The following is a 71,380-nucleotide window of genomic DNA, read 5'->3' as shown; positions in this document are numbered from 1 at the left end:
GAAGCCGCTTCAAAATAATTACACGGCTCAATTCTAGACCGTCTCACTGAACCAGGCGAGTGATCGTGGCTGAAACGAACACAATCATGAGAAATGACATGTATCAAGAAGAATTCTATGTGAAAGTGTGTAATCGTTTACACAAAAAGCAGAATAGTTCTAGAACATCGAGTCTACTAATCGGCTAGTAAAGTTATATACTTTAATAAGGAAAAGTTCAAAGGGTTACACGTACCTATCCTATGTAGGATTCTGATGTTAAATCTTTCATTGAGTTAATCTTTCAATTCCATTAACGTGGGGATTGTTGAAATTAAACTAATTTTATTAATTAAATGAAAATGATATTTCGGCAAATGAAATTCACACCAAATTAAAATATGAATTAAGGTGAAAATAATTTAAATGAAATTCACACAAAATTCAATGAATTTGTTGTTACAATTAACATTAATGTCTTGAATGAGGCAATTAATAAATGTTGTTAATTGCAATTGTAACTACAAAATACTTATTGATGGATGTAACTTGCAAGGATAATGAAAAGGCAAGCAAGGATAACCATTGGATGAATGGATGAATGGATGATGGATTAGTGGTCGTTGGATTAATGAATTGATTAATAGTTTTAGAGTTTAATTTTCAACTATAAATATCCCTTAACCTCGTATTCCTCTCCACACATTATTTTACAATTTCTAACTCTAGAATTCTAAAAGTATTTCTGTTATTTGTAAGTGTTGTTTGAGTTTCTTGACTCGACCATTTCTATGCGAAACCCGGTGATTGTTGTAGTGTTTTTTTTTGCTAAATCTTTGTTGGTTCCGTTGTATCGGGAGACGGTGAAACTGTTTTAAGGGAACTATAATTTCATAGGCCTCAAAGCAAACGAGAAGATTTTTCTTCATTTCATTAAATAATTTATTGTATATGTTCTATTATCATTGTATTGTATTCATATAATATTTACGTGTAATTGTTACGAGATAAGATTACCAACAAATTCAACCTAAGTTAAATAAAAGACCGATCAAGAAACATATTAAAGCTTTTTTTGGTCGGTTCTTGTTTTCTTTAATTTTTTGATCAAAAGGTTTTAATTTTATTTAAGATTAATTTATCTTGTTTATACATATTTACACAAAATCATCCAGAAATAACTCAAAAGAGGGATAAGATCACGAAAATTAAAGAAAAACAAGAAAAGAAGCATGCACAAGATTTTAATATTGATTTATGTTGATGTACCTAGCTTGATGTTCTTGCACAAAGAGAAGGGGAACGCCAAAAGGAGAATGGTGAAACTAAATGGGCAGCCTTGGGGCGTCAAGTGTGAGTTTTTTTTTTCTAAGCCTAGCTTTATGATAGGTATTTATAGGAAGAGGTTAAGAATGAGTCTTGATGGGCTTCGTACCAAGTTAAGGGCCCATATTCTCCTAACATCTTGGCCAAGTCTTAAAAGGAAAAGGAAGTTTCTAGAGACTATATAGCTAATCGATCTAAGTTATAGGAGTATGTTATGCTAATCTAGGAAGCTTTAAAGGTCGGCCTTGTTTGATCTTTGGGTTATTGGGGTTTTATCCGGGTTTTATCCCAAATAACCTTGTTTGATGAAATTAGGAAAAAACCAGTTTTTTAATTTTTATTGCCAAAAATACCCTTACCTCTCTCCTCTCCTCTCTCAATACATTTTTAAAATATATTAATTTAATTTATATTTAAATAAAATTTAAAATATAATAAAATAAAAAATAAAAATTATAGATATATTAATATTAATTTTTATTAATACATCATTTAAAATTTAAATGAATACTAATTTTATAATTATAATTTAAATATTATATAAGATAATAATTTTATTTATATTGTGTATTTATTTTTATTTAATATAATAACAAAAAAATTTAAATGAAAAAAATTTTATAATATAATAACCAAAAATCAAACAAATCTATTATAGTATTTATTTAGAAAGATAATTTAAAGTTAGTTTATACCTAAAAAAAACAATAAATTCTTTATAAATATTTAATTTAAATGAGATATATTTATAAATTAATTAATATTTTTTATTTAAATATATTTAACTTTATTTTTTAGTATAAAAATTTATTTTAAATAAATTTAAATTTTAAATGGTATATTAGATAATATAGTTGGTTAGAATTTTATTTATATTTTGAATTTATTTTTATTTAATATAATTGTTTTAAATGAAATAATTTATTAATTTAAATTATATGAAAATAAATTTTATAATGTAATAAAATAAATATAAAAAATATATATATATTAATATTATGTTTTAATAATATAAAATAAAATATTTAATTAAAGGGTAATTTTAGTATTTTAATTTATAAAATGATTGATTTGATTTGGGATGGGATAGTTGGGTTTTGGGATAAAACCTGAGTTTTATCCCAATAACCCAAAAATCAAACGAGGCCCAAGGGAAGTCCTAGTGAGAGTTAACTTTTCTAACACTAGGTGAGAGGTAATTCTAAAATTCAACAAACTATGAATTAGTTATAACCTCATTCTTTCATCCCCACACATGCAATATTGGATTTTCCCACGATTGTACTTATTTGAAATTGGCTGGAGGTCCAATTTGGGCGACCGATCGGAGCATCGGTCGCTCTCGGTCCGGACTTCGGTCGGTTCTAGATTGGAGCAATGAAAGAGATCAATCAATTAATAAATTATTAAAACAACTTATAAACACACCCTAACTAATCACAAAATTAAAATTAAACTCTCTTTTAAAAAACAAAGTTCACAATTCACTTGACAATTTCTCTAAACTTCTAAATTAACAAGTTTAATTCTAAGAAAAGAGCTTTAAAATTTATTAAATTAGTGACAAATATTATCTATTTATACACTAACAAATCATTTTTTACAATAAACTTCATGATCTAATTCTTAAAAATCCATATGTTGCTATACAAAATAATAAAAATTCAATCATTTCTTTTGATATATTTCAACCATTATTGTCTCTTTGTTTCTATAAAACCCTTAAATAAATTTTAGAGTCTAAGGGTTTAAAAGTAAAAGTATAAACTTTAAAATTGTGAGTGAAAATTAAGTATCTACAATAATAAATAAATAAAATCAAAATTATTAATTATATTAAAATAAAATTCAAAATATTATTAAAATATATATTTTTTATATTACAAAATTATTCTAATAAATAAAAAAATAACTTTATATATTTTAAATAAATAGAATTATATTTATAAATTAAAATTATTAATCTTATTAGAAATCTAAATATTTTATTCAAAATTGTTTGATTTGTATTGATTTAGTAGTTATTCTCAATAAAAATGTATTATATCCACAATTAATGATTTAAATATTTTTTAAATTAATATTTTGCTTAAAAATACTTGCTTCTAAATTGTCATTATTGTAATAACTATATATATATATTAATATGATTAAACTTATTAAAAAATTAATTAAAAATCAGAATTTCAAATTTTTTTAATACTTATTATTTTAAATAAAATCATTAAGTGTAATAAAATATACATTTTAAACACAAGTAATTTTTCAACAAAAGACAAATTGGTCTGTTGCCATATGAAAAGTAAACATTCACCAAAGTAAAAGAAGAAATATTGAGGAATTTGTCATATCTTTCAACAACTAAACTAAATAGATTGCATTTTCTTTCTTCTCATTTCCACAATCTTTCTCTATTCTAAACAAAACTTTTCATTTCTTCATAAACCCCACATCATTCTAGTTCCTGGAAAAAAAATCCAAGATCCCATATGATATTCTATGTAATTTCACTTCATTCATATACTAAAGTGATTTAGTCATATATAACAACAAGATCTTCTTGAATGAAAGACAAATTAAAGATGCCAAATAGACTGTGTTTTATGTTCCATCACATGAATATTATTCAGCTCCTGCTGATACTATAAGAAATAAGTTGGTTAATGATCATATATGCTTAAGCTACAAAATATTTCATGAAAATCTAGAGCAAGAAATCATTGATAACACTCCAATGGATTATTAAGTACTTAATAAGGTGCAAATCAAGCATCAGTTAAAGTAAATGCAAATTTTCTCTCAGGTTATTATAAAGTTATATACTTTGTAAGTATTTTTTTAATTCCCGAAACTCTCATGTCATATTTTAGTCATTATATTTTCGAAACAAAAAAGAAAAAGAAGAATCTGACATGTTACAATGTTTTTTATTGGTCCTGTGAGCAGGCAGTCATAGTTACCTGCATTAATGTTTGCTCTAGTTTTCATTGATAATCAACATACATTCCAATTTCAGTTTCAATTCCATTTCAAAAGAACATAACATAATTTGATCCATTTTACCTGTCATAATTCTATCAAAGAAAATGCAATTGAAACAAACAGGAAATGCAGCAAATAGTCTAGTACTGGAAAATGCAGCAAAAAGATGTAGAACAAGATAGAAACTCTTCTTTGCTCCTTATAGCATTTAAACATCAATAACTATATATAATAATAACATCAAATCAAATAAGTACATATAGTCTGGGAAATGTATTCATGATTGAAATTCAATTGTTACTTATAATTATAGGCTTAATTTATATTGAAACAATGTGTAACTATTCGATCTTCATTCATAAATTGTTAATTCATATTCGCAAGGAGAGATGTGAGTCATGTGACGAAGTAAGAGGTGAAATGATACGTATAACTCGAAGGTTACAAGTAGATGAAATGCTCGTAAACAACGAGTCAATTGTGATCTGAATTGAACATGTGAATTTGACTCTTGGACAGGTTTTGTGTCTGTTAGAGGCTTAGGTGACAAGTGGGATCCGTGGAGGTTCAAACAAGAAAATCTTCATAAACATGCTTACAAGTGGAAATGCAATATAAAATTTTGAAATAAAACACAACACACAATTGTTGTTTGTTTGGTGGTCCCTCAAGTATTAAATGTCTACCCAAAAGGGGATAAATGAGTATGGGGGAATTTAGTTGAATCAATGAAACATAATTTCTATGCATATATAGGTTTCATTTGTATATGTAATGGAACATGTTACATGTGTGGAGGATCAGGAATTTAATAATTAGCTTCCTCTCATGTGAACATAATCCAAAGATCATAAGAGCAAAATAACAACTCTCCATTTCTTGATCATATTAAACTCAACACAACAACTCACAAAACAAATGATATTGCTTAATAACAACCGTCAACTAGTAACATCATGCTTATGACAGTTGATATCGAGCAATAATAACAACTTAAAAAATGGTAGGTATTGATTAGTATAAACCGCCCACAAAAAGGTTGATATTGATTAATAATTACAAGTCTTAGAGTAGTTGATATTGAATAATGACAATAATTTTTAAAGAGGTTGATATTGCTTAATAACATCCGTCCACAAAACGATTGTTATCCGTCACAAAACGGTTTTTATTGAGTAATAATAACCGCCCAAAAAACGATAACGGTTTTTATTGAGTAATAACAACCGCCCAAAAAACGATTGATATTTTTTGTTTGAGCAATTCCCACAAAAGTTCTACCTATAAATGTAAACCATCTTTTTGAGTGGGTGTTATAGCTTAATATCAACCATTTTCTGTTCAATATCAACTTTGTGTAAAGATTGAGCTAAATATTACAAACAATGTGAAGAATCAAATTCATAATCATAAGTTAACGTGTTCTACCACGTCAGTAAAATGATAAATTAATATTATTATGGGAGAGTAACATGGAAATGAGTTAGGGTTGTTACCCATGAGGAGGACAAAAACAGGTTGAAGCTAACTTCAAAGATAATGGTTTTCTGGCCATATAATATATATATATATACACCCATCCCTGTTTAGACAGGCATGATGATGATGACAGGTTTATTAATTTGGTTAGACTGTTGAAGAAGGTTGTGAGGCTGAGAGAAATGGCATCACAAGTTTGGATAAGGCGACAACACCTACTATAATATCTATATATTCTATATTCTATACCTTACCCACAAACAAAAGAAAAAGACCTATACAAGAAATCTCTAAATGGTGCCCATGTGAGAAACTCATGATGTTGTCTTTTATATAAAACTTACAACTTTTTCATTTATATGTGGAATGTAAAACAAGGGTTTCAAAAAAACCAAAAATACATATCCAAATTGACCTAAGTTTGTTTTGAGAACATTGATCTTGAGCTTTGAGGTAAGTATTTAGGATTTGTTTGGTGACATTATTTGATTGGTTCATGGGAGCTCTTGTCATGATTTGAATTAAACGTTCGTTTGAATGGTATTAAGGTTTCACCATGATTTACATGATATTCATGTGTTGTGGATAAAAAAAAACTTCTTAAATTAATAAAGAAAAAGGAAGCTAAATTTTTGAGTTTGATCAAATAAATGTCCTTTGATAAATAACATGTGTAGCTTTCATCATCTTCTACCCAATGTTGAGTTGTCTTATTTTTGTTATGATTTCAACATGGTGAGATTTTAGTTGAAAGAAAACTAGATTAGCTATAGTGGATAAACACGATTCAAAGATATTAGCTCGTAGAGACCGTTCATCTATAGATCATTTCTTATCTAATATATATATATATAGTGGAAAACTCGATTCAAAATCAAGATAAAGAAGATTTTGAAGGAAATATTACGTTATTTTGCATAAAACAAGTTATTTGATTGTATGTTTAGAAACTCAATATTTTAATTGCTAGAGAGAAAATGAATGAAACGTTTATAGGTATAATGACAAAAGTATTGTGTATTGTTTTTTTTCTTTCAAAATATGGTATTTTTTTCGTTGTCATTGCTGTAAAATTGTTCATTAGCTATGGTAAGTTCATCGAATATTATTATATTAATAACGAATTGTTAATTCATCGATGAATAAGTTAACTTCGTAAATTTAATAAGAACGACAAATAACCCTCATCATTTATATTCATGTGTTGTGGATAAAAAAATCTTCTTACAATAAGAAAAGAAAAAGAAAATAAATTTGTGAGTTTTTTCAAATATATGTCCCTTTATAAATAACATGTATAACTTTCATCATCAATCTTTTAATTACCAATGTTGAGTTGTCTTATTTTCTTATGATTTCAACATTGTAAGTGAATGAAAAGTAGATTAACATAGTGGAGAAATTATATTCAAAGATATTGGCTCATATAGATCATTTCTTATCTAAATGTATATATGTTGACAAACTTTAATGGAAAAACTCGATTCAAAGTCAGCATAAAGAAGATTTTAAAGAAAATATTACTTTATTTCCAAAAAAAAAAACAAGTTATTTGATCATATGGTCAGAAACTCAATTAATATTTTGACAGCTAGGGAAAAAATGAATTGGACTTATGGGTATAGATTTTTTTTTAAAAAATTATGGTATTTTTCCGTTGTCACCGCTGTCAAATTATTCATTAATTAGTTATATTTTTTTTTAAATTGTTCATAAGTTCATCTAATATTAATGATGATTTTTAATTCATCATGAATAAGTTAACGTCGTAAATTTAATAAGGGCGACAAATAACCCATCATTATTTATGCACAATTACGGTGCAAATAATGTTGTTATTGATAATAATATCAATTAGAAATTGTGGTTGTTTTGTGTGATATCAACGACAATAATAAATACACTTCAAATTAGCTATTAAAAACGTTTTCTTCCATTATTGGCTATTGATCTCAAGGGGTCTCTAGTGAAAATAATGTTTAACAAAGTCATTTCCCATTCTCATTGCTTCAATTTCTAGCTAGATTATTTGAATTGAAGCCAAAGTCCCATGCAAGGGTATATGTAAAAATAGGTTACTCAAATGATGTAACAATATTATAAAGTTTGAAATCCTTTGGCTGATAATTAATACCATTTTCATAGTTCATATAATTGCATTAGTTAAAAATATATTAAAATAGTGAAAATATCAATACAAGAAAACAAAACCAATTTCAATTTATATATTCTATTGTTTATGAAGCATGTTAAGTTAGGTATGCTATTATTCAATATTCATATGCCCAATTTACAAAATATTTATATATATTAATTGGAACTGACTTGATTTTGTTGTGGGCTTATGACTATACATTACATAAAATGTGCATTTGTACATTTTGAATAGAATGATATTTTGTAAGATTATGAATTAGAATTATAATTATAATGAAATTTAAATTAATATAATTTTATAATTATCAGTTAATTATTTTTAGCTTGAATTTTAATTCTAATATTTATTTATTTTTATATTTTTTAAACAAAATATTTTTTTATTTTATCATTTACAACACGATTTAATCGATAATTTTTTTTTTTTGAATTTAGGATATCAAAACGTCGAACCAATGTCTTTTTTTTCTTTTTAATCTAGTAAGTTAACATTTTGAACTGATATACATATATTTTTAATTTAAGAAATTAAATGTCGAACCAATATTTTGTTTTTTTAATTTATGAATTTAATATGTCGAATAAATATTTTTTTAATTTAGAAAGTTAATTTATTGAATTAAATTTTTTTCTTATTTAGAATCGAACCCTAGATAAAACTATTGAAAGTTGAGTTATCATACTTAGTTGTGTCACACCAATCTTTTAATAATATATAATATATATTAAAATTGTTTTTATTATATTCTTTTTAAAATATATAAATTAAAATTGAATTGTAGAATTAGAATTAGAACTAATTCTAATTTCTAATTCTAAAAATATATTATTTTTTAATCAAAAGTGCAAGAGACTAAAGGTCTATTAAACAAATCTAACCTCCTAAATTTCAAAAAAAAAAAAATACACATTAACCTAATTTTGGTGGCAACACAACTTAATATATATTTTTCATTATCATTATAATGGTTTAAGTAAAAGAAGTATTGGTTAATAAATTTTCAAATTTTGATTCTCACCTCAAATCAAAATTTAAAAATTTATTAGTGTGAAATATTGCTAATTTTTTTTTTAATTTTAAAAAAAATAATAATATAATTTCATTCTAATTAATAATGACATAATCAATTATAGTCTATATTTCCAACACACAAAATTAATTAACTGCATTTTACTACCTCTATCCGAACTCCCTGTTAGATTCATAGATGCATTAATCACTTGTAAATTCCTTAAAAAATTGGATTTAATATTAAAAAGTAACTCCCAATTTAATTTATTTATTGTATAATTAGTTCATTACATATATATTTAATCAAACAATCTTGAAATCATCTCATTTTTTTTTCATTTTATAATCTAATTCTAACACCTAATTAATTGGGTCAATTTAAACATTTCCCTAGAATATTTGATAATAGATCAAATATTTTAAATTTGATTTCATTCTAAAAACATATATCTCTCAAGTTGGCTCAATTAAGTATTTCTATTGTATGAATTTCCAATAAGTCCAGAAAAACAACAAAATAATGTCTTTTATCAAAGCCATATTATAGACATTCAATCTTGGCCCCTAATTAGCTAGCTAGGTCAAACTAATGGAAGACAAAAGTTTTTTTCTTATCTAATTAACAGTCATTATCAATTGGTACTAAGTAAGTGGGTGAAGATTTTGAATAATTTTTCTACTTTTATCTTTTTAGACTGACCCCTCAACAATCACATCCTCTTTCAAAATCAAAGACAATTATATAATATAAAGTTCTTCATCCTCATATCTTTGATTTATTTATAATGTTGGTAACTTTGGTGACATAATGAAATCATGCCCCTCTTTACATTGCATAGAATCACACTCATAGTGAGTACAAACATTTCAATAAAGTCCACCGACGATAAGATCTAATATCATTAACGTGATCGTTCTAGATTACGGGTCCATTCTTAATTCACGGTAAAATCTTACGAGAATCTTACGAGATGAGATGATTGATTTTTCTTGGACCATTGTGTTTGAAATAAGTTTAAAATTTATATTTTATAAAAAAGTAAAGTAAAACAGTTATGATGATTCTTTTGTTTTTTTTAGAAAGGAGGGGAGGCCTACTACATAGTTAAAGAAAAATATAGATAATGAAACAATTAATTAGTGATTGATAAAGATAAAGTAGTAAACAGTAATTAATTAGGTAAAGGAATTAAATGAAGGTAAAAAATAAGTGTCCCCATTTATAAAAAAAAAATATGAAAACAAACAAAAGTTTTGGCAGAAACTGGTGATGGATTTGATGCTGTGTTGGGGTCTCAGGCCAAAAAAAAAATTATAATTTTTTTTTTAAAATAATAATTTTTTTCTTAAAAATCCCATTTTTTTTTCTTCTTCATGCATATCGACAAAAACATCCTGCCTTTCCTGAAGTGCCTAAATTTGACAGAAATATTAAATAAAGAGAAATGGCAGATTCGTAATAACAAGATTGATAGATTTCAGAGCTGCAACAATTCTGCCTTGTTCTGATTGGGATATATTATAATCTTTGAAATCACGAAAAATCGAGTTATTAAGGACTTGTTTGATGTGAATTTTTTTAGAATTTTTACTTAAAGCTTATCAATTTAATTGAATATATTTTCAATAATTAACATATTATTATATTACTTTTATAAATATTTTTTTACTTTATTTTTATCGAAACCTTGAATAACCTGTTATCAAAATGATTTTTAATAAAAACTTACTAAAATTCTGAAATGACCAATATCAAACAAGCTTACTACTGTAAAGATACCCTAGTATTTTTGGGTTGTCTAAAAATTCAATCATTTATTTTTTGGATAGGGTTACTTGTCTTTAAATGATTTAACTGTTTTCGGTAACTTTGTAATATAATTTTTTATTTATTTTTATATATATATATATGATTATTTATTTAAAAAATACTTTTAATTTAAAATAATTAAAAAAAAAGGTAAATTTGAACTAATATTTAAACATTCTATTAAATAAAATAAAAAAATTATTTTTTATTATTTTTAAGAAAGTAAAACTAAGTGTGACGAGAATCGCTGTTATGATACCAAAAATTCATTTTCGTTAAAAATTGTTTAAGTTAGAGTGGATATAATTTTAAAATTATGCAAATTTCTTATATTATAATAAGATTAAAACAAAAAGATAAAAACTCATCTCATAATCCATTTAAATACAAATATTTTAATCAGATCAAAACAAAATAAGGGTGTATTTGATTTGGGTTATATGAGTAATCCAAATTCAAAAGATATTTTTCGATTTCTCTATTTTCCATTATATCACTTAATTCATTAATTAAAATATTAAAATATATTTCCCTAAAAATATTTCAGCCTCCTTAAAATTACCAACCATCATTATTTTTTAAATAATCCAATTTCTTTCAAAAACCCTTCTCCTAACAGTTATAAACTATGATATTAAAATGATCACTAGTTATATTCATTAATAACTTTTAATATTATTTAAAAATGATTATGTCTTAAGAATTGGTAAATTTAAAGTTAAAATTGAGAAGATAAAAAAAAATGATAAATAGAAGTGTGTGGATGGAGAAAGTGAAGGATTCTGATTTGTGCATGCATGAAATGAAATGCCACATAAAAAGCAGACAAGCCCTTGTTTTGTTTCATATTCCCATGGCACTGTTCTTTCTCTGTGGTTGTTGGTTGGTTATTTGTTTTCTTTCTCTATCTCATCCCCACCACCCCATTCAGATTTCCTCCCTATCCATATCACCTCCTTTTTTCTTTCATCAAGAAATTTCTATTGTCCATCGATTTTGTATCTCGTTATCTCTTAGAAATCACTTTTATCACTTTAACTAAACGAAAACGTGAAACGAGAAAGTAATTTACAATTCATATTAATCAACCACAAAAAAAAATAAGATCACAATAACAATAGGATGACTGACTGACTGACTGGTGGTGGTGGGTTCCTGTGAGAGTCATGATCATGAATCATGATGAAACCGAATCAATCAACGGTTCCTTTTGATTGATGAGATCATGTGGACCAATCATAAACGTCAATTTCTGTGCTCTCTCAGCTTCAACATCCCAATCAGTATACCCAACCACACACAACATCAAAACAGCACAACAAATCTGGGCTGCTAAAAGCCCAATCCATAGCCCACAAAACCCTACTTTAAGCCCAAACCCAATCCAAATCGCAACCGGCATACCCACCAAATAAAACGCACCCAAATTCACTCTAGCCGCGGTCGTCGGTCGAGCCATCCCTCGAACCACACCGCACCCAACCGTCTGTGGACAATTACCCAACTCACAAACCCCAATAATCGGTAACGCAGCCGACGTCAAACGCAAAATCTCCAAATCATTAGTAAACATCTTAGCCCATATATTCCTCATCCCAACCGCAAACGCCATCGCAAACGCACCCATCGCCAAAGCCAAACATATTGAAATCCTAGCCGACCCCCTAGCTTTCCCCGGCCGGTTCGCACCAAGTTCATTCCCGACCCGTGTCGATACCGCGAACCCGAGTGAAGATGGGAATATGTAAAGAAACGACGTCGTTTGTATCAAAATCCCCATAGATGCCACGCTGGCTTTCGGGTCGACAAAAATACCGCAGAGAATGATCATGATCTCGTACCACCACCACTCGAGACAAACCGAAATACAACTCGGAGCGGCTAAACGAATCAAGGGTTTCCACCCGGTTAAACATTCACGGGTCGGGGGACTCCATGTTGGGAGATGTATACCCGATATCCAAATGTATGAAATTAGAACAATCAACATGGTTACGTTTGATGTTGATGAAGCGACAGCTACTCCGGCGACCCCCCACCGGAAACGGGTGACGAAAACGTAGTTTAATGGGTAATGGATTATTGCTCCGGCGACTGATGCTAGAGTTAATGGATGGGTTATTCCTTGTGCACGAAGGTAAATTCGGATTGGATGGATTAGTGAATTTGTGAATAAATCTGGTAAGGTAAAAACAAGATAGGTTTGTGATAAACTGATTATGGTCATGTCTTGACGAAGGTAAGTTAAAATTTGAGATAGGTTAAGCCATAGAAAGGAAATAGGTACGCCGGAGATAAGTAAAAAGATGATAGACCGATGAAGGGTTAAAGATAAAAGTTTTGGTCGGCGAGCACCGAATGCTTGTGAACAAAGTGGTTCCATACCTAAAGCTAAGCCGGAGAGAACAGAGTAACCGGTTATATTGGCAAAAGCGATCGCCAATGAACCCGCGGCCAACTCGGAATTTCCGAGCTGGCCGAGGAAAATCATTGAGATTATAGAACGAAAGTAGACAATTAGAGCTGTAAGAGCTATTGGGAAAGCAAGGTTGAAGAGATGGGTGGCTTCGCAGGTTATTTCGGCAACGGAGGTGACGGTTTCTTCGCCGGAATGTTTTTCGAGATCGGGTTTTTGGTGGTGGATTTGTGACGGCGGAGGATGTTTTTGGTCGGAGGAAGGAATTACGGCGACGGAATTACACATTTTTTTTGGGTGGTTTTGAGATACTCTCGTGAAGAGCACTCTTGTTTAATTTAAGTTTGGAGTTTGGTGTTTTCATTTCACTGTATTAATACAGAGAAGAGATATGAATGGTTTCTTTTTTTTTAATATTAAATATAAAAACTCAATAATAATATTAATATTTTATTCTTACTCAAGTTACTCAAATTATATATATATATATATATATATATATATATATATATATATATATTATAATGCCCTATTTCAAACTCACAGTTAGGTTGATTTGAAAAAGGGGGAAATTTAGCATAACATTTTTCAAATTAAGCTTTATTCCAATTTAAGTGTTTCAAAATATGGCATTTTTTTTTAGTGATAATATGGTAAAATATTTCAACTAAATCACCTTTTATATAAATATTAGTTGTTTTTGAAAAAGTTCTTTTATTTGTAAAATAAAAAATAAAGTAAGAGGGAACATATGAAACTAAGGTCTTAATTAGATATTAATGCTAGAATTTAATTACAATAATATCCCCTATTAATTTATTATATACACTCCTTCATGTTAGGAATTCTTTACATTTGTGTTGGAACTTGTACCAATTAATTTTATTTTCACTTTTTAATATTTTAATTATTTAATATTTTATGTTTTAAATTTTCAATATTTTTACTTTGAAAATTTCAAAAAAAAAATCTAAATTTATTTCACATCTTTAATGTGAACACTTTTTTCAAATACATAATTATTACCAGTCTTATTAGTTAAATTTTATTATTACAGAAATCCAATTAGTTTATATTCTATTTTTATGTTTATTTTTTTGCATATTAATACTTATTAATATAATTCAAAAAGGTATTTGTCTTCCTTTAATTTGAAATAAAGTTTATTATAGCAAAATAATAATAAATGTAATTTAAAATTTTATTTTTTTTTAGAATTGGAATTAAAATTTATCCAAACATAACATAATTATCTCATTCCTTTCATTTGAATATGGTAATATATATTGGCAAAGGTAAATCTCACATCAAAATGACCTATTTTATATTATCATCTAGTTTATACATCATTTAAATGGAAGTAAATAAAATAATTAGCCTATATTTGGATTCATTTAATTTCAATTCTACAACAATAATTTGAATTACAGTTATTATTTTTTCTGCTAGACTCACATTTATTATTTCAAACTGAAGCAAAATATTATATTAAGGACAATAAAACGAAACATAAAAAAGAAGTATTAACATACTATAAATATAAAAAGGGAACAAACTGGATTTTTGTTTTAATAAAATAAAATCAACCACTTTAATAAATAAATATTAACATGCTATATATATAGTCATGTCCTTTTTTTAAATAATAGAATTATCATTCATAAGAAACATATATTTTAATATATATATATATAAATATATATATATATATATATTGAATTTAATTTTTATTATACAAATTAAGAGTAATAATGAAAAATGTTGGAAAATATTTGGATATTAAGGAGTGACTATTTGATATATATTGGTATTAATTTTGTAAAATTAATATTAACATACCAATAATATTTAGAATTATTATTTTCATGTAATAAAAGTAATACATTAATGATATAAAATAAATAATTTTGTTAATATTTTAATAATTTAGGTAGAATTAATTTTTTAATAAAGAAGAGGTTAAAAAATGTTATTAATAGAGAATATGATTTATTAGTTTATATAGGAGAGGATAAAAGGATAGGGATGAGTATGACAATGAGGAGGTTGGAGGCGTAATGACTTTATCATTTTCGTCCCGTTTTATTTTGAGAATTTTCTTTACCACTATATTTGTACCGTTCTGTTTTAGGTAATTCCTACCATATTTTTTAAAAAGAGAAATGTATATTAAAATTATATAAATTGATTTTTAATATAAATATATCTTAGTATATTAGAAATTTATATTATTATAAAAAAATAAACTTAAAACTCTTTTAAAATATAATGAATAAATAAATATATTAATAATTTTATATATTTAATTATATTTATAGTGTTCGACAAAATTAAGATAAGATTTTGGCGAGGGATACAAATATCATCACCGATCAACTACCTATCAAACTGAAATAAAACCCACAAACGGGACAATTCGGTCCGTTGTACGGTTTCAAATTATCATTCTAAAAACGGTAATTTGATTTAATCTAGGGTTAATTTATTATATCTTTATAATTCTATATCTACTTATAAGATATCATTGATTGTAACTTAATTGTAAATTGTTTTTAACAACTTTGATAGTTGAAATGATAAAAGTTTTATCTAAAATAATTTTATGTTCGATTATTCCTTAAAACCGTTTTTGATTTAAAAGAGATTACGGGTCGGAGTTATGCTAAGAATAAATCAGGGTTTTAAATAATTTTTAATGGATTGTCTATTTATGATGGTTACTTATTCTTAACTTGACAAAGAATGAATCTACCACTATTTTATAATTTATCTTCTGAATCATTGTCTAACTTTTTTTTTTGGTTATATTCTTAAAATCAATTTATAGATATATAATCTTCTCAATTTAAGTAAATGCTAACTAGAAAGGAAAATGTTAAAAATTAGGTTTGATGCAAAAAGAAGATGTAGACCTCATAACATTTTTGTGTGTCCAAATAATTGAATTGAAACAAGAATCTTAGAGCTTCATAACCAAACCATGCACATGCTTAGTTATCTAAAAAATTACTACTTATGTATATGAATAACTAACATGATCAATATAACATTAATTTTTCATATGCTTATAATATGTAAGTTCATGCCTAAGTTTTTTTAGGTCCATGTGGATTGGCAAAAATTAGACTTTTTATTGATAGATATCGACACTTAAACATATGTTAAATTATATCTATCAAATACCAGAAAGCAAAGGCAAACACGTCTTTACATATTTATATTAAAAAAAAAGATAATTAGATTATTATGATTTTGGTTTAGAAATGTTAGGTATTCTTATCTTTAAATTAGAAATTAAATATATATAAATATAATGTTAAAAACAAATATACAAAGAAACGAAATCACCAAATAAGAGGTTAATCTGAGTAATGTGTTTGACACATTTTCTTTAAAAAGTTTTATTGTCTCTTACTTGTACTAGAGTTGATCGCATATGATTATTTCCCAAAATACCTATTACCGAATTCAAAATAACAAAAGCACGACAAGAATGAAGTTTTGAGTGAAACCGAAATAGGCCATGGACTTGAATATACTAAATGATAATGAAGGATTTTATATGGTTAAATTATTAAATATACTTATCAACGATTATATTATTTGTCTCTTCATTTATATTAATATTTTTTTATTAAGAGTAATTGTTTGTTAAAATAATTAAGATATTTGCTGTTTAATACTAAATTTGTATGGCATTTTTAATTTTATTAATTTAAATATATATTTTTTATCATGTAATTTACGTTTGAATTTAATGTAAATTTTATTTAATTTTATAATTAGCATTCTAATTTTATTCATGAAATTTATAAAATTAATTAATTTAAAATTTTAACAAAATATATATTTATTAAAAATGTTGTCACGATATAATCTTTTCAATAAGTAAAATTGATTATTTTTTATTGGACTAAAACTAGCATTGTTTTATACAAAAATAAAATGATTTGCCTACGTGGAAATTCAAGTGACAACTTGCTGGTTTTTATTGGAGCCCCGATCTATACACGTCAGCAAAAGCGTGCGTACCTAAAATTAGGGTTACACGCCACGTCATCTTCTCATCACCAAGAACTTGTTTGATTTTTGTGTTTTTTAGGTTTTTAAAATTTTTTATTATCAAAAATCTAACCATCTAATCATTTTTTTTATTTATTAAAATATAAAAAATATCCTTTATTTAAAAAATTATTTTGGTTTCTAATCAATAAAAAAAAATGAATTTTTTAAATTTTTAATCAAACATGTTTTTGAAGAAAAAACCCAAGATCAAATCAGCTCCGTTTTTTTTTTATTGATTTAAAAAAAATTTGCTTAGTGAAAATATAAATTATTATTATATATTTTAATATTTAAAATTTAAATCTATTAAAAATAAAATAAAAATATTTAAATAATATAATTAATAGATTTAGAAATTGAATAGTTAAATAAAATCATAGGTGATTTGGTTAGGATTTTGTATAAAAAAAATTCAAGAAACCTAACATTCTAAATATCTCCAATTTTGTGATCACATTAGCATCCTGACTAAAATATTAAAATCACAAAACTTAAAAGATGATTCAAAATTTTTATGCACCCATAATTAAGATTTTATTTAATTTATATAAAATTATTTAAATTAAAAATAAAAATAAAAATATGGATAATAAAGAAAGTGTACTCTGGCTGGTATTAATGGATACATATATGTGGGTGTGGAACTAGACAGACAAACATATACCACTAGATTGATAGAGACACATAGTATTTACATGTGAATATTGAGCATATTTAAAAACCCTATCTATAGTTATAATTGAATTTATTTTTTATAAAAAAAACAATATTTAATCTAAAATAGATTTAAGAAAAATAACATAAATCCACAATGATAGTCTCCTACCTTAAATCTAAATTTAAGTCTTTAATTTATAGACAAGATTCAAGTAATAAGTTATATTTCATTTTAGTCCAATTGTCTTAATAATCTTTGTCATTTCAACTTGTTTTTAAATAACTATTGGTATTAAATATCTTTTATAGTATAGAAAATTGAATATAATAATATAATATTAATTTAATGAATAAAAAAAATGGTATTTGTATGTGAAACTGTTGTGTGAATGGATAAGGGATACCAAAGAAAAGAATAAATATGTGGATGAAATAAATCCTAACTCATATAGCATTAATTAATAATAAAATAGTTATTAATAAGATAACTCAATATAGATATTTAATAAAATATCTCAATGTTATAATCATAACTCATTAAGAGCTTGTTTGATCTGGTTCTTTTTAGTTTTTTTTTTTAAATAAACTTCTATTATATATTTTTTAACTATCACTAAAATACCTCTCCTCTTAACTTTTTCTTTATAATTTAGATTATTAAATTCTAAAGATTTTAATAAAATAGTTAAATCATAGATTAAAAACTCTAACTAAATCACAAATTAAGTTATTTATAATTGATCAATTATTTTTTTTTATAATATTTGTTAAGGTTAGAAACTATCACAATTTTGCACATTACCTCCTTTCCAACTTAATGGTTCACACAACTCAACTTTAGCTTAATTTAAGGCATTCAAAAAGAGAATCAAACTCGTGACATTTAGTTTCTTAAGAACAATTTTTACTACAAAAGAGAACTAGTATGACACCCTAGAACCATGACCTCCGTTTAAACTCAAAGCACTTTCAGATTTGATCGAACCCGTATACTTTTAATCTTTTAATCCGAATTTTATCACTTAGCTAACTTGAAAGGTTATGAGAATGATATATTTAAATATTTAAATAAATAAATAAATATATATATAGTAAATTAACAGATAATTTTGGGATATTTCTGAGTAAAAGATAGAGAGGAAGCAGTGGCTGTTAGTACTGCTGCTAAAGAGGGACAGAAACTTATGTCAAGTAGAGGTGGTGGGGTTAGGCGGTGGCCCGGGCAGCCCAATATTAAATCATCACTGCAAACAATGACATTTCTGCCCTGCCCTACCCTGCCCTGCCTTCTATTACTTACTCATATATATCTATCAATTTATCATCATCATAAAAAAACATACCACCCTAAAGACCATCTCAAAAAAAATATAAAAAAAATCATTATAAGTTGTCACAAAAGTTATCCTAAATTTTGAATGGAAACTATAGTACAAGAAACTCAATAATTAAACATCAACAATAAAGATAGATCGAAAAAATAATCATGACCCATTGCTTTAATTTAAGTCATTTTATCTAGACTTTGTCGATTTCGATAACTAAATTTTGTACAAAACTCACCCATTTATGCAAATCACTTAATTAATTAGAATATACCACCGTCCTCTTAGTGTACTCCTATCATGTTTATTATCAACACAACTTTAAGTAAAAGGAAGCCCCAAAAAGCATTGTCACTAGTTAGGAATGATAACATATTTAATTTATACTTTGTACCTCAATTAAAAAAGGGAACATTTAATTAAGATCCATAGTTATTATTTATATCATTGTAGGAGTTAAAACATATATAGCAATCACATATTCACATGTGACATTTTAGATTTACAAATGCTATTCTTTTTAATAAATAAACTTTTCATTAACATCAATTGTTTCCTTTAATTGAATTTTCCAAAGAGTGGTAAAAGAAAATGGCATGCAAGGATTTTTTTTTTTTAACTAATTAAACATTTAATTGTTGAATAAATAATATATGAAGTTATTTATGGAATTCCGAGGCATCTGCGGGGTTACTCCAAAGCCCATCGGAGGATGTTGGAGGTTTAGCTCGGAATTGTCAAGAGGATGAGACTTAAGGGGAGATCCTCTGCTATCATTTTAATTTGCTCTCGGCCTGTTCCCTCTCACAAGGGGAGGTCCATTAGAAGTTTATTCTATCATTTTATAATCGTTTAGTTAAAAAGAATTAGAAGAATCTTCAATGACGTTAGATAAACTTTTTAGACCCTATTTGAAGATCGAAATTGTAGTTACATCACAATTCCTTTCCCCTTCTATATCAAAGTTTTTCTTTGTCATGATTTGAATTTGTGTTCAAAATATCACCTTTTTATCATGTAAAAATAATCAAAACTATCCATAATTCATAAAGTAGTTAAATTAGAGCAAGTCTTGTGATGGTGCATCTCCATGGATTTTAAAAATATCATTATTTTATATTCTAATTGTTTTTAAAATTATATAAATATTTTTTTACTTAATGGGATAACTTTAAGTAAAATTTGTTTTATTTAAAATATTCAAATTTTCGAATTCAATTCTTATTAAGAACGTTATAAAGTTAAAGTGGTTGTGTCAAGATATTGAGATCATGCAATCTTTCTTTCTGAAATTTTAAAAAACAAAAAGGACATTTTACTAGGAATTTTTTTTTATCATTGAATATTTTGTTAGGTTTTAATTTGTTTTATTTTATTTTAGTTAAAATAAAATATAAAAATAATTTATAGCAATTAATTCACAGTTGCCAAACCTTAGTTTATGACCCCACACCATGCAAATAAGACCCACGGACCATGCAACTGAAATATTATAGAAATTAATATTCTTGTATTATTATTTTAAAAAATATTAAACAACTTGCACTTATAAAAAAATCTTAGTCATAATTAATAGCATTCTTGATGCCCCTCAACAACCAATTTAAATGACATAAAATATTATATATTCCATGAATTTCGTAATAAATATAAACTCATATTGAACTGATTGCATTATTAATTGTTTCTGGTCTATTTAATAATAATAATAATGTGTCTCATTTAAGAACGCATTCCCCAACCGTTGTATTTCCAATTATTTGTAATATAATAATATTTTATATGTTTTGAGTCTTTTTGACAAATGTTGTTCTTTGACTTCTGTTTCTAAGGATTGCTTTGAAAATATTATCACAACTAGAACCCTCAAACTTTTTAATAAATTAATAATAAAATTATTAATTTTGTCTATATATCTTAGTGGCAATTCTAGATTATTCCCTTCCCGAATATTCTAAGATGTGTCTAATTAACTTCCTTTGCATGATCTTTAAGATGGAAACGCCTGGAACTGACGCCAGTAAAAATGTCTTTGATCGAAAGTATAATCTCTCGATAAAAGTCATTTCCCGATAATTTATCAGACTGTCGGCATCTGTCGGCATTGCTCTTGTCGGTAAAGGTGTAGAGACATAAGCCGAAAGATTTCATATATTTTGGCATATTTTTTCCCGAAAGATATGATTAGATTTATCGACATTAATTATAAAAATGACATTTCAACGTATATCGTATTTCTTCTAATTAGGCTGACAACAACTTGGATATATAAAAACCCAATAGGCTATTTAATCTTTATTCAGGTAAATAGCAAAATTTTTATTGAAATCTTTCGAAAATGCTTTACTGCCTTTACCGAAAGATGTAGTGAAATCTTTCGGCTTTGCTTTACTGCATTTACCGAAAGATGTAGTGATATCTTTCGGCTTTCCTTTACTGACTTTACCGAAAGATGTAGTGATATCTTTCAGCTTTGCTTTTACTGCCATTACCGAAAGATGTAATGATATATTTCGGCTTTACTTTACTTCCATTACCGAAAGATTTATGAATATCTTTCGGCTTTTCTTTACTGTCTTTACCGAAAGATTTATGCATATATCTTTCGGTATTTTCTCTTTACAGATTTTTAATGTTTTGTTTGTTTTTTACATAACCTTAACCTGTTAATTATCAGTCAAACAAAAGAAATATAATAATAAAAAATTCATTATATTTTCCAAAATTCTAAATCAATACGTATTACAAACACGTGTACTAATCCAAAAACATAATCCAACATGTACTTGTTCCAAACACGATAAACTAATCCAAAAACTATATAATGAATGTACTAACTCGGCGGTGGTGGTTGATTTTGTAACCTTGCTAATATTTATGCAATATGTTGTTGCATTCTCTCGTTATTAACTTGAAATAGCTCTACGAGTTCATTGACCCGCGCCCGGAGTTGTTCGTTCTCCTCTCTTAACGACGACCCTCCACGTTGAGAATTGCCGCTCCTTCGCCGATCACCGTGAAAGCGCGATGGTCGGACGCCTGACCCCATACCCATCATCGTCCCGTGACGTTGGGGCTTGAAGACTTTCTCGGTCACCTCAAAGTCGGAGATATCGGGTGTGTCATTAATTACTTGCTCCATCTCCGCCTGCACATTTTAAAGTTTTATTATATAAACTATAGTTCTATTAAATTTTCAATTAAACTTTAACTTACGATTTTCTCTTGTGATAGTTGGTCCGGCGTTGGGGTCGGGTTGTTTTTGGTGACTCTCGGGGTTTGAGTCTTTTTGAACATCTCTATAATAGTCGGTGGACGTCCGAGTTCAGCCTCCTATTCAAATAAATTATTCATCGGTATTAATTATACAGTTACATTATTTATAGTAAGTTTAATTGTATAGAATAATGTACATACCAGTTCTTGTTCCACTTGTGAAAATGATTTATTACCCGTATGGTGGGGAAACCTCACTTGTATTCGGTTTCCCATATTGATTGAGCTTTTTTTCTACATTTAAAATAAAATTATAGTTAGAGCTGTCGTTGGTACATATATATTTTTATTATGAAATTATACGTACCTGGAAATTCTCCGTGAAATAGTGGTTTTTGTAGAGAAACTCCCAATCTGTGGGATCATAGCATGGTGAGGGACGTGCAAGTACAACTGCCTCATCTCCGTTATGAATTCGCACGTAATCCCGACTCAAATTGGAGCGCCACCTGTCCCAAATTTGTTTGGTGTGTGCTATCCCGGTCTGTCTGTACGTGTCTAGAGGGATATCTGTGCTCTCAAATGGATCATGAAGAATAAAAAACAACAAATATTAACTTCAATTGATAGTTAAATAAATATAAATTCAATTTCTCACTGTCATGGCACACCATAGTAAATTTAGCTAATCGGTACTCAAGACCTTCCATTTTAGCTGGCGATGCGAGATGAGTGTGGGGTCCCATACCATCGAAACCACATGTCTAGACCACATACGCCTAGCATCACCATCCGGCCTCCCATGTATATCTCCGGATCTAAGTGGAATCCTCGATCCCTGGGGCCTTCTCGAAAGCTCGATATTTTTGTTACGACCTCATCTCCGCATGGAGGAAGAACCTGTTGTAGAAAATTAATAATATATGGTCAAAATGAATATAAACAATAAATATAATTAGTGAAAATTTTACCAGTACCAGTAGTGTCCGGAGTGGACTGGTCATACCCATCCTCACGCTGCTCTTGCTTAGTCTCCGGATCCTCTTGCGGTTGCTCAGGCTCCGCATATGTACTCTCAATGAATTCCTCAAGATCATCATTCTGTGTTTGGTGTCTTGGTGGGGCAGAAGCTATTGGGATCGGATTGAACACCCGTTCCCCCGAAGATAACACATGGTTCACTGTCGTCTCCCCTGACTCCCTGAAGACTGGGTGGTAAGGTCACCAACCTGTGAAATGAGCCCCCTAAATTTCTTAACGAGTTTTCTTGGCGGTATGGTACCTGTTCACAAATATATTAGTACAAACATATTAAAGTTTAAGGTAAACATTAATTTAATCTTAACTATATATTTGTAAAACGTGGATTTATTTTTGTCACAATCTTCCAATCGGGTCGTGATGCCATATCAAGGGCGTAGAATACTTGTTTTGCTTTGACCCGCCAAAATATAAGGTTCTTGGCTTTGGGTTTTTAAAATTCGGTTGACGTTTATACTTTCGAACCCATATTTATCCACTTTCACTCCACGTTCCCCAGAATGTGCATCAAACCATTTGCACTAGAAGAGAACAATCCGTCCATGAGAAAAGTATTATACTTGGATTATGTCTGTTAAAACTCCGTAGTATGATAGAGTATCTGATCCGTTGTTGCCTACAACAACAACTCTGATGTTTTGAGTAGTCAAGCCTTCGTCATGTTTTTCAGTACATAATTTATATCCGTTTATTTTACACCAAACAAAACTACATGAGTACATAGTTGGACCAGAGCCTAAGATCTTAAGGTCTCTTGATAAATCGATATCGTCTGTTAATTGGGCGACCTATATACACTTCAAAAGATTATTCATAAATTGTAGAATTAAGTTATAAAAGTTATCAGATATGCATGATTTTGGTGTCTACTCACTCTATGCTTAAAATATGTTGAGAGAATTTCTTCACGGGACTCCATGTTATTGCATTCCTGCACATACTCGATGCACATGTGTTTAATATAAAATCATATCTTTAATGTTAATAATTCGTACTAACATCGCAATACGAAATCATACATGTAATATGGTTCTACTTCCGGACAATTTTTCAAGATGTATGAATGAGCACTATATCGATCGCAATAATCCAAGTTGTATATTGTTCCGTTGGATAGTTTTTCCAACGATGAAAATACTGAGAGACTCGGGATTGAACTTTGTGTGCGTTCAGGAGTAGGAGATTCCTCTAAGTACTTGGCACATAAACTAATACTTTCATTCACAAGATATGTCTCGCTTATTGAGCCTTCCGGGTGATTTTTATTCCGCAAATATCTTTTCATCGTACCCATGTATTGTTATGAACATATCGTGTATAAAATATTACATATACTGTTCTTCATTGACCATATTATTCAAATCCGGGGGAGTACTTCTGACTTCTTGCACAACATCATCCGAGTCATCGTCATGATTACCATCGTCATCATCATCGTCATCATCATAAACCATGTTAATAGTACTCATTTTTTCTCCATGACAATACCAGAATTCATAATTCAGATTTATTCCATAAACAATGAGGTGAGTCTTCACATCGATTATATCCATAAAAGTCGTGTTTAAGCATTTCACACAAGGATATTTCACATTTTTTCGTCATGTACTGCAAAATCTAGGAAGTGGTCAACTCCTTCCTCATATTTTGGATGATCTCTATGTAAACTCATCTAAGTTTTGTCGGGTACTTCCATTAGATGAGTTTTCTTTAACCTAAATTATTATGTATCAATTACAAGTTAGATCTTCTTTATATCAGGCCTAAAATTGTAATTCAAATCAATTATATAAACGCTAAACTATATATATCAATCACAAGTATCTACAATAACTTCAATGATGTCATATACCTTTAATACTAATTTCACCAAATTTCAGCCAATTGAACTAATATCATACTAACTTCACCAAATTTCAGGCAAATTTCACAATAAATTCATACTAATTTTACCAAATTTCAGGCAAATTTCACAATAAATTCATACTAATTTCAACCAAATTTCACAATAACTTCATACTAATCACAATGCATACTAATTTATACTAATTTCAAGTTCAATATCACAATGAAAACTAGTCATCAAGGATTTCAAACTAATTTCACCTAATTTCAGCCAAATATCACAATAATTTCACCAAATTTCAGCCAATTGAACTAATTACAATAACACATAAACATTCATAATTTCAATACCAATCAACAAATAGATAAGCTTAAATCAACAAACAACTAACCCTAAATCAACAAACAACTAACCCCCAAATTTCATCCTAAATCAACAATTAACAAATAGCTAACCTAAATATATATATATAAATCAATCCTAAATATATCAAGAGAAATTCAAAAAGTGAAGAGAAATGGATTTACTTACATGTAGATCGGAGAAGATGAAGAGATTGGAGAAGATGAAGAGAGGCGGCGAATCTGCGGAGTTCTGACGGAGGTGGCGGATCGGCGGAGGGAAGAACGACTTCGGAGGAGTTTCGGTGTCGGCGGAGCAGAGCGGAGAAAAGAGAGAGAGCAGGGGAAAATTTCTGCCCAAATCGCGATATAAAAGGGAATTACCGACATATATATTAAATCTGTCAGTATTGCCTCTTCCATAATGGGCGACAGTTTTACACAAACCTTTCGGGTTTGGTCCTCAATAACCCCCAAAAAAACAAAGTGATGGAAAATGGGCAAACCTGAAAGATTTACACAAATCTTTCGATTTTTGTCTTTTTAAAATTTATTATTTTCACCAAATGAAGCATAATTCTATTTTATCCATAAAACCTAAACACAATCCTATTTATAAATTAAACACAAAACCCTACACATACAAATATAAAAACATAATCATTCATTCTAAGTATATATAATCAAACACAAACCTTATACATCTTTATATAATCAAACACAAACTTATAATTTTAACTTCAATCACAACCCCTATATTTGGAATATTGGCTCACAATCCATCTAATTGGACAATTAAACAAGATGCATGTACTTAGAAGACAAAACAAATTGGAAGAGGGTGAAGAAATTTGTGAAGAGTGACCAAAACTGAAAAATTTACGCTATATCTTTCGGTATTCTATAGCAAAATCGAAAGATATACCTAAATCTTTCGGCTTTGACCTTAGATAACAAAAAACTAACTTTTGGGAATTGGACAAACCCGAAAGATTTCCCCTAAATCTTTCGGTTTTAACCTTCAAAACCGAAAGATTTACTCTAAATTTTTCGGTATTTGACCTTTTAAATGTTATTATTTTAAACAAATTTAACCATTACTATGTTTTATCCTTAAAACCTAAACACAATCCTATACTTATAAATCAAACAAAAATCCCTACACATACAAATATAAAACATGTTCACTCATTCCTAAGTATATAATGATCAAACACAAAGCTTATATACATTTTATATAATCAAACACCAACCATACTATATATACTTGTAACTAGTTCAATCAAAATCCATCTACTTGGACAATTAAACAAGATTCATGTACTTAGAAGACAAAACAAATTGGAAGAGGGGTAAGAAATTTGTGACAAGTGACAAAAACCGAAAGATTTAGGGTAAATCTTTCGGTATTATTTAGCAAAACCGAAAGATATACCTAAATCTTTCGGTTTTACCCTTAAAGAAAATTCAACACTTAGCCATTTTTTTTGTTTTTTTAAAGTAATCAAAGTCGAAAGATATAGTCTATATCTTTCGGTTTTACCTTTAAAGAAAACTCAACACTTAGCCGTTTTTTTATTTTTTTTATAAGGGATCAAAGCCGAAAGATATAGTCAATATCTTTCGATTTTACCCTTAAAGAAAACTCAACACTTAGCCTTTTTTTATTTTTTTTAAAATGGAACAAAGCCGAAAGATATACTCTATATCTTTCGGTATATCCCTAATAAAACACAACACTTAGTCGTTTTTCGATTTTTTAAAGGGATTAAAGCCGAAAGATATAGACTATATCTTTTGGTATTCACCCTTCAAAAAAAGATTGATTTTTGAAAGTATTCAAAGCAGAAAGGTATAAGATATATCTTTCGGTATTGTGTTCTAATAGCGAAAGATATATAGAACCTGTCAGCATCTTTTTCTATTTGCGACATATTTCTTCCTTTCGGCACCTCTACCGACAGAGATATAAATCTGTTGGGGAAATCTTTCGGTAAAACTCCCTTTTTTACTAGTGTGAATTGGAGAGTTGAAATTAGAGATGGAGTGTAATTGAAAAAACAAATGTTATTAAATTTGTTAATATATATATATATATATATATATATATATATATATATATATATATATAATTAAAGTTTATTTCAAAACATTATTTTATCTAAATCAATAAACCAATAAGATATTTAAAACAAAATAATTTTTAAGTAAATTAAAAAAAAATTGATCGTTCAAAGTTTCCAAACAAGTATGATCTTCACTTTAACCTAAAACGTTTTAAATAAAATCATATCATCGGTTATATATAGTATTTTCTTTTTATGTTCTTATTAATATTTTTTAAATATAATTTTGGATCTTCATGTTTCAATGGAAAACAAAATAATACATGCATAATACAAATTATTATTTTTTAAAAATAAACTCGTTTGCAATGCTTGACCACTATATGTATATTGGCTCGATGAAAGATTGACCCGCGAAAATCAGGTTCGGCCCCGAAGTTTGGGTATTCTATGTGGAAACAAAATTATTCTTATTTTTTTTAACTTGTATGTTATATTAAAAACATATAATAATTTTGTATTTAGATGAATAAAATTAATCTAGTATAGTTGGTTAGATGATATAGAAATAATATTAAAGTTGCGGGTTCAAATCTCATAAAAACCTCACCCTAGCCCATATGGTCGGATATAGAAGCTAGAGTTATGGAAAGTTTTAAGGGATAAATAATATGTAAATAAAGAGAATCGGTGTGATATAAAAAAATTATCACATTAATCACTATGCAACCAGTATAATTATTATAATTTTTAAAAAGTTGAAATATATACCTATTTGATAGACAATATATTTTTTTTAATTTTCGCCCAGTATAGTTTCTATATAGATCCATCCTTACATAGAATTGAAAAACGGGCTAAAGTGTTTTCTTGGGATTTGATTTCCTATAGTTTTAATATTTGAATAAAATAATTTATAATTTGTGTCCAATGGAAGATATGTGGTTTAAATTGGTTAAGATGAGCATCTTACATTGGTTTGAATGTAGGTAAGAATCATCTCTATACCCATACTCAAATTAAATAAAAATTGATGTAAGGACATCTAATATTCAGTGCACTAGCTACAAAAACAATTAATCCATCTCTTTTATTATTTTATTCTTTAAGATTTAACTTCATAAAATTAAAAAAAGAAAGAAAGATATTCTCCCTTTAACTTTTCTGCTATTTATAAATAAAAGACATGTTATTATAAGGGCATGTGAAAATATGGAAGGTCTGGGAATTTCCAAATACAGCTGCTAGAGCCATTCTTTTCTTCTTCCTTCTCACACAGACACAGCTCATTTCCTTTACCATAATATATATTAATTTATGCTTATTTACTTCATTTTTATTATTATTATTATTATTATTATTCACACATGCAACACAATCCCCAATACCAATATTGGGAGTCATTATTGAATAATTGTAACACAACTGACAATTTCTTGTTTTTTTGTATCTATGCTGGTAAATTGTAATTCCCATTTGTGATTATTACATTTATACAAAAATAAATAAAACTTATGTTACAGTAGCTGAAGATGACCCAAAGATAATTATAGAGATATTTTAACTCGGTTCTTTCTAAATGAGAAGGAAGTTCGATCTTAACTCTGTCTATATGTTTCAAAACTTTTTTTATTATCGATGTAGAACAAACTACTGAAAAGTCGCAAAAGACTGACAAGTGAGTAGTGATACGAGGTGCTTACTAATCAGATGATTAAGAGAATACTTACTAACCATTGTAACATTCTACACCGAAAACAATTCCTAATTCCAATCATTATTTCTTTTATTTTGGATTAGAAAATTTATGGGTTAGATTGAAGTTAGAATTTTTCATGCCATGGATCAAGGAAAGTGTTATGTAGATGATCATTTTAGAATAAAAATCAAGGAAATCAAACAAAAATATATTAATGATAAAAGCGGAACAGAGAACGTGAACAAAACAAAGACTAATGAGCATCCGAGAAGAGTGTTTCTCTTACTGTGACGATTTCATTTATTATTATTATTATTTTCGAATCCTGTCTTTTTCTTGATTAATTGATTGGTGATATAATCTAAGTATTACTACATTATCTTTATTTTTGTATTCTTTTGTAATTTTTTAAATTAAAGTTTATTCTACGTAGAAAACTAATACTATTATATAATCACAATAACTTATTGTGCTTTTTTTTAGTGTGAATCGAAGTTACAACATTTAATTTACTATAATATTATTGTCTAAGAGACAAAAAAAAAAAATAAAAAATTTCAAAGTTTAGTTTTACTAAAAACATTCAGATTAAAAATAAAAAGGGTATCATTCTTTATGGAAAGTTTAAAGTCTAGTTAGAATAAGAATTTCTTTTAAAGACTAATTTAAATATTTAGTACAAGTTCAAAGGCTATTTTAAGACTTTTGTCCTATTATTATTTATTTATTTATTAAAGATGTAGAAAGGGACACAACCAATTGGAAGAGTCCTTCACACAAGTCGCATACCACGTTGGGCGCATAGCAGCACATGTTCTGTTATGTCACTCCATTTTTTTTTATTTCCCTTTTTACTTATGTTTTTCTCTTGTCTTTTTTTATTTATTATTTTTTAATTTAAACATTTTTTTTTAAATATTCATGATAACAAAGTGCATATTTACTAATTGATTAATCTCCACAAATAAAAGAAAAATGATAGAGAAGGAAATATAGAAGTGAAAATAATAAAGAGAATGATGTAAGCGTACAGAGGAAAAAAATTTATCATCTCTCATTCACACTTTTTTTTCAATTAATGATGTAATGTCACTTCATTCCCCAATCACAAATAAGATAGGGCAAAATAGTTATTTTTTATTTTTTAAATATGACTGTTTTACACCTGACTCGCAATCTAAGAGAAGGGGAACAGATGATCTCGTAACATCTCACTCGTCCAAATAAAATCTTCCACAATTAATTTTATTATGAATCAAATCTACATCTTAAACTATTATTAGTATATTGAAAATTACAAACTCATAAATAAAATTAAATATGAAACAATAATCAATAGAATCTTAGCAACATCTAACAAATATATATATTTTTAAAAGGGTTTATTCTCTCAAATAAGCTAGTACGATTCTCATGAATTTTTAGTTAAAATTTAAGTACAGTTGTGATTAAAAGAAATAATATATTAATAAAAAAGTAAAAAATGTATTTTTTTTGAGAAATGCATTTTTACCAAATGGGGGATATATGTGAACATGGAGAGCACTAAAGTTTACTTCTTTGGGCTAATTCCATGTAATGCTGACTGGGCTGGACATGGTCTTGCTGGCCCATCTAGCCCACTTTATTGACACGTAAAATTCCACAACTCATATGACATGTAAAATACCATATAAATAAATAAATAAAAACATTTATCAACAAAAGTTTTTTTTTTATTCTCAATTTTATTTCCACCTTTTTGACACTAATGCATGATGGGTTCCACTCCCTGTCAACTAATGTGCTAACCATCTTGATGCCACGTGGCACCAAAGGAAATGCCTCATAGGATTGATGTCTATTTCATGTCTTGTTGTGAATACTTGGAATCCCGTTACTAAAGGGAGAGACTTAATGATGAAAAAAAATTACATTTATATGCAAAGCATTTTTTTCGAACTCAATTGATTAAAAAGTTTGATTTATTATGAAATTACCAGTTCAAAACATTTTTCAAACTAAATATACTCTAAATTTAAATAAAAAATATTGAATCATCTCTTATCGATTCTAATAAAAATATAGTATACCTTAAACAACAATTTTTCTTATAAATGAATGTTCATTAAAAAAAATGATTTTTAACGAAGTTAAAAATTCTCGGTGAATAATAATATGCATTTGGTGATAACTTTTATAACAAAATATACCAAATTTTATAAACCAAAATACCAATTATCCAAAAATACAATCAGCCAAAAATTCATCATATACCTATCAAAGTTTTAAAATATAAAATCTAGTTCTAAATAATATATCATATACCAGACTGATATAGAGTTAGATGTGGAGGATATCCTAGAAACGCCGCTAGATGGTTCTATAATTATTCTCTTTCTATTTTCAACTATCTTTGTGTCTCAAGAGCCTGTTCTTGTATCACATTTGTTTGCTCAGACTCCAGATGTTCTCTTTTTAAAGACTCAGCTTGTATTTCATTTCTCAATTGCTCGAGTTCTTGATTCCCTTCACTGCAATTGACTTCAATCACCGAAATCTCCTTGAAACTCGGTGGACCTCACTCTAGATCTCATCCCAATGACCATACCATTCCCTTGTCATCAAAAAATGTTCTCGGTCAGCTAATATTGGGACATATCGGGATTTCTCTCCATCGCCTAACGCATCGCATTCTACAAAATTGAACAAAAGTTGATTAGTTAATTATAACATCAATAAGTAAGTGATATATGAAGTACACTTACAATCTTCTTCTGTACATTGGGATCCACCACATGAGTAGAGTCCTCTCCTATTCTTTTTCTATTATGTGTCTCGTAGAAAAGGTCAATGTGTGATGGTGCTTTATCTGTAGTCATGTGAAGATTAAATGTTAATGTTAATTATCAAAATATAATTAACATATTATTAATTCTTGAATAAATACACTTACTATTTTTTGTTGCCACCTGATAGAATGACACACTCCCTTACCCGCATGATGTGTCAATCAAACCATGTACACATAAGAGCGAAACTTTGGCCAATCTGTTAACGAATACATTGTTAGAATGAAATTTGGACTTCAAATTATCAACCATCACCGTTGACAATTGCTCTACAAATGATGTAATGGTGGTTCAAGATGTGATGCGTAGATTGCACAAAAGTAATTTGTTATCTAACAGTGAATATGTTCATATACATTGTTGTGCACATATTTTGAATTTGATTGTGAAAGATGAGTTAGATGTGATTAAGTTGTCAATTGAGAAATTACGTGATAGTGTCGTGTATTGGTTGGCTTCGCCTAGAAGGATTGGAGAATTTGAAGATAATGCAAGGACACTCATAATTCACATGGGTAATAATTTGTCTCTTAATTGTCCAACTCGATGTAATTTAACTTTTTTTCATGCTAAGAACTGCTTTACAATATAAGTTGATTTTTTGTTGATGCTTTTTTCGGGATAGACAATACAAACACAAGCCAACCGATAATGAATGAGATCGTGCTCAAGAAGTATGTGAAAGACTTGAACTATTTTTCAATGCGACTGAGCTGTTTTCTTCAACAAAATATTCTACGTCCAATATATGTTTCACTAAAATATGTGATATTAAACTGACTTTCGCTACTTGGATAAAGTCTCCCATTGAAAAGATCCAAGATATGAAAATTTTAATGATGTCAAAGTTTGACAAATATTGGTTAGATACACATATCTTGATGACTATTGCTTGTATTCTAGATCCGATGAGTAAATTGATGTTGGTTCAATATTACTTTACACGTTTCTACCCAAGTGAATGAAAAACAAAGTTAGATGAAGTGCGTCAAAAATTTTATTATTTGTTGAAGAAATACACAAATGATATTTCCAATGCCCCACTAACCACAAGTGACACAAATATTCTCCGGTCAATGAGTACTATCCATCCTGCAGACTTTATTTGCTTATGTGAGAGCGACGAATATATGAGCACACAAATGAAATCTGAGCTAGATATGTATTTGGAGGAAAAATTGCTCCCAACAACAATGAATATTGATGTTCTCGCTTATTGGAATGGTAACTTCATGGACGCGGATATAGATTTAGACCTAGATTGCGATAAAGATTTTGGTATAATTTTATCATTTGCGATCATAATTAGTAAATGTGTTCAGCTAATTATTTTCAGAAAAGAGAATGATAAAGGGAATGACGTGACTCACAACATGATTGACAAAAAAAAAACAATTTATTTCTTAAATATAACTATTTTGTTTTGCCTTAAGAGGATCCCGTGTCACTCCAAATAAATTCTTTTACAATTACTTTTATTATGAATCAAATCTACACCTTAAACTATTATTAGTAGATTGAAATTTACAAACTCATAAACAAAATTAAATATCAATTATACATATATATATATATATATATATATATATATATTGCATTTTCTTAAAAGGGTTTATTCTCTCAAATAAGCTAGTACGATTCTTATGAATTTTTAGTAAAAATTTGAGTACAGTTGTGATTAAAAGAAATAATATATTAATAAAAAGTAAAAAATGTATTTTTTTTGAGAAATGCATTTTTACTAAATAGGGGATATGTGTGAACATGGAGACTAGTAAAGTTTACTTCTTTGGGGTCATTCCATGTAATGCTGACTGGGCTGGACATGGTCTTGCCGGCCCATCTAGCCCACTTTATTGACACGTAAAATTCCACAACTCATATGACATGTAAAATACCATATAAATAAATAAATAAAAACATTCATCAACAAAAGTTTCTTTTTTTTTTATTATTATTCTCAATTTTATTTTCTCTTATAGACGACACTAATGAATGATGGGTTCCACTCCTTGTCAACTAATGTGCTAAAATGACCCACTAAGCATCCATCTTGATGCCACGTGACACCAAGGAAGTGCCACGTAGATTTGTGACTATTTAAATATAAGCGATGGATTAAAAAATCGGAAGTATAGTGTGTTTTGAAAAAAATTTGAGGTACACCTCAAACCAAAAAAAAAAAAAAATAACGAAAAAATTATAGATAAAAGGAAAGTGTATAAATGCAACTTTTATGTTTTCAGAAAATATATAAAAAATATATTAATTTTTTTTTTAAATTATGAGGTAATATCACATTTTTACCATATAAATAAATAAATTCTGGGTGGGCCGAGTAAGAGAAAGCCAAAACCTACTACTAATAAAAAAAACAGTTCAACGAGGATCAACACCCTTCTGTAAGGTTAGTTCAGCTCTAAATAAGAAAGTAAGAACCACCTCAAAACATCGCAATAGACACAATAACAACCTACAACCTGTACCCACTAGTGTAAAAGATTCAGCAAGACGGAGGTACGAAGCCCCTCCATCCTGAAAGTCAAGTAATTTGTTAAAGGATATTTAGCGGCCGCCGCCTATTTTACGTAGACCTGTCCTTGGTTGGTGTGAAATCCTTTTAGAAAATGAAACAATTTTTTCAAACTCAATTGAGTAAAGGATTTGGTTTATTATGAAATTACTTGTTCAAAACATTATTCATCATTATTACGTGTTTTTTTGAATGCTCATATATTATTTTCGCATCATTTCGGTATGAACGAGTTCTAATATGGAAAAAAATAAATATATATTTTTGAATGGTATTAGCTTTGATAAAGGCATACATGTGCTTTATTTAGTTGTTATGATTCTTTAATTTATGGAACAATAAAAAATTGCAGTATAATTAATCTGCTAAAATATAATATGTTTGAGTTATAAATATGACACTACTATTATGCTTAACTGTCAATGTAATTAAAATGTATATGATATTTAAAGTTTTTAATTCTACCATTTTCAATTCAAAATTACAATCATAATTTTAACCTAAAATAAAAAAAAAGTTTCTTAATAAACCAGTTAGAGAGCCATTGGAGTAAAGCAATAGCCAAAATGGGAGGCCTACATTAATTAATTAATTAATTAATAAAGATGAGTCAAATGAAACTTTAAATAATATTTTATTCCATTTAGCCCATCAAGATTGGTTAATTTATTTGACAAACTAAAGCAAAAAGGTCACTTCATTACTCATCAGAATCTTGGAATTGATACTCTTGATATTAATTGAATGAGTTATTTCCACTATAGTAGGATTGATTATTGAACCATCAACTTTAGATCTTTTGAAATAATTTATAAGTGTTTTTGATAACATTAACAACGTTAATGGAACAAAATGTTTGTAAAAGTTGACATCGGTTTCAACGAATCCCCACGAACAAATGAAAACAACAATGGAAAGTCATTTCTTTGAAAAATACGGATAAGTGGGGGTCAAAAGTCAATATCATATATAATTCTAGAACACCAACTAATGTCTCCTTTTTGGAAAGAGCATTATTAATGGTGGCGTCGATCAATAAATATTGTCTTTGTCTTAAAGTATAGGAATTGTCTCTTCTCTTTTCTTGCATTGTTCATTCATTGGTGATACCTTAAGCCTCATCTTGAACATGCTTAGTCTTGTTAGATTATCACTAAGTCTATTTGAGGGTTTTCTTTAAAAAAAAATTAAAAAATAAGAACTCTATTTGAGGATTGTAAGATGTATTTTAAGTTAAATTAACAAAATTATTCTAGATTACCCACCTTATGAGATGAGATAAGGTAGGAAGACCAAAGAGGGCGAGAATTTAGGTATTCGTGACCTAGTTCGTTTCAACAAAGACATTCTTTTGAAATGATGCCACAAATATATATATTTTATTAAGAATAAATATTGCATTTAGGTGCGAACTAATCAGAATGGTTTACTAAGATGTTTAATTGTTTTATCGGATGCAACATCTAATATGTGCTGTGAAAGGACTTCCGTTACCATTCAAAGTTTGTTGTTGGGGGTGGGAATGATGGATCGACATTGAGTTTTTGGGAGGCCAAATGGTGCAAAGATTCTTGTATGAGTTTTTCTTGAGTTGGTTTCCATAGACATTTACAAGAAGGCTACGGTCATGGGAGAAGTTTGATCCCATGGCCTGATAACTCTCCTTCCAGGCTTATGTCGTCCTTGGGAGGTACAATATTTTTTGATTGAAGGCTGCTAATTTAGTCGACTCGAAGAAATAATGAACTATCATTCCCATGTTTCGTGGTGAATAATTTAGCTTAAATGTATCGTAAAAACTTCAACTTGCTCTATTCTTATTATTTATAGTAATGTCATCCTTATAATACTATAGGATGCTCGTAATGGACCTGCTTTTAGTCATTTTTGAATTGTTTTATTTATGGTCTGTTTATTTTTGTTTATGATTATTTTTTTCCTTTTCTAATCTCATGTCATTGAATAAATAAGGAATTGTTTTGGAAATTTAAATTTTATGTAGCTAACCTAGATATTTGTGTATGATAATTGGTCTATCCTACAAAGTTGAGTCAAAACCCTAAGTTTTTATTTGGTATTGATTATGAGAGAAGGTTAAAGCAAATTCAGATTTAGATTTAGATTTAGATTTGGAATCACTTGACTAATGGAAGAGCAACATTTTATTATTTTTTATTGATATGTATTTAACTTTACTAATATACAACCAAACAAAATTAGTAAAAAAAATGCATTTTCCAGGTTTTTTTTACTAGCGCTAGAGGTGGCGTAACGCCGATAATATGTGTCCAGAAAATTATATTTACCTAGAAAATTATATTTACCTGCGTTTTATAGCGAATCATGAAATGATTGAGTTTTAACAACTTTTTTCTTATTTGGTGTAAAAATGTTGTAAGTATTTTGATACTATTAAAATTTAATATTGCTTTGATTTTTGTAATTTTATGAAAAGAATAAATAAACACAATAATTATATTTTTAATAAATTACAATTATGAACAATAAATTTAGTACTTTTATTCATTATTAACTTTGAAACATAAACAAATTTTAAATAATTCAAACACATAAAATGATGTACATACCAAATCATTGAATATCACTATAACTAAAATAAATTATAATAATTTACAAGTACTTTCAAATCATATCATTATAGAGTCTATGTTTTTGTGATTCATTTTTTTTTGTTATGATCATTTGAATCCAAAATAAGTTTTAGAAATATATTTGTTAACCATTTTATCAATAAATGGTACAATTTGTTTATCATATCTTATTTTTAATATGAGAAAAAAACTCCAAATAGATGGTATTTTCTCACATGACAATTTGAATATAGAAGTTAGACATTTGTATAACATATTTAAATTTGAAAAAAAAAATCAATGGGCCGGATATCACTTTAGTCTAATGGCCCACACAATGTCATTTATTAATGACTTGTTTTGGGCTGGACCATGCCCTATTTGACATGGTATTTAGGTTAATGGACAATTAATTTCAAGTAATTATAGTGGTGACTAATAATTAAGGTTTTTATTTAATATCCACTAAAATTGGTTTACAAAAAAAAAACAATTAATGTCGGTTGGAGATCTGATTGTTCCATTTGAATGAACTATTTTTGTAAAAATAATAATACTAATTCATAGGCGGATCTAGTAGGCGTACTTTTTTATTATTATGATGTTATCCATATTTTTTAATTTTTTTAATTTAATATACTCTTTTCGTATCTAACTTTAAAAAAGGAAGAACACAAAACATATATTTATTTACTCTCATTTTATCTATAATTTTCGCGTTATTTTTTTAAGTCACCAAACCCGAATTTTTAGATCCGTCTATGTTTCCAAATTTAATTTTGGATGAAAAAAATAATTCAATAAAACTATTTGAAATTATTTTCCAAAAGTTTGACTTGTCACAAATAGACCAATTACATATCTAATTTACATTTTTGTCCGCAATTTCCTTTTGTAGTGCATATATGCACTTTATATTAGAATAATAATTTTTTTTAGTATGAGGCAGGAAGAAAGAGCTCGAGTCCATTAGTAAGAACAAGACAGGAGAGCTCACTAACTCACCACCCGGTCACAAAACCATTGAGTTAAAATGAGTTTTCAAGTTGAAAAGAGACAACGAATGCAACATCCTCAAGCACAAAGCGAGATTGTTAGCGAAAGGTTATGTGTAGAAGAAATGTGTTGACTTTGAGGAGACATTTGCACTAGTGGAAAAACTTGATGAGAGATTAATCACTTGGATGTCAAATCATCATTTCTCAATGGTGACATCGAAAAAGAAGTCTATATCGCTCAACCTTGAAGACTTCATCATCAAGAATAAAGAGCACAAAGTGTAAAAGTTATACAAGACTCTCTACGATTTACGTCAAGCACCAAGAAGGGCGTGTAACACTTTCCTCAACAAGAGAATTATGAGTCTTGGTTTCATGAAATGTTCTCAAGAGAAGGTTGTGTACACAAGAAACCATGGAGAAGAAGTAATCATTGTTGGCGTATACGTCGACAACTTGATCGTGACAGGATCAAGCATTAAGGGTGTCGAGGAGTTCAAAAAACAGATGATGAAGGAGTTCGAGATGAATGATCTCGGGATACTCTCGTACTATCTTAGTATCGAGGTGGACTAGAAGAAAGATAACATTGAGGTGAAGCAAGAAGCTTATGCAAAGAAGGTGTTAAAGCAGTTAACAATGGAGGATTGCAACTAGAGCAAGCATCTAATGGAAGCAAAGTTGCATCTTGTAAAAGATGTGGGAGAATGCTTAGTGGATTCGAAGGACATATGCGTATCATCAGGTGTCTCAGTTACTTGACGCACACTCGATCCGATATCTCTTATGTAGTTGGCATAGTGAGTCGATACATGGAGCAACCTACCACTCTACATCAACAAGTAATAAAACACATTCTTTGTTACTTGAAGGGAACAACGAGTTATGAGATTCAGTTAAGAAGAGGACGAGAAGTTGAAGAACTCATTGTCTTTACTGACAGCGACCTAGTCGGTGACATAGAGGATAGATAAAACACCATAGGGATGGTGTTTTATCTCAATGGGAATTCGATCACCTGGCAATCTCAAAAGTAGCGAATTGTTGCTTTATCTTCATGTGAGGCGGAGTTTATGACAGCTACTACAGTGTCGTGTCAAGGTCTTTGGCTGAGAATTTGTTGAGCGAGCTGCTCGGATGCGAGATGAGGCCGGTAACCCTTTATGTCGACAACAAGTTCACAATATCATTAATGAAGAATTTGGTGTTTCATGGACACAACAAACACATCGACACTCGATTCCAGTTCATCTATGAATGGTTCGAGAATCGACAGATCGTTGTAGAGTTTTTAAACACTAGAGAGCAACATGCAAATATTCCCACCAAGGCACTAGCAAAAATCAAATTCGCGGAGATGCGAGAGCTGCTCGGCGTGAAGAATCTCAAACCAAATCAAGCTTACGGTGGAGATTGTGAGTTTAGTCATTGATTGTCAGTAAATTAAAAATTGATGGTCTTAATTGTCTTTTATGCAATTATGTCTTATTGTTTTATTTATTAAAGGGTTTGGACCTGTATGTATAAGTAATTTAGGATTTCTAGGCTAATTAGTCATTTTTAAGGATTGTTTGTAAATGTTGATATACAACACTTAAGACTCTTAAAACTTTTCATTTTTAACATATTATTGTCTATTTTTCAGAGTTTTATTTCTTCATAATTATTCTCAGAAGATCCAATCATTAGAGCCAACACATGAAGTTGAAAGTACTAGAGATTCCTAGAGGCATACCATTAGAAAAAACTTCATTGACCAAGTAGATCAAGAGCAATAGTAGCAGTTATAACAAGAACTGAATATGCAACAACAATCCAATGTCGCATACCCAAACAAAAACTAAGTTCCCACTCACGACCCATGTAACAAGCTACACAAAGTAAGAAATGTAAAACAATTAGTTCATAAGGACATCCATTGTATAACCATTCATCAACGGATGTCGTTTCCCATATCGGGTAAAAGTGCAAACCAATAGCTGCTGAAGTAGAAATAATGACACCTGAAATAATGTTGTTTTCGTAAAGTAGAGATCCAGAAATAGGTTCACGAATACCATCAATATCTACTAGAGGAGCAGCAATGAAGGCAATAATAAATATATAAGTTGCAGTCAATAAGGTAGGGATCATAAAAACACCAAACCATCTAATGTAAAGACGGTTTTCGATGCTGGTTATTTAGTTACAGAAGCAACCCCATAGGCTTTCGCTTTCGCGTCGCTCTAAAATTGTAGTCATGGTAAAATCTTGGTTTATTTAATCATCAGGGACTCCCAAGCACACAAATTTTCATAAATAAAAAATGAAAATTCTGTTATTTAACGATATAAGTTATGTCCGTGTCAACCAATGTATCTATTTCGATTTTTCAGTTTAGACCTACCAGATTTATTTGTAAATAATTAAAGTAGATTGAAAAAATAAAATATGAGTATTTAAAAATAAAATTTTTATATGAGAAGAGAGTGGGTTGCTTGCTTTCATTGCATACGACTTATCCTATGCATCCATCTTAAAACTTAGTTCTTTCCCTAGATAAAACTAAAAAAAATGAAATAGTCAGTTGATTTTATTTAAGCCTTCCTACATGAATATTTCAGAATCGATTTTTTATCTCTTTATCATCTAAATTTTTTATTATCATTTAAAATATTTTAAGTTTTTCGTAGATTGTTTAAGGAAAATTGCAAATTACACCATCTGATAACAAATTATTCAGAATTGGTCAAATCATTGATACAAAATATCCAAATACCAAATATGTCTTCCATAGAATCTCCACAAAGAAAAAACTTTTTATAAGTTCAAAGTAAGAACTTGTTCTTCCTCCATAAAAAATTCTTCCAATAATTCTGATCCTAATCTTTTCAAAAAATAACATACCTTGCTTTCATGTTTACGAGTCAAAGTTCTATCATAAGAAAGTCGAAATATATATTTTACTTTATACAAACTTATTTTTTTGGATCCGCTATGATAATGAGAAAGATTTCTGTATATACGTTCAAATCGGTCAATAATATTAGAATATGAGAAATCGGCCTAGGATGCCTTACTAATAGGATATCCTAATATCAAACTTTTTAATAGCTAATGATATAAAAATGAATTTTCTTGCATTTGACTCCATTTCAATAGGTTTCGTTTAACACTTGAAAGTTATCCTAGAAAGTGAAGTGAGTAATTAGAAAATTGGTTTATCTGAACCCTTCCTGGTTGAGACCACATGTAAAATAAGATTTCTATAAATTGACTATGTAATATTTCCATTTACAAATAAAAAAGGACATCCCTTTTGAAACCAAAATGCATTTTCATTGATACCTAATGCATGAAAAGATCCCTGAAAATCCTTAGCATAAACTTCTATAAAATGTTCTATTTTTTCATAGAAATAGATACGTTCAAGAAAAGCTTTTGAAGATATGATCGTAAATGAACAGATTGGTTACGAAAAAAATGAAGATAGATTCATATTCACACTTTAGAGTTATATAGGAAGAAGAATATTCTTTGATTCTTTATTTTGAAAAAAAACGAAGTTGCTTTGGAATAAAAAAACTATTCCAATTATGATACTGGAAAAATCACAATAAATGCAAAGAAGATGTATCTTTTACCCAATAATAAAGAGTTTGAACTAAAATTTCCAGATGAATGGAATGAGTAGTAGTATAACTACTACATAATTGAAATGTGAGAATTTATCTTCTAAAAAAGGATATATTGAATGAATAGATCTTAAATTTAAAAATTGGACAATCTATTTCCTTTCTATAAATGGTCTTTCTTGTAGAGAAAATAGAATTTCCAAAACTACGGTAAATGCTTAGAATATGATTCAACAATATAAATCCATGTATTGTTTAGGATCATTAGAAGAAAAAATCAAATGATTTTGTTGATACATTTGAGTTATTAAATATTTCATCATTAGTAAACTAGATTTTTGTTTGTCAAAATACGCATTTAAAATCGATCTATTTAAACCATGATCATGGGTATAAATAAGCAAATCATTTTTAATGATTCTTTGTGAGCAAAGAGATCACCTATGTGAGGGAGAAGTGATACCGCTTCGAATGAATTGCACTACTCAATTCTAGACCCTCTCACAGGATCAAACGCGTATTCCATGGCCAAAACGGACACAACCATGGGAGTTTGACATGTATCAGAAAGAATTATATGTGAAAGTGTGTAATCATTTACACAAAAAGAAGAATAGTTTAAGGAAATTGAGTCTACTAATCAGCTAGTAAAGTTATATACTTTCACAAGGGAAGTTTCAAAGGATTACACATACCTATCTTATGTAGTATTCTACTGTTGAACTTTTCACTGAGTTAAATCTTTCAATTTCCATTAATGTGGGAGATTGTTGGAATTTTAAACTAATTCATAAATTTTATTAATGAATGAAAATGAGAATTTGGGTTGATAAAATCAAATGAAATTCAAACGAAATTCACACGAAATTCAAACGTGAATTAAAGTGAAATTTGATCCAAATAATTAAATTATTATAATTAATTTGTTAATTGTTTAATTAAAATTTAATTATTTCATGTTGTTAATTGTCATTGTAACCTTCATGAGATTATTGGTATTAATTTATTAGCAATTAGAAAAAGTCATGTAATGTATTTTTCTTAATGAAGAGAAAATACAAAGGGTAATGAAGAGGCAATCAATATCAACCGTTAGATCAATGATTAATGGTTGGTTTTATTTTTATGATAATTTATTATTTCAACAACATAAATAACCCTTCTATATAATCCTCACATCATATCAAAACTCACTTCATCTTCTTATAATTTCTCACTCTAGAATTCAAAAAGCTTTCTTCTTATTTTTTTTAGTATTTTTCGAGTTCTTCACTCGATGTTTTCCGTTGAAACTCGGAGATAGTTCATGTATGTTGATCGAATTCAATGCATAGTGATTTTAGTACAGAATCACTACTAGATTTGTTGTACCTTGAGAGACAGTCATCTGCGATAAATTACAGCATAAATAGGAGACGATGAAATTATTTTAAGAAAAATGTGCTAAGCGATATTGTTCTTTATATATATATTGTATTTAATTATTTTTTTGTAACATAATATATATATATATATTAACTTAAAGACAAGATATTTAACATAATATTCTCTAAATTTTATTTTTTTTATTCTTGTAAGTAGTTTAGTTGATTAGATAGTTATGCATATAATATTTGGTTTCAAGTAAATTCAACACCTATATTTAATATTTTTATTCTTATATTTTTATAATTAATTTATTCCAAGTTTAAACAACGGATCAACATGCAAACAAACAACCTCATCTATTCACTCTCTCAAGTGTGGATCATGTGTTTGGTTGAATGACCAATAACCTTTCTTTTAACATTATTATTATATGTATATACAATCAATAAAAAAATTAATTTAGATTTTTTTAATAATAATAATAAGGTTTCAAACTTATCACTACACTCCTTTCTTATCTCAAAGACTCACTATCTATTACTAATTTAAATAGAAAATATTAATTTCACACTTATATATAATAACACAAAAAAAAATTCAAGAGTTTCACACTTATACCTAATACGTCAAAAAATTTAAGGATTTCAGATTTATACATAATACGACAAAAAGTTCAAGTGTTTCGAGGTTTACGATTTTTTGGAAGCCTAATAGTAGGTATATAGTCTAATATATTGTTAAGTAGATTTAACTATATTTGAGTTTGACTTATTTAAAAATATTTTTAACCTTTAACAAGTTTGACTATTGAACCATATATATCTTAATTTAGCTAACTTTTGATTATTTTATATAAATTATTATAAAAATATATCTTACTATTAAAGCTTATAATATCTAAAATTTCAATTAATTGTATTTTGTCATTGTATTTTATGTTTGTTTTAGTGCGATATTATTCTATTCACTTTTATTTTTATGCTAGATAGAATTAGCATTACCTTCACAACCATTACTTAAGTGAGAATCCAAGACATAACTCTTATCTTTTAGAAACCATTTACTTATACTGGAAATACTTATGTGAGTAAAACTATAAGCAAATTCATGGATACTTTTCAAAATAGTGTTCCAAAAGTTAATGAATTTGAAGTTGTTTTTATTTTTAAAATAAATTTCTAATCTTTATCAAGGAAAACACGATTCTATTTTATGATGATATTATTGTTAAATATGAAGTAATATTCAATTAAAATTTTAAATATATTCTAGAGTGAGTGTATTATTTAAGTTTGAGATTTCAAATAAAATTTAAAACGAAAAAATTGATTTAATACTCTTTATGTCTCAAATTAAATTTAAAATATAATTAAAAATAAATTGACACTCACCATTTAGATAATAGACATTAATATTGTAATAAAAAGATTAAATATATAATCAAATATTAAGAAATTTTCATTTCCAAAATTAAAAGATATTTCACTTTTTCTTTATGTTAATTAATTTAGTGTGTTTTTATAGAATTAAATATTTTATTTTTACTTATTGTAATATTTTGAAATTTATGTTTATGGTATGAAACTATCTTTAAAAAGTTATATATAAAAATGAATAAAAAATATTAAATATATCTCTATCTAAACACAAATTTATGTTCTTTTTCAATAAATTACTTAAATCTATTTTTATATTACATACATAGAATTTATTTCTAGAATCCAATTAGGATTACAGCAAGATATATATGAAAATGAATCAAGAATATTAAATATATCAAGTAAATCTATTTTTATATTACACACATAAAAATTATTTCTAGAATTCAAGTACGATTACAACAAGATTAATACAATTTTAATATTGATTTTTTTATTTATGTAAATTCAAGTAGTATATAGAATACTCTATAGAGATGTATAAATAAAGAAGTTATTTTAATATTCTTCTCCATACTCTCAAATCTTCTCTAATTTCTTCCTATGTGATTCATTTTTCATTTTATATTATTGTTTTCAATCACAATTTTAATGTCCATTAATGTTATATGTAGATCTAAATAAAATGAGAGAAATATTGTATATTAATTATTAAACTTCTCTTCTTGCAGCATGAATTAAAGTTTAATAGAAGAATTTCTCATTTTTTAGATCAATCCCGACTAACATATTTGAACAGTCCCCACTCTTCATCTTGTCAACTTGTTTCTGTCAATTAATTTATCTTCTTTTGGAAGCACTATTCTCTTATATTTATGAGACTTTATTATTTGAAATAGTTTGAGATGGGGCACATATGAGAAATAATTTTATCAAGCATTAATAAGCAATAATTTCGCATTTGAGAACAATACGTTAAAAATCTATGTCTTTCGAGGTTTATGTTATGTTGAAAGTATGAATAATAAGGTATATGTTTATGTTGGTTTATATAGACTAATTTTAAGTTAGTAAGATTTCTCTATATTTGTGTTTGATGTTTGTGAATATTAAACCCATGTATATTTAATCTAACTAATTTGTGATATCTCTATATAAACCATCATAGACATATAACTTATTATTAATACATATCGTATCATAAACTTTCAAAAACTAATATTTTATTTTATATAATGTTTGTTTTAAGTGCGAGATTATTATATATTTATTTCTTGATAATAACATCATTTTCTGAATTTGTGTTCTCTTTTAACTTAAGTACTTTAAATCTAAATAAGATTCTTAAATATGAGTGAAATATGGGTGAGTGTGTGGCTCAACGTAGACACAATGATTGATTGGCTTGTGAGGAAAGGAGTGGAGATTTGAGAAATGATTTGCGAATTAATTAGAGATTGAGATAAAATAATTGAGAATGAGAACTTTAGGAGCCACATGAGACAGGACATATCCAATTCCTAATGTATTGTTGTATAACTTTGAGGTTATTTGTAATTACAATAATTTTGTTTCTTTTTCTTATTTATTAAATCATTTAGATTATGCATGTTTGTTTAGAAGTGGAAATGATTCATTTATAATTTTATTTATCCGTCCTCTATGTTAACTTTGTAAACATGAGTTATTGTTGCAAAATACAGATTAATAACAATTCTCTTTAAATATTATTAGATTATTGCTAAATAATTAAATGTATAAGTTTGAAGAAATTAAAATTTCAACTATATAATACACATGTTAATTTCGAGCTTGCACTCTAAATATGAATGTAAAAATGGTATAAGTTTTGTTTCATTCAAGAAATATAAAAACAAATCAAAAAGAGATTCAACATTTCGTCCATTAAATAGAATTTGAATTTAAATCTTACATAATTTATAAAAATTGGCTATTTTTGACCATGTGAATTAATTAACTAATGAGATTTTAATATATAAATGTTAAAAATAAAAAATTATGGGTATAAAGTGGTAAAAATAAGTTTTCTAATTCTTTCTAAATGTTAATTTGAATTTGTGTTTATAAAATCTTAAGTAATAGTTTATTATTTCAAACTTACAATTAAGGAAAAAAAATTGAAAGAAAAATTAAAAATAGTGTAATATCTTGGTGATAATTACTAAACTATAATTTCTACATTACAAAAATTGCATCAAATAAAATATATGTAAATATTTGAACAATGTGAAGATAAAAAAAATTAAAGTGGTCTCAACTATTTGAATAAATAAATAAAACTCCCTAGTCGAAGGCAGATAAAACAAAATTTTCGTATTTTCTTTTCATCTAGCTAACACTTTATAAACCACCAAAAATTATTTATTTAGGATAATTGGTATATAAGTATCTAAAAAGTTCAAATTATTTTAGTTTAAATTAATGTGTTCACATATTATTATTCAAGATTTTTCGCATTTATCTCTTTATATTATAAAAATAATCAATTAATTAACTTTTTCCATTATTTTAACATATTGAGTCATTTAATTGAATCTCTTTTTGAGTAATAGAAATTTTCAAATTTCAAATTCACGATTGAATTAAAACCACACTATATATTTCTCCGTAAATAAGAAATATTACTGAAAATAGATAAAAAAATAAAATAAAAAATGTACCTAACTATCCAAAAATTTAAAAACCTTTAATAAGAACTTCAAACCATATACCCACTTAACTAATTAAAATTTTATATTACAATACAATAATAAAATATTGATTTTTTATTAAAATATATTAAAGTATATAAATAAATATATTTAAAATAGATTATTATTGATATACAATTCAAACTATTTATGTGATATTAGGCATCAAAATTTGGATATTTATAGAGAATGACTAACAAATATTTATTTTTCTTTTGTTTCTTCCTATGAGTTTAACAAAAAAGAATAAATGTGTATTAGTATTTTTTTGTTAATAAAAAATGAAATAAACAATTATAATTCTATAGGGTTAATAAAAACTTGATTGACCATTTTAGTTTATTACTATACTTAGTGTGTGACTCGTTGGATTTTTTTAGGGGTGAGATTAAAAAAAAGACCCATAATATAAACTAATAAACATAGAACTAAAAATCAACTCATCATTTGGTATTATTTGAATCTACAAAACTAGTCCATATATGATATATTAATCATATCATTGTAAAAACTAAAATCTATTTTGCATAAAAAAAACTTAATCTGAAGTCGAAGTTGTGAAACGAAAATATAGAAAATATGTAGATAAATGGTCAAGTGGGAGGAAGAGAGAAAAAAGATCAACAATATAGTAATTCCAATATGTAAGGTTTATGAGTAATCTAATAAAAGACAATGTTATAAAGTATAATACAGATTCATTCATAATTAAATGAATATGTTCATAGAAAAAAACTAAGAGACTTATGTGAGAAGATTGACTCAAAAACAAATTTTATTATGATAAGAGCTCCATTGTAGAATTGAGACTTAACCATTAAAAAAAAGCGATAAGAACCTTATCGATTAAACATGTGAATGTAAAAGATTCTAAAAAAAATATTCTACTGATTCATTGGCCGGAATGGCAGAAGAAACTGATAACCAATTAATCTATATATTCTGAGAAGTCATAAGCTAACACTAGAACTGAAATAAAGATTATTCGTCCGCGAAACTTTTTTTAGATGGATAAATGTTCGATCTGAAAAAAGTATAAAAAGGGAAAAGATTCAATATAAGGCTATATATTAAAAATATTTTCATTATAAATAATTAAGAAAAAAATACTATTCTAAGAAACATATATGTTTAATATGTAGAATTAGATATCCAAAAAGACATACAACTTACTAATTAATTATAAAAAATTTCAAAGAATCCCGCGACTCAAATGATTATCTATTATTAATTATATACATATATCTTAATCAAATTAACTTTTTTGAATTCTATTATTCGCGAGGAGATGGATGAGAAAAAACTCTCATGTCCAACTTTGTAATAGAGATAAAATTTAGGAACAACCATCAACTATAATCTTTTACTAGATTCTGTAAACAACATAGAGGACGAATGAAGAGAATATCTTTTCGAGGTAATCATATTTGTTTTGGTAAATATGGTCTTCAAGCACTTGAACCCGCTTGGATCACATCTAGATAAATAGAAGTGGGTCGACGAGGAATAACCCATAATGCACGTTGTGGTGGGAAAATATGGGTATGTATATTTCCAGACAAACCAATTACAATAAGAACTGTAGAAACACGTATGGGTTCAGGGAAAGGATCCCCGATTGCTGTTGTTAAACCGGGTTGAATACTTTATGAAATGGGTAGAGTTTCAGAAAATATAGCCATAAATGTTATTTCAATAACGACGTCCAAAATATCTATACGAACTCAATTTATTATTTCAGGATCGGGATAAGGATGTAAAAAAAAAAAAATAGGTATTGGGAATGAAACAATAGCAGGTTTTTTGACAAAATAATATTTCTTTTTTCTTGGATCCTTGCATAGTGCATTGAAAGAGCATATAAAAATGATATGATTCAACCCCAAATTTATTTGAATGTTGCAGATATTAGTGGGGCTCGAGAATTGATGTGTATTCGAATCATAGGAGCTAGTAATCGTCGATATGTACATATCGACGAAATTATTGTCGTTGTGATTAAAGAAGCAGTGCCAAATATGCCCCTAGAAAGATCAGAAGTGGTCTGTAATTGTATGTACCCCTAAAAAACTCAAACGTGACAACAATATGATAATTCGATACGATGATAACGCTATAGTTCTTAATGATCAAGAAAGAAATTCAAAAGGAATTCGCGTTTTTGGTTCGATCGCTTGGGAATTACGACAATTAAGTTTTACTAAAATAGTTTCATTGGATCTTGAGGTATTATAAAATGAAAATGTGATATGGCTAGAGTAAGTTATTGGAAAGAAATATATTAATTTAATTAGTAGATCATGTCTCATGCATATACCTTTTAAAACTTCATTAAAAAAAATTGAAATAATTTATACTCATAAAAAAACATGTTGATTATATTCAAATTTGGAGGTATTAATATTTGTATTCCATCATGGGAAGGACATGATTGCAAAGATAATAATCTTTATACGAAATGATGACATGGATAAAAAACCGTTTGGTTTAAATAGCATCTACTAATAAAACTGAAAACATTGTTAAAATACTTTTTCAAGAAGGTTCGGTTAAAAAAAGAATCAATGTGTAGATTCCAACCTGCTAGGGAAATCATTAAGCTTATTGTATCGAATTAACTTTTTATTGATGTATTGTTTTATCGAGATCTTGTCCAAATCATGATATAATTTTCTTGTTCCTGAATGGGCCTCTTCAATTTTTTTAGGTTTATGCTCTACTCCGGGTAAAGATCCGCCCTATTATTTGCACATATAGGACAAATGTTCCATTTACCACTTCTTTTTCTATGATTTTATTTTTTTAATTTATTTATGCATTTCTCCAAATATTTTATGGATGAATCCATTTTACTCAATTAATTAATAGTTTGAGCTCCCTCTCTTTATCTTTCTAAACGAATAGAAATCAAATAGGATTAAGTAGTAATTATATGTACATTTTGGGTTTATCTGAATGGAGCATGAATACTTTATTTTAAGGTTTAGAGTTTAAATTTTTTTGTTTTTTTTGGGAGAGTTTAGGGTTTAGGGTTTAATTGAAAATAATTTGAATTCCCCCCCCCCCCAAAAAAGGTCTAATTGCACTTCACGCTCCAAAATTTGGATGATTAATCTTTCTTTGGGGTGAAACAGAGGTTATCTCGATTGAGGGAGAAAATGGGGAAATTCCATATGACCCAATATATTTGACAAGTCGCACTATACGTCAACTCAAGATGCATCTTCGTCTCTAGGACTTCGAAAAGGGACTTTTGGAACACCAATAGGCATCCAAAAAAGAACTAAGTACTGTGTTTTACGGTTTTACTTTGACGTGGAAACGTAAAAATACTATTATTGTCTTTTGACTCGGATAGTAATATTATATTGTTTTCAACACATTTTATCCATAGAGAGATTAGAAAAATTCATACATAAATAAAGTCAATTTTAGTAGGAATAAGTCCTTTTAATGATACATAAGTATATGCACATTTCCTCATTGAAAATAGTCTCAATCCCCCATTTGCATATTGGTACTTATGGAGTATAGAATAAATATGCTTCTCTTTCTAACTAAAAAGAGAATTATTCTATTATTGCCAACAAAATGCAGCAATTCTTAACCATTTCTCGAAAAGAATTCACCGAACAAGGGAGATCTATAGCCTAGTCATAGCCAAACTATAGTCTTTTTTTCATGCTATAAAGTAACACATTGTCTATTTTTTTATTTAAGGGGTATTTTCATGGGTTTTCCTTGGTATTATGTACATACCATTGTGTTGAATGATCCCGTTCAGTTGCTTTCGATCCATATAATGCATACAACTCTAGTTGTTGGTTGGGTCGGTTAGATGGCTTTGTATGAATTAGTCGTTTTTTATACATCTGATGATGTTCTTGATCAAATGTGGAAACAAAGTATGTTTGTTATACCTTTCATGACTCATTTAGAATAACCAATTCTTAGGGTGGTTGGAGTATTATAGGAGGGACTATAATAAATCCGGGTATTTGAAGTTATGAAGGTTTGTTTAGTTGGGGCACATATTGTTTTTTCTAGCTTGTGCTTCTTGGTAGCTATCTGGCATTGGGTGTATTATGATTTAGAATTTTTTTTCTAATGAATGTACATGAAAATCTTTTTTGGATTTGCCCAAGATCTTTGGAATTCATTTATTTCTATCAGGGGTAGCTTGCTTTGGTTTTGGTGCATTTCATGTAACAGGCTTGTATGGTCCTGGAATATGGGTATCCGATCCTTATGGACTAACGGGAAAAGTTCAACCTGTAAGTCCAGCGTGGGGCGTGGAAGGTTTGATCTTTTTTATTGCGGGAAGAATAGCCTCTGATCATATTGCAGCAGGAATATTAGGGATATTAGCGGGCCTATTCCATCTTAGCATTCGTCCTCCCAACGTCTATATAAAGGACTCCGTATGGGCAGTATTGAAATTGTCCTTTCTAGTAGTATCGATGTTGTCTTTATTGCAGCTTTTGTAATTATCGGGACTATGTGGTATGATTCAATAACTACCCTAATCGAATTATTTGGGCCTACTTGTTATTCAGCAAGAGATATATCGAAAATTTAGTGCTAGTTTAGCTGAAAATCAAAGTTCAACAAAAGCTTGGTCTATGATTCTCGAAAAATTAGCTTTTTATGATTACATTGCTAATAATCCAGCCAAGTGGGATCATTCCGGATAGGCTCCATGGATAATGGGGATTAAATAATTATTAGATGGTTAGGACACCATCTATTTAGAGATAAGGAAATACATGAACTTTTTGTACATCGTGCGCCTACTCTTTTTAAAACATTTATAGCTGTTTTGGTAGACAACAACAAAATTTGTAATGCTGACGTTCCTTTTCGAAGAGAATAATCAAAATACAGTGTCGAACAAGTAGGTGTAACGGTTGAGTTCTATGGCGGCGAACTCAATGGAGTCAGTTATAGTGACCCTGACCCTGTTACTGTGAAAAAAATGCTAAACGCGATCAGTTGGGTGAAAATTTTGAATTAGATCGTGTTACTTTAAAATCTGATGGTGTTTAGTTCAAGGGGTTGGTTTACCTTGGGCATGCTTCATTTGCTTTCCTCTTTTTCTTTTGGCACATTTGGCATGGTGCTAGAACCCTGTTCATATGTCATAGCTTAGCACGTGTTTGGATGACAAATGGCAATACAGGGAATATCACGGGGTGACTCGAGGTTCGATGCATTTCAACATTAGTTTGCGTATTAGGAAATCTTTGTTTTAAAATAAAATATTATTTTAAAAGATTTTTTAAAATACCTATGAGCTTTGGAAATTAATTATAAAAATAATTAACTTTATTCAAATTTTAATAATCTGGGGGTCAAATAATAATCTGGCCAAAACCCGGTTTAAATTAATTAAACATAACTAATTTAATGATTATTTATTTGAAAACAGAATCGCTAAATGATTTTAGAAAACTCAGTAAAATTTACGTGTATAAACGTACTTTATACTAGAGTTTCTATAAAGGGTTTGGATTTTGGTTATACTCGGGAAATGATTTTCACGCTATGTCCTCTGCACCCGTCAAAGGACGGTTTTATTTTAAAATAAATAGAGTCCGGTTATTATAAGATTTATTTTCTTTAATTAGTAGTACGAGATCCTAAACAATGATAAGTTTAGATTACGTAAATAATTATACAAAATTATCAAAAAAATGTTAGAATTTAAAAATAAATTCCAAATAGGGCCTTAGCCAAAATATTTGTTTAGAAAACATCCCAAAAGTATTTAAATATCATTTTTTGACCTTTTAGAATTATTTGAAAATGCCTTAGGACCGGAGTCCTAGGGTCTGGTTTTGTCGATCTAGGCTCGGATGAGCTCGGTCTAGATCGGGGAGGTCTGGATCAGGGCTCGGGAGCATGGGTCAAGGGACTAGAGGGCTCGGTCCTAGGTTCGAGAGGCTTGGTCTCGAACTGGACTACTCGGTACTGAACTCAGGTTGATCGGCCTTAAGTCTAGGAGGCTCGGTCCCAAGTCTAGGTTTTATCGGTCGTGGACCTAAGAGGCTCGGTCCCATGTTAGACCTCTCGATTGAATTCATCGGTCCTTGCTTAAGAACATCGGTCTTGAGTTTCGGTCCTAACTTAAGAACACAGGTCATCGGTTTCGGTCCTGACTCAAGAACATCGGTCATTGGTCTCGATCCAGACCGAAGATCCTCGGTCTTGTTTCTCGGTCCCGGTCCTACAGGACTCGATCGTCGGGGACCGAGTCTTTTTGATTTGGTCAAGAATTAACTTTTGATACAGATCATGAAATCATAATCTGCCTGTTACATATGATTCATATGATTATGGGGAACAAAAGCACGAATCCTAATCACAATCAATTGATCTTTACAAAGATCAATTTTTAGAAACTATTTTTATGTCAAAATTTGCGATCTTTTGAATTAGGTCATTTCAAGGTCTAATTATTGTTTCATTAACTTTGAAATGATGAACATAGTTGAACACAACCAAAACAAGAACATCATAGAAGCTCTATAACAACTTTTTAAGATGACATCAAAATTCAAAATTACATGATCGAGATGATGTTATAGTGATCTGAAAATCATCCTAACATATTTACAAACATGTTTAGCAACTATTTGAATAAAAAACAAGATTTAAACTCAAGAACATGAATTTTAAAAAAAATCCAGATTTTCAATTCAAATTTTCAATTTTTTAGTTCAAGGTTGATTTGATCAATTATCTTTCAACAGAAAGTTCATATAGCATCTAAGGATTGATTCTAAACAAATAAACCATACAATTGAACCCTAGAACAGATCAAACTGATCAAACTTGAAAAAATCAATTTTTAATTATAAATCGAATTACAGAGGATTTAGATGCATACCAACAATTGGACTCCTTACGTTTAACGATTGAACTCGTTGGATAAAACTCAAAGGATGTATTGGAAGCTTTCTAGAAGTCTAGATCAAATGTTTGATCGTTGGAGATAGTTTTCACAAAAACCTGTTCTTTGTCGAAATTTGAATCTTTGATTTCGACTGTAATATGAGTTATTTGTTTGATGGATTGATGGAGAATCACCTAAGGACTATTTATAGTAGCTTTAGGTCGGTTAGGAGGAGGAATTAGACTTCAATTTGATGATCGAAGATCTTATGCCTAATTCTATCCTAATCATAGCAGCATAGTTCTAGGCTAAGGTGTCGATCATATGTATAGGGTTATTAAAGACGAGGATAAGGCGAGCATGTAGGAACAAAAATAGAAGGATAAGATCAACTAATGAAGAAGCTAGAGCTTCTAGAAGATACCGAAGTTCGTCGCGGGTTGTAGGATTTTGCGAATAAGACTATCAAAACGATGTCGTTTTGATCTGTCCAAATCGTGTTGTTGGCGATCCGGCAGCGTTCCGTTGGTACTAGTCGATCTGGGCTAACGAACTTGATGTCTCACTAGTTGTTTCTGTGTGGACTGGGCACGCACGTGCTCTGTTACAGCTAGCAGGTGTGGCTGATTCATAGGTGCTGGATGAAAATCCAGTGCTGATCCAATGACCCAGGATCCTACTGCAATTTAATTTCATATTTTCGGCTACACCCAATTATCAATTTTATTTTTTATAAAAGGGTTATTGAATCAAATTTTAACACTTTTCTTGCATTTTTCTTCACAAAAAATATTTTTGGAAACATAATAAAAATTATGTACATTATTTATATTTTTTGGTATTTTGTGTATTTATTTAATTGTTTTATGCCATAAATTATACATAATTTATGTTTAAAATCATAATTACATAATTTCAACCCCTTCTTAGGTTTAATTTGGGTAAAATAAATACAATGGTTTATCCTCAAATTATTTTTTGATTTAATTTTCCTAATTATGGTTTAATTATCACATAATTAATCATGATCTTTAATCTCTTTTTGAGTTATTTTGAATTTAAAAATTCAAAGTATTATTTTAATATTATTATAAATAATAATATTATTTGTAAAAGTAGGGTAGGTCAAATTTTTATGCTTACAGAATGTGTATAAATTAATTTAAAATAACAATGGAAAAAGTGTATGTGTTACCCTTAATTCGATTTTTGAGAGTTTTGACATGAAAGTGGTTAAAATTTTGTGTTAACTTTTGTGATATTAGTAATGAAAATCTTTGATATTTGTAAGAGTAAAAAATAATAAAATTCATTAACTATCAACATTTTTGAAATGCATAATGTTATAATAGTCAAAACGGTTGTATATATTCTTCTCGCATTGACTACACGTGTCTTCACGAAAGTTTGTTATTTATGAGAAGTCAATAATGATGGGTCGTTCTGATAAATCATCATAAGAAAAAGTTTATAATTATATTAATAAAAAATAATAGTATATATATAAATACAATGATAATTATCAAGCTTCCATTCAAATTATTTAGTACATTTGTTGCATGTTCTTCCTAGCTTAAACATAGATATTGCGAATTTGCATTATATTGTTTTCTATACATTGATATCTAAAAAAAAATAATTAAGAAAAATAATTGACTTAAACTTTTATCATGTGGTCTGCAAGATTGTCACAAATATTTAAGCTTTTTAATCTCATCAAATTTACTCAGCAGCTCAAAAAAAGTCTTTTTAGAAATTCTAAAACCAAACACTCAAAAAATATGAGAACCATGAGTAATATTAAAGCAATATAGAAGGTTTAAATATTTACACGATTCTTCACTAACTTAGGTAACGAATATTGAAAACGTGAGCTTATATTATAGAAGAAAACAAATAATGGTAATCTCATGAAATACGTCAAATCAAGTCAGGTAATGAAATGTAATCAACACATAAAATTGACAATCTATTAATGTTTTGTAATCTTGATACCTGATAATAATTATAAATCAATAGAAAAAAAACTAATGATCATAAATTTTACCATTTCAGTAATATAGTCAAGATTCACGGATGTGAATCAAAGGAGTTCATTGCAAAAAATCATTTCATCATCATCATATCTTTCTTAGTCCATTACAAATTGCGATTTAGTGCAATATCTTATATGGTAGGAAAAATAATATCTTTGTATTATGTAATTTTAGACCCGTGGGCCAATAATAATATTTTATCTAGTTCAAACTACTTTATAAACAAACTGAAAAGGAAGACCAAATAAAGATAATTTGATCAAAATTCTTTTTTATTTAATGAATTTTCTAAGCAACAACACATTTTCTCAAATTCTCACCCACATATTCAACCACTATTATCATTTTAGTTTTATATCACCATATCTTTTCCTTCAATTTCTTCATCCCCATAGATATACCACCACTAATGACCATTGTCATTTTAGTCTTATACAAACATATCTTAATCCCAATATATATCACCACAATGCAATAACACATTTTCTCAAATTCTCACCTCAATTATTTCATCCCCATATATATATCACCACCAATTATCATTGTCATTTTTGTCTTATACCACATATATACAACCACCATTGTCATACCCATATTCAAATTCACATTATAAGAGATTCGAAATCATGGTCTCATATATGAAATGTGAACACTTTGACCGTTAAACCACTCGTGATTGTTGATTTCAATTTATAATTATATATATATATATATATATATATATATATATATATATATATATATATATATATATATATATATATATATATATATATATATATATATATATATATATATTAGGTATGTTTTTGATCATTTATTTTAAATATGTTGTTATATATATATATAATATAATTATATAAATTATAAAATATAAAATATAAATATAATTATTATGTATATATATAATTATTTATTAATATATAATTATATAGATGATAAAATAATTAATAAAATAAATAATAATAATAAACAATATAAAAAAAATATAAAAAAAATATATTAATAAAAATAAAAATATATTAGTTAATATATAAGGAGACAAATATATATATATATATATATATATATATATATATATATATATATTAATGTAAAAATATCTAGAGTCAAACTTTTCCAATTTGTATTCAAATATATTTATATTTTTTCTAACCCGTACTCATTTATACTCACATCAAAATCTAAATAAATCGCAACGTTCGACCCAACCTTTAGAGCAATTCAAGAATTAAGCATTATTATATATAGAAAAAAAATTCACCTAGACGTATGTACTTATACAACTAGCTCACTTAAACATATGTACTAATAAAAGATCATTTAAACATATGCACTATCAAAAATTGGCTCATTTAGCCTCTTTTAATAACCATGGTTAACTTTTATTTTTAAATTTATATATTTATTAATTAAATATTAATATATTTTCTCTCCTTCTTTTTCATTAATTAAATCAGGTAATTTATTTTATTCTTATTTTTTTATTTTAATATTAATTTTTCTTTATATGTTATTTTTTTTTATTAGTTTTTATTTCTCATATTACTTAAATTCTCATTTTTGAAAAAAGTTTAACAACTTATTTATAAATTTTATGTTTTACTGTAATATTTTTTTGAATGATTTTTTATTATTTAATTTAATATAAAAAAAATAAAATTAATATTTTTTTATTTAATTTTTATTCACGACTTATACTTATAGTAGTAATGTGCATTGTTTTGTCTAATATTTGATTATTACTCTTTTGGGTTTGATGAATGAGTTTTTATTATTATCCAATTTTTAATTCTTAATTAAATTATTTTTGTGTTGAAGAATTTTGATTGTTGAAAATATTTTCATGGTTAAAAGAATTTTAATTGTTATATTCAATCATTGGACCAAACAATTTTAAAATAATTAATAATCTATGTGAATATAAGAAAAAAATATAAAAAAGAAGAAAAAATATAAAATTAAAATAATTAATTATGAATGCTCATATATATATATATATATAATAAAATTAAAATAATCAATAATAAATGTTCATAGAAATAATAAAAAAGATAAAAATAAATAGAAAAATAAATGAAAAAGAATGAGAGAGAAAATATATTAATATTTAATTATTAAATATATAAATTAAAAAATAAAAATTAATCATGATTTACTAAAAGAGACTAAATGAGCCAATTATTGATAGTACATACGTTTAAATAAACCTTTATTACTATATACGTCTAAGTGAACTAGTTTAAGTGAGTTAGTTGTACAAGTACATACGTCTAAGTGAGTCTTTTTCCTTTTATGTCATGTAAAAATTGTTGTGTAACATATTATTCAATTTAAAAAAATGAACTTTTATAATTTTGTTGTTATTTAATTTATTATTTATTTTATTTTCAAAACTGGGCAACTTTGTAGCAAAATTTTATTCAATGATTCATATAATAGAAGAAATACAAAATTAACCAATTTTATGGATTTTGACACAAATTTGTGTTGGTAGCTTAGTTCAATTTTGTTGAAAATTTCAAAGATATATAAAATACTCATCTAAATATACTAACAATTCCATTAAGTCTTATCTATTTCTTTCAAATTATTCCCAGTTACCAATACTCATCTACATATACTAACAATTCCATTAAGTCTTATATTTTTCTTTTTCTTTTGTAAATAAGCACTTATCATAAAATTTATGGTGATAGAAAGAAATCTTAATATTTTTCTAAAGAGAGTTTCATTTCAATCAATCCAAAAGATGTTAAAAAAAAGGTACAATAAACAATATATATTATACATTATTAAATTTTTTTAATACCAATTAAGGAGCTTTTATGAAAATCACTTAAACAAAGCAAAAACAAGATTAAAAAAAATAGACACAAAACAATCAAAAAAAGGAATCATAATATCCTACTCACTTTGTAATTTCAATGTTTCAAAAATTGCTTTAATGCATATAGTCTTTAAAATTAATTTACCTACCAAGATATCCCTCCATAAAAAAAAAGTATTGTTTACATATAATGGTTAGGAAAGTTAAATACATTTCTCAATTTTTGCAAGGATAGAACCTCTTCACTAGTTCTTAGAGAGCGCAAAACAAAAACTAGTTCAAAATAAGTTAATTTTTTTAGAAAACTAGCTTCATCGACCTACTTCAATTTAAGAAGTATTAATGAAAATCAAATTTGTAATCATTTAAGCTAGCAACATTAAACTGTTTATGCGATAATAATTCACATGTCGTCACGTAACGTAATTTGTACGTAAATCTCTTTTTCAACAATCGAACTTCAATATTTTAAAACATTCTTATTTATTGTCTTTGTTACTAGGGTTTCATTTGAAAACACATTTTTTAAACATTGGCCTCCCTTCTTCCTTGTTCATCCTTTGAACTGTTGATGTTCTTGTCTTATATTTGAAGGACTTTCTTAATTCATTACCTCTCTATTTCCTCAAATCTTATTTCTTTACCGACAGATTAGGAAACTTCCACCTAAATTAGGTAATTGCCTGTTTTTGGATACTCCAAATCTATTTTTATCCCTCTTTTGTCTGTCTCTATCTATATATGTATATATATTCAAGTAATTATTTTAAATTTAAATAAAGATTGTAGAAAGAAAATATATTTTTATTGATAGTGTTAGGTTAATTTAATAAAATTTGTTTAACAAAGTATTACATATGCGTTGTAATCATAATGGTGGTAGGGTAATGTTAACTTTTAATATTATTATTTTTTTCAATAAAATTTGTTTGAGATAAATCATTAAATAAAATTTGTATTGGAAATATAATAAAAATGAATTTTAGACAATAAAATATCAAATTTTACACATAATTCAATTTAAAGTGTTTTAAAAATAAATTTTAAAATAAAATAAAAAATTATAAAAAGATTAGAATTTTTGAGATTCCGATTGGAGAAAGAAGCATCTTATGCCAAAGATCCCCACCACCTTTCCCTCTCTTGCCAACTCACACATTTCCCTAACTTTTCAACCCCCACTTTCTTGTTTTTATTATATTTATTTATTTCAAGAATTATTGATGAATGTATTATTCTTATTTAATTTTATATATCAACATATTATTATTATTAATGGAATATATAATGTATTTAGTTTTGTCAATCAAAGGTCAAATATAATGTTAAAATTTTATTAATTTTTATTATTTAGTCCGCAACTTTCATTCTATCATTAAAAAATAATTATCGAAATAACAAATTAGAATTCCTTATTGGTCAATTGCAATTTAAGATCTCTTCTTTTAAACCTTACAATTTGAGGCTAATTATTGGAGTAAATTATAATTTGGGATCTCTTTTTCTGAACCTTACAATTTAGGGCTCTTTATTGAGCCAAATTGTAATTTGGGACATCTTCTTTTGAATTTCACAATTTATGACTTCACATTGTCAGGTTTGTACAAAATTGGGTTTTGCTCTAACGGACATGAACATCCATAAAAAAAAATATATTTCGTGATCTTTATAATTAAAAAATTAACATTGACATTTAATTCTAAATTATACTAATGTGGCCACATAATAACATTTTTGACGAAAGTCCATGTCGGTTAGGGCAAAACCTCATTTTGTACAAACCTGACAATGCGGAGCCTCAAATTGTAAGGCTCAAAATAAGAGGTCCAAAATTACAATTGGTCCCCAATAAAGAGTCCTAAATTGTGAGATTCAAAAAAAGAGGTCCTAAATTGCAATTGACTTCCAATAAAAAGTTTGGAATTGTGAAATTGAAAATCTCCCAAATTACAATTAATTCCAATAAAAAGCCTCAATTTATTATTTCAGTCTAAAAGAAGTTTAATTTTACACAGATTTTAAACTTTATATATTTAAATTCTAAAAAATATAAAAGAAAATCATAATAGGATAAAAATGATTATTTTTTGACAATATTATGTGAATCAATTTAATATTACTTTTATAGTCATATTTTTATAAACTCTTTTCTCATAGTTATCTCAAATTTTAAAATTTAATATTTATTGAGTAAATAAAATATTTATTTAAAAAATCATTATCTTTTATTTATTATCCAAAAAGAATATATTTATTTATTTTAAAGGAAACCAAAAATCAAATTATTGTCTTTTCTACTAACTTTTTTTTTTCAAAAAAAAAACCTACTTCTTTAAAAATAAAAATAAATTGTTGATTGAGTTATATAAAATTTTTGATAAAAAACTTAAAATATTAATATATAATAATAAAATAAAAATAAAAACTTAACCTAAAATATATTTTAATATTTTAATTAATAAATTAAATTATTTAATAATATAAAAAAATGAAATAATCTTTAAGTTAATTAAACCGAAAAAACCTTATAATTTAGATAATATTTATATTAAATAAATAGAATAGAGATTCTACTAAAATTGATTAAAAAACAATATTATATAAAATAATTTGAAAATTGTTTTTGTAAGAAAGAAATTAGTAAATTTAGTGAATATATACTCAAACAAACAAACAAACTGGCGCTTAATAAAGGCGTTCGTTCATTCGTTCGATCGTTCGTCTCCTGAATATAAATTTACCCGCTCTCACATTATTCTCTCTTTCTCTCTCAAACTTCTCCTTTCCTTGTTCTTCAATGGCCGTCGTCTGAATCCATCAATAACAACACTCTGCTTCGGATTCATAGCTACAGACCGATACTCAATCAGACTGAAGAAGACAACACAATGCCGTTTTCCTCTCTCGATTCGCTCTTCATCTCCGCCAGCAGTGCTTTCTGCTCTCCTCTAGGACAAGCTATTCAGATCCAGGTTCCTTTACATCTTATTCTTCTTGATTCCTGCTGTTTCGATCCTCAAACTGGAAATTCTCGATATAGACTGTGTATAAATAGTCTATGGCTTTAGTTTTAGGAAATGTATCTTAGAATTAAGGTTTTTAGCTTCTAAACATGATTGCAATACGATACGTGGAAGTTCTTAGCTAAATCAGTCAATATGTATTGTGTTGTAGGGATATTTCATCTGTTTAGCACTTGCTTTTGGATGGATACTTGCTGCATACGTGAGGTATGTTTGAGATCCAAAACTATGGCTGCTGCAATGTATGTACACAGATTCTCAGTATCAGTTTTTGGTTACAGGAATAGGGAGGTTAGGCGTATGGAAGATAATGATGTGAATGGAGACAACGATTTTTCATTTCTTTGTCATGATATTAATGAACTTGAGCATTGTAATCAAATTAACTTGCCGAAAGTGAGTGTAGTGATGCCTCTTAAAGGATTTGGAGAACATAATTTGCATAACTGGAGAAGTCAGGTAAGGCGGTTCTAATAATTTGATGTAGGTTATTATTTTGTTGAGATTATTAACTATTTATCAATTTTCAGATTACATCTTTATATGGTGGCCCTCTCGAGTTTCTTTTTGTCGTAGATAGAACAGATGATCCTGCTTACAAGGCTGTATCTCGCTTATTGGAAGATTATAAGGTGGTTGTAGTTAGATCATTGTTATTTCTTTTCTTCTGAATAGTTCTCTGATGAAATCTTATCTATATGGTTCAGGATGAAGTTGATGGAAAGATTGTTGTAGCTGGTTTGTCAAAGACATGTAGCCAAAAGATCCACAATCAGCTGGTCAGTGTGAATGACTTCTTTTTCTACCTCTTTTTGTTCTGTAATCGGTTTTACCTCTATGATACATAATGGATAAAAGTGTTATTACGCAGGTAGGGGTGTCTAATATGCACAAAGACAGCAAATACGTGTTGTTTCTAGATGACGATGTTAGACTGCATCCTGGTTCAATTGGAGCCCTTACTTCCGAAATGGAAAAAAATCCCAAGGTACATTTTCCTAACTAAACTATTGGTGGACTAACGAAATGCGATTTTCTTACCACTTCTAATAATATGTAGATATTCATTCAAACTGGTTATCCATTGGATTTACCTTCTGGGAGTTTGGGAAGTTACTGCATATATGAATATCACATGGTAAGACACATTATTAGCTTCCATTATTGCTCTATACTGTTCTAAAAAGAAATTAATGACTTTGTTTACAGCCTTGTTCTATGGGTTTTGCTACTGGTGGGAAGACATTCTTTTTGTGGGGAGGCTGTATGATGGCAAGTAACTTAAATAATTAATTGACTCCATTCTTTTCCTAATAATTCTCATGTCTATATCAAATTTTATTTATTTCTTTTCTCAGATGCATGCAGATGATTTCAGAAATAATAAGCATGGGGTAGTTTCAAAACTTCAAGATGGGGGTTACTCAGATGATATGACTCTTGCAGCCATTGCTGGTATATAATCTTATCTTCAATTATTCTTTGATGGGAAAAGCTATTTATATTTGGTAACACTATATTCTCTTTCAGGTGCTAACAAGAGGCTAATAACATCGCCACCCGTCGCTGTCTTCCCTCACCCCCTTGGGAGTGATCTTACTTTCTCAAGGTTTGCTTAGTTTAGAGATGATTTCAATGCTGCTGTTGTTAGAAAACCAAAATGTTTGATTCCATTTTCCATGCAGATATTGGAATTATTTAAGGAAGCAAACATTTGTTCTAGAATCATATACCTCAAATGTTAACTGGAGGATGAACAAAGCATTATTTTCTGTCCATTGCTATCTATCTTGGGGATTTGTAGTTCCATACATTATGGCTCTAACTCATCTTGCTGCAGCAATCATTATTTACTCGAAAGAACTTCGAGAGGGTGAAATCAAACCTGTTTTTAGCGGTTAGTACTTACTTCCTCTTCGGCTGTCATGATTTGTATAGATTTCTCATATATAATCGCATTTGGATCCATAATTCGGGCACTCCTATTTCAGGAATGAAACTCGTAATTGGGCAAGCTATATGCACATTGATTGAACTTGCATCAGTATGGAACTTAACAAGAATAGAAGTTAAACTCTGCAATTTGCTATCTCCTGAGGCTCCTAAAATGTCACTGGCTTCATATAATTGGTGCCTTGTAAGAATTTCTTCGAAAGAGTCAATAAGATTCAATAGTTTTTTCTTTTGCTTTAAAGTTTAATCTCTACTGTGACAGGTCTTTATTGCAATGCTGGTTGACAATTTTCTATACCCAATTGCTGCATTCCGATCACATTTTTCCCAGTCGATCAACTGGTCTGGCATTCGATACCATTTAAAAAACGGGAAGATTAGCAAGGTAAGCTTTTGAAAATTAGTATTTTGTCACAAAAACTGCACAAAAACATGCTTATGTTGTTGTTTTGGGTATGAAGATTGATAGAAGCATGGATAAAAGTTCAAAATTTACGGATTTGGGAGGAAAGAATTTGCATGGGAGGAAAGGGGTGGTACCTAGATGTTCGATACTTCATTCTTTGTCGAAAACATTGTCGCATTGGTGGCAGCCGAAGAAATTTGAAGTGTAGGAATGAGTGGGAATTCGCGGGACTTTCAAGTTTCAAGGGCAAGGGAGAATTCATTGATTGATTATTATTTCATTATCAGATTGAATCAATTGATTATTGATCTTGTATCTTGTAATGATCTTCATATCTTAAGTTCATTAATTTAAAAAAAAAAGGAAGAAGAGGAAATTAGAATGTGCAATAGAATTCATTTCTTATGTTTATTAGATGATGAAACAAGTAATATTATTATTTCTTGTTTCATCATTAGCTGGTATGGTATGATATGGAATTTTATTTTCATTTCTTTCAAATTATTATAATCTAATCTTCTAAACATTAGGGTTAGGGGGAGAATAGAGTCGGAGAGTATATTGATTGTATTGTCTTATTCTATTTGAGAGATTTATTTTTTTTACCATTTTTGTCCAGTTTGGTTTTGAAGAATTTTGAGATGGACATTTTATTTTTCAAAATATCACAATTTAGGGTTTTTTATCGTTAAAGTTAACTTATTCATTCTATAAATAAAAAATAAAATATATAAGTCATTAATTTAACTACTGAATTTTATTGTGGGTTTTGACTATTCGATTATCTAAAATTTGATAGTTAAAATTAGCAATTCGCTAAAATTCAGTAATTAAATTAGTGACATAGATATTTTATTTATTTATAAATAATACATAAAATTAACTTAATTGCGTTTGGAAACAAAATCTCATTTGGTATATTTTAACTAAGTAAAAAAACCCTAAATTGTGATATTTAAAATAAGATGTTCGAAATCTCCATTGATCCCAATAAGAAGCCATAATTTGACCATTCAATATTTATATATGTTTATTTGTGTCTTGACATAATCACGATAAAATCGGAGCCACAAATATTACGGAACAATTTGAACAGTATACTCAACCTGAAATATAATTTGCATTTTTAACAAGTGTAGCCTTACAAATAAAATAAAAAAAAAATTATGTAAATTATCAATCAATGATCTAAAAAAAACTCAATAGCAAAATACTAATTTTCAAATGGATAATTTATATCATAATTTAAAAAATAAAACATTCCCACTAAATAATGCCAAAAATCATATTAAAATAAAGCTAAATATAATTTATTTTTATACAAAGTGAAAACAAATATAACTATTTAATTTTAACTCTTGACAATAAAAAAATTGTAATAAATAAAAATAAATTCAAATAGTGGGAGATGGTGAAATTGATAAACCTAACAAAGAGGTTTTAGGGTTACAATCAGCAATGGAGGAAGAGAGACAGAGCATATACAGAGTCGCAAGAACGATAAAGAAGAAAGATAACTCCCTCTACAACGCTCTACGTTCAATCTACGAGGATTCAATATTCGTCGGAGAGATCTCGCAGCTATGGCCGGAACTCCCTCTTATCGCCAATCTCCGATGTGGTCTCTGGTATTCTTCCAACTTCCATTACACCTGTTACTTCAAATCCACCGACGGACACAACAATAACTGGTCCTTCAACACCTCTCGTCTCAATCTCCATGTTGCCTTACTCGCTGGTAACTTTTCTTGAATTTGAATTTGAAGTATTGCTAGTTAGTGATATGTAGTGTGATTTCTCTATTTTTATTCGTTAGGGCAGAAAGGAGGATGTATGATTGTTGATTCAACTAGAAAAGGAAAGAGATTTCCAGATAGTATGTCAAAAACAATACCTATCTGGACATGTGTTTTGAATCGAGCGATTATGAACTATAGGAAGAGATATGAAGCGACTGAGAATATCAGCTCAAATTGGGATTGCTCTTTGCATTTACCATTATGGGTTTCTAAAACGGAGAAAGCTTCAATTGAAGATCGATTAGAAAGATGGACTGAACAGTTGGAAGCTAGCGGGGCTGATATTGCCTCTTTGTCTTCTTCCTTGCGAAAGCCATTGCGGGTTCTATGGATTTCGCAGAGGACTGTTATCTGGTTAAATGAAGTACCTGATTATGATTCGTGGGATTTTACACCTATCATACTTTTGTCTGCATCTTCTACTAACAGCAATTTTCAACATAAGACTAACTCGGAATTCAGTTGGACATACATAGCTGGAGCAGGTGATGATGAAGAAAGTTGGTCTAGAGGTTTATCACCAAAACTATTTTGGAATAATGTTTACGATCTTATTAGTTTCGGGCCTGAACTATGCAATCAGAAGGTAGCTGATATTGTTGAGAAAGACAGAGTTTATCGTGCTCAAAGGGGACATCATGCTCCCCAGATTTCATTAAGAAGCAATGCTTATGTTTCAATGGAAGAAAAAGATGTTACTTTTGACATTGCGAGCAATTTGAATTCTTCAGATGAAAATCATACAATATTTTGGCTGGCATCTACTAATATTGCTGTTGGTTCGTATAAATCAGGTATGAAAAATGTGCACACCATGTTCTTGTTATTTTTTTTTTGGAAACGGCATAGTGCCATTTGAAAACCCTAAACCCTAAAACACAACCCGTTTCCATAAACAACAAAACAAAATGAAACAACAAAACAAAATGAAACATTTTGCACAATTGAAAATTTTCTATAGAGATAGCATAACCGGTCTTATTAGCTTTTTTTTACCTGATACTGTTTGTGAATGCAGCTGCAAATGGGACTGATTACGACTGCATATTGAACTGTGATAGAGAAATAATCAATGATTCTTTTGAGAACTCCGATTCACATCTATGCCTACCTGTGGTGGTATGCTACTCTCATCGATAACATTACTTTGTATGCATGGCTTTGTATTCAAATGGTTTTCTTTTTGCAGGACTCAAAAATGGACCGTTTTTCATTATCGAGACATCTTCAAAGTGCAGTGAATTTTGCGAAACTGAATCTAAGAGAGCGAAAGAAGCTTTTGGTTTGTTGTAGTAATGGTATGTCTGTTATTTCATTGTAGTTAATTGTTATTCGTTTAAGCACAACCAACATAAACATGTATACAAACCCTTACAATTCTCCCCCCCCAAAAAAAAATAAAATAAAAAATTAAACAAACCCATATTCTCAAAATCCTATTAAACTAAAACCATTGACACATTCAAACATCACCAAATCCAAAACCAATAACAAATTAAAACAATGTTAAAGAAAATATACCTTCTTACCTGAAGTACTTTAAAACCTCTTTACCAGTTCCTTCTGTTTGAGTCATCTACCATCTTTTTGAGTACTTGTCTCATATCGATGGTTTAAATATTCATTCTTTGGTAATTTCAGGAGAAGATATTAGCATATGTGTTTCATTAGCAATCTTGGCATCGTTATTCAGCGATGAAGGTAGGCTTTCCACTATAACTTCTTGTTTATGTACATTTTCAAACACTAATCAGGAGCTTTTGAAACAGGAGAATTTGACGACGGAAAAAATTACAGTAAGAAGTGTATTACGAAAGATGAAATGCGAAAACGGTTGGTATTCATTTGTAAATATGCGGTAAATGCACGCCCTTCCAGAGGAAATCTGAGACAGGTTTTCAATTTTTTGACGAGCGAATATGTTAGTCCTCATCCTTGACTACATCATGCATTCATACACATTATTCATGCAAGATCACCAGTGTTTGTCTGTAGGAAACATAGATCTTTGTTTTCTTTTTCTTCTATAATTTATTATTCAATTATATAATGCACAAGGGACCCTTTGTCCATTTGATTCATCATGATGGTGCATCAATGAAATTACTTTAAAAAAAAGAAGGGTTTTAAAGATTGTAATTTTTAGCTGATCAATCAGCATCATATATATAGATTAGGATGCATCAACTTTAACTTTGATTCATCATCATTTACATATTTATCTTAAATAGTGCAAAGTTACAAAGCAGAGTAACCCAATAAAGTGAAGAACACAATAAACCAGCTTTGAGTGGGAGTGTATGGGATTGCTTTTTTATTTTTTGTTTTGATTATAATTTGTTGACAAGACTAAAGAGTTTGTTTTTAGTGATTTTAGCTTCTTTGTGTTTGTGTTCTCTATGGTTTGTTTTATCATGGATAGTTGGGGGTATTGATTTAAATGAAAGTGTTATTGAATATATTTTAATTAGGTATATATTAGCCAATTTAATTATATTTATTTTCAAATAGTCTCAATATAAAAGGACTTGAAAAGATATTTTAATCTTCACTCAGTGAATATTATTATTTTTTTGGTTAATGTGATAATTTTTAAACTTCATAATTAACAATTATTTTTTTGAAATAATATATATATATGATAATGATACAATCTCACAAATTTAAAATATAAAATAAATTTAAATGTTTAATATAATTATAAATAAATTAAATTAAATATATGACTAATCATTAAAATATTATATTATTTCAATAATTATATAATTAACTTTAATATTAAGATATTTTTAAAAAAAAAAATTTATGTGTCATATTTTTTAAAAATAATATATAATTAGTTTATAAATTATTAAAATTAAATTATTTAAAATTAAAATATTTAAATGTGTACTAAAATTATAATAATGAAAAGTATTAATAATATATAAGTATAACTTTTATTATAATGAATAAATTTATTTATTCGGTCCAACTTGGTTAATGGGCTTAACAAAAAATATTATAAATAAATTAAATTAAATATATGATTAATCATTATAATATTATATTATTTCAATAATTATATAATTAACTTTAATATTAAGATATATATATTTTAAATTTATGTGTCATCTATTTTTTTAAATAATATATAATTAATTTATAAATTATTAAAATTAAATTATTTAAAATTAAAATATTTAAATGTGTACTAAAATTATAATAATGAAAAATATTAATAATATATAAGTATAACTTTTATTATAATGAATAAATTTATTCGATCCAACTTGGTCAATGGGCTTAACAAATAATATTGTGCATTAATGAATAAATAGAAATGAAGTCTTTTATAAGCCTAATTAAATATAAATAAATAATCACTATATTTTATTTGAACTTGGTCAATGTACTTAACAAATAATATTGCGCATTAATGAATAAATAGAAACGAAGTATAAGTCTAGGTAAATATAAATGAATAATCACTATATTTTATATTTCAAATAACATGAATACATTTCTATCAAATGATTAATTTTCAAATACATTAATAAGTCATATTCTTTTGAAATGCATCAAAAGTTGATTGTTTATTTCCTGCCCGGGATCATTTTTCTCATCAGTACACCTATAATGATTTCTTCGTCTGTAAGAGATTTCATAACTGCATTATTCTTTTCAGGATAGTTCAAAAAATGTTCAACATTCATCACATTTCTATAGCTCAATTTAGAAAGGAGTTTAGCTAAATCTTGAATCTCTTGCTCTAGTTGATCATCTAAATGAATTATTATTCATTTATCGATAAATAAATATTATATTCATTAATTAAGAAATAAATAATTTCGCCAAATAATATTTTTTTTGTCCCAAAAATATTTATTTATCGAGGTTATAATGTAATTCAAACAAAAAAAAATAATATAATTAATTAAGCTATTTTAAAAATATAACAAGATAATTAAACATAAAATATGTTGCATTCATATTAATTTGATATTTATATAGATAAATAAATATTGGATTAATATAAAAGTAATTGGAAAATCATATCAATTAATATATTAAACTTACATTGATAAATTAATCCAACAATTATATTGGTTGAACTTTCAAACCTAACATTATATCATCTTCCCTACCTCACTCCCACACTTCCATCTCAACATTTTCCCTCTTAACATTTTTTTTTAACATTCAATGCATTTCTGGTTGTAATTGATTTATTTTTAGCTTACTCAATTTCATTTAAAATATCATATGTTTATTATGTAACAAAAACACAATAAAATAATACTTTTTCCTCTCGAGCTTAAGTTTCTACAATGTATCAGAGCTTCCTTGAGCTCTCATTTTCATTTGTACTTTCACAGTTGTCTTCTAAATTTGTAATTCTTCTTTCCCTTCAAGTCGTCGCCATTCTCTCATGCAGGCCAAATCTCTTCCTCCTCCATCAACTCATCTATTGATTATTCACCTATCTCAGCCTTCAAATTCAATGGTAGCAACTACCTCGAATGGGCAAACTCAATCAAAATGAACATTCGAGGTAAAGGGAAACTCGCTTACCTTACCGAAAGTGTCGTCACTCCCACAGCCAACAACCCCGCATATGAAGCATGTGATATCAACAAGGGTCTCGTCATGTTATGGATTGTTAATTCCATGACCCCTGAAATTGCAAAAATCTATGTCACCAGGTATGAAACCACAAATGATATTTGGGACACCGTCAAAAAAACCTACTCACAAAGCAACAATACATCTCGTTTGTTTAAGATTGAACTCAACATTCTCAATTTTAAACAAGAGAGTTTCACAATAACCTAATATTATACTGCACTATGCGTTTATTGACAAGAAATTGATGCTCCGAATCGATTTCTTAGACGAACCCAACTGACGTTACCACTTATCGCAAACTCTCCTCTAAAAAACGGTGTTTCAAATTCCTATCTGGTTTTAATAGAAATCTTGATGGAGCTCGAGCTCTTATTATTTCAAGGAAGCC

General features: G+C 28.0%; 5 protein-coding genes and 1 pseudogene across 6 annotated transcripts; 3 read left to right on the top strand and 3 right to left on the bottom strand.

Moving 5' to 3' along the window:
* Nucleotides 1-11,911: 11,911 nt before the first annotated feature.
* On the bottom strand, nt 11,912-13,449 carry LOC124943144 (protein DETOXIFICATION 51-like). The gene has a single exon (XM_047483698.1). It carries the CDS (start codon nt 13,447-13,449, stop codon nt 11,923-11,925), a length of 1,527 nt encoding a protein of 508 aa, XP_047339654.1. The 3' UTR covers nt 11,912-11,922.
* A 25,281-nt stretch (nt 13,450-38,730) lies between these two features.
* LOC124943143 lies at nt 38,731-39,802 on the top strand. The gene is made up of 2 exons (XM_047483697.1): nt 38,731-38,918; nt 39,451-39,802. Exons 1-2 carry the CDS (start codon nt 38,731-38,733, stop codon nt 39,800-39,802), a joined length of 540 nt encoding a protein of 179 aa, XP_047339653.1.
* Nucleotides 39,803-40,073: 271 nt separating this feature from the next.
* LOC124941250 (photosystem II protein D1-like) lies at nt 40,074-40,793 on the bottom strand. Its single transcript, XM_047481546.1, has one exon. It carries the CDS (start codon nt 40,501-40,503, stop codon nt 40,120-40,122), a length of 384 nt encoding a protein of 127 aa, XP_047337502.1. The 5' UTR covers nt 40,504-40,793; the 3' UTR covers nt 40,074-40,119.
* A 916-nt stretch (nt 40,794-41,709) lies between these two features.
* On the bottom strand, nt 41,710-42,531 carry LOC124943142 (annotated as a pseudogene).
* A 19,435-nt stretch (nt 42,532-61,966) lies between these two features.
* LOC124941763 lies at nt 61,967-65,030 on the top strand. Its single transcript, XM_047482116.1, has 14 exons — nt 61,967-62,175; nt 62,378-62,433; nt 62,508-62,685; nt 62,757-62,858; nt 62,934-63,005; nt 63,098-63,214; nt 63,287-63,364; nt 63,436-63,498; nt 63,585-63,681; nt 63,757-63,835; nt 63,912-64,123; nt 64,218-64,363; nt 64,442-64,564; nt 64,641-65,030. The coding sequence occupies exons 1-14, from the start codon at nt 62,092-62,094 to the stop codon at nt 64,791-64,793; spliced, it is 1,560 nt and encodes a 519-aa protein (XP_047338072.1). The 5' UTR covers nt 61,967-62,091; the 3' UTR covers nt 64,794-65,030.
* Nucleotides 65,031-66,000: 970 nt separating this feature from the next.
* On the top strand, nt 66,001-68,771 carry LOC124941448 (uncharacterized protein C3F10.06c). 2 transcript variants are annotated; one of them, XM_047481779.1, is made up of 6 exons: nt 66,001-66,323; nt 66,402-67,178; nt 67,403-67,503; nt 67,574-67,682; nt 68,026-68,085; nt 68,154-68,771. In XM_047481779.1, the coding sequence occupies exons 1-6, from the start codon at nt 66,044-66,046 to the stop codon at nt 68,321-68,323; spliced, it is 1,497 nt and encodes a 498-aa protein (XP_047337735.1). In that variant the 5' UTR covers nt 66,001-66,043; the 3' UTR covers nt 68,324-68,771. The 2 variants fall into 2 exon arrangements, with proteins under 2 accessions (XP_047337735.1, XP_047337736.1); XM_047481780.1 differs by having other exon boundaries at nt 66,155-66,323; nt 66,407-67,178.
* Nucleotides 68,772-71,380: the final 2,609 nt, after the last annotated feature.

Source organism: Impatiens glandulifera, chromosome 6 (assembly GCF_907164915.1).
Source record: "Impatiens glandulifera chromosome 6, dImpGla2.1, whole genome shotgun sequence".
Classification (NCBI taxonomy): Eukaryota; Viridiplantae; Streptophyta; class Magnoliopsida; order Ericales; family Balsaminaceae; genus Impatiens; species Impatiens glandulifera.
The sequence above is the reverse complement of the archived record's forward strand: the minus strand, read 5'-3'. Positions and strand labels throughout refer to the sequence as shown.

What these genes read in the sequence shown, in the direction of transcription:
- LOC124943144 (XM_047483698.1), bottom strand. Translation starts at nt 13,449, where the DNA reads ATGTGTAATTCCGTCGCCGTAATTCCTTCCTCCGACCAAAAACATCCT.
- LOC124943143 (XM_047483697.1), top strand. Translation starts at nt 38,731, where the DNA reads ATGAGTCTTGGTTTCATGAAATGTTCTCAAGAGAAGGTTGTGTACACA. An exon ending in AATGATCTCGGGATACTCTC is followed by an intron (nt 38,919 to 39,450) that starts GTACTATCTTAG and finishes AGTTTATGACAG; the next exon opens with CTACTACAGTGTCGTGTCAA.
- LOC124941250 (XM_047481546.1), bottom strand. Translation starts at nt 40,503, where the DNA reads ATGATCCCTACCTTATTGACTGCAACTTATATATTTATTATTGCCTTC.
- LOC124941763 (XM_047482116.1), top strand. Translation starts at nt 62,092, where the DNA reads ATGCCGTTTTCCTCTCTCGATTCGCTCTTCATCTCCGCCAGCAGTGCT. An exon ending in GACAAGCTATTCAGATCCAG is followed by an intron (nt 62,176 to 62,377) that starts GTTCCTTTACAT and finishes ATTGTGTTGTAG; the next exon opens with GGATATTTCATCTGTTTAGC. An exon ending in GCTTATTGGAAGATTATAAG is followed by an intron (nt 62,859 to 62,933) that starts GTGGTTGTAGTT and finishes TATATGGTTCAG; the next exon opens with GATGAAGTTGATGGAAAGAT.
- LOC124941448 (XM_047481779.1), top strand. Translation starts at nt 66,044, where the DNA reads ATGGAGGAAGAGAGACAGAGCATATACAGAGTCGCAAGAACGATAAAG. An exon ending in TGTTGGTTCGTATAAATCAG is followed by an intron (nt 67,179 to 67,402) that starts GTATGAAAAATG and finishes TTGTGAATGCAG; the next exon opens with CTGCAAATGGGACTGATTAC. An exon ending in ATCTATGCCTACCTGTGGTG is followed by an intron (nt 67,504 to 67,573) that starts GTATGCTACTCT and finishes TTCTTTTTGCAG; the next exon opens with GACTCAAAAATGGACCGTTT.